The 72089-nt window shown below is 34.3% G+C and overlaps 1 protein-coding gene across 1 annotated transcript; it reads right to left on the reverse strand.

Annotated features, from left to right (window-relative positions):
- Nucleotides 1–11224: 11224 nt before the first annotated feature.
- LOC133331321 (uncharacterized) lies at nucleotides 11225–59527 on the reverse strand. Its single transcript, XM_061539719.1, has 9 exons — nucleotides 59431–59527; nucleotides 40030–40179; nucleotides 39501–39957; nucleotides 33857–34173; nucleotides 21598–22527; nucleotides 18993–19351; nucleotides 17544–17734; nucleotides 17060–17183; nucleotides 11225–11353 (listed from the first exon to the last, which is right to left on the reverse strand). The coding sequence occupies exons 1-9, from the start codon at nucleotides 59525–59527 to the stop codon at nucleotides 11225–11227; spliced, it is 2754 nt and encodes a 917-aa protein (XP_061395703.1).
- Nucleotides 59528–72089: the final 12562 nt, after the last annotated feature.

Raw genomic sequence — 72089 nt, forward strand, 5'->3', positions numbered from 1 at the left:
ATACATGTCCGTCCGTCTGTCCGTCCACGTATTTTTGTTAACAAAGTACAGGTCACATTTGTGAACCGATCTGGATGAAATTTGGCACAGTTCACTTATTTGGCCCTAGGACGAACCCTATTGAAATTGGGAAAAATCGGTTCAGATTTAGATAGAGCTCCCATATATATTTTCGTCCGATTTTAGGTAAATAGTGCACCAAAGTCCCTATATATCATTGGATTTGCACGAAATTTGGCATAGCGTACTGAATTAAGCCTAAAAAAATGTGTGTAAAATTTCGTGAAAATCGGTTCATATTGGGTATAGCTCCCATATACATTTTCGACCGATTTTATGTAAGTAGTGAACCAAAGCCCTGTATGTCTTTCGATTTGCACGAAATTTGGCACAGCGTACACGTCGTGTCTATGCAGAGAACCACCAATACCAAACAGTATTTTAACTCCAAGAAGTGATTATCGATCAATGGCGGTCAATCGATGAAGACTTGGGAATTTTTTTTTTTTTTTAAAAATAAATTTATCTAATTTTGTAAAAGTGCGTCCATAGTTATGCAACATTAGTAATTTTGAAAGTGCAGAATTCGGCGAAACCCTAAAGAATAATTTCATTATTTTTGTTGAATAATATGTGTTTTTGATCGTTTTATTGTGAACAATAACTTAATGGGTTCATTTTATTTGTCAACTAACATACCAATTGAATAGTTATGCTACGCAGTGTATATCATTGGATTTGCACGAAATTTGGCACAGCGTACTGAATTAGAACGATGTGTGTTAAATTTCGTGAAAATCGGTTCAGATTTGGATATGGCTCCCATATATATTTTCGTCCAATTTTAGGTAAATAGTGCACCAAAGTCCCTATATATCCTTCTATTTGCACAAAATTTGGATGTATAAGTAAATGAAGAACTCAAAATGTGGACGAATGCAAAATTTTGCTTTAAATTTATTTACATAATTTTGTCCCATTGTAAGAAGCAACTCTATATCTGACCAAAATTTAGTATATGTTGCAGAATGACATGTTAATTTCATGTTGATGGTCCTTCAAAAATGCGACATCTGTTAGGATTCCATCTGTTGGATATACCCAAAGTGATGAAGGGTATCATATAGTCGGCACCGTCCGACTTGACTGCTTTTCTTACTGGTTTATATTAAAATAGTTATTTGATTTGTTCCACGTTTTGAGTTTGGTTCTAAGTCTCTGTTGTAATCATTTTACCTGAGGAGGATAGCAAGATAAAAAATTAGAATGTAAGGTTCAATAATGAACTATAGCCGCATTTAGACTTTCTGTGTGGAGGTTCCAGAAGGAGTGGACCGATATTCCCCATCTTCGAATTTGAACTAGGTTTGGAAGAAATAATAAAATGGGCAAAGTTTGGATGAAATCTTAATTTTCTGAAACGGATTTGGTCCAATGAAACATGGGGTCTAGAACCAATATTTCGATGAGGCACATTTTTACGGTTTAAATTGTAGACACCCTCATTAGCTATAAGGCTGAGGGTATAATTATCCATTAAAAATTTCTGAAATTTGTATTATGGTTTACGTAATCCGTCGGTATAGGTCCACTTTTTGGTATGTTCCTATATTTGCATTTCTAGTACCTGTCAGTATATGTATGGTGGAGGGTATTTTCTTCTTCTTCAAGTCCTCAAATATTTACGTTTCACTGTTTACCTTTCCGGCTGCTTCTTCTTCTCAGAATCCTTATCGTATGCCATTATAAATGAAAATATGTTCATCGTTGCTCTATTGTGTGCAATTCCTCAATTGAAAATGCCAAGTAATTGCAAAAATTTTGCAAAAAGAAAAGACAAATAATAGCTGCACATCTTCGAGTTAAAGAAGTGATAAAATGTTTGATTCGAGTACGATAAAATCGAATATTCACACGTTATTGCGATTATTTTAGTTGTTCGGAAAGTCATTAATATTGTAAAAGAAATATGTGGATTTTCACAGTTATTTAATTTAAAGTTTTATTGAATGTGATTATTGTGGAATACTTTATGCATATTAAATATATCCTCATATAATTCTTTTTGTGAGATCCAGTAATACATAAACCGATTTAATGATTTTGTTCGCGTATGTACAATATTCTGTCAGTAGTATAGACTTATAATTCATCTAAAATCTAGACAATTTTAAACCGTTTTTTATTTAAAATCGAACGAACAAATATAGAGGAGTTGTACTTACAAATACATACTCGTAATGTTATTCTAAACGTGGTACATATGGTTAAAAATCTTAATACACTTCATTCTCAATTCGGTACTCTGCGCAAAATTTCGTATCAAACGGACAATCTTTGAGCATTTCTTGCACTATTTAGATGAAATCATACTTACGATTTCCAGTTCAGCTTTAGCATTTTTTGATAGACAAAAATTTAAAAGAGTTTTGGTGTGCTTTTCCATTTTTATACCCTTTACCACACTGTGGTACAGGGTATTATGTCATTGTGCATGTGTTTGTAACAGGCAAAATGAAACGAGATAGACCCAAGGTTCCTTTTGAGAGTATACATAGAATCACTTTCTGCGTCGATTTATGCATGTCCGTCCGTCCGTCTGTCCATGTTAAATTGTAAACAAAGTGCAGGTCGCATTTATTATCCGAATGAGATGAAATTTGCTCCCATATATATTTTCGTCTGATTTTAGCAAATGGTGCACAAAGGAGTCAAAGTTAAGCGGATTGACACGACATTTTGCACAACGTACTGAAGTTAGGATAGACTAAGGCCAAGTTTTATTGAAATCGGTTCCGATTTTTCGCAAATGGTGCACCAAAGATTTAAAAAGCGTCCGATTGGCACAGCATTACGCGCAACGTATCGAAATGGGGGCTACCCGAAAAAATTCACCGATATTAACAATTTTTAGTGGAGACATTTGGTACGTGGACCGATAAAACTCATCGTCGGACCTGCAGACAAGAGACAATTTTGGCGATCCATCTCAATTCCTTTAGACGCTAGAGTGATTACAACAGAAAGACGGACCTGCATAAATCGTCATAGAATTTTACCCTGATCAAGAAAATATATATACTTTATACAAATATACCCGGTTATAGATCGTTGGGTTAAGTCGGTTCATATATAAACACAAATCACATATTTAACTTAGTCGAAATTCATATCAATGGTAATTCAAAAATTGAAGGTCTGTAAGGATGTATTTCTTGAATATAGCCAAAGTGGTAAAGGGTATCATATATTCGGCCCCGTCCGACTTTACAACTTTCATTACTGGTTTATTTTTCGAAAAATTGGTTTGGATAGTCGCCGAACCACTAACAGAGATGTTTTTAATGATATTGCATAACGTTCGGCACATATAAAGAAATATTTACGAATATTTTGGACATGAAATGTGGGGCAGAAATGATTACTCTAAAATTTCTATATTTTGAGCAACGACAATCCAAAACGGGCAAAGATTCAAAGGTGTTTATATTGAGACTTAATTAAAAGTTGATGAAAATACTACGATGTACAACTTGTGGATTAAATTTGGACATTCAATTTACTTTATAATGGATTTATCCAAAATATTGAGAATCTTGACAATTTGTGGTGGGAGGTATCAGAAAGAGTGGACCAAGGTCTCCAATATTCAGACATTATCTAGGTTTGCTAAGAATATTACCATGTGCGAAATTTGGATGACATTTTATATTCCGTTCGCTACATATACGATTTACAAGTTTTCAAAATATTGACCCTTAGTGGGGATGTAGTTGACGGAGCGGACCGATAAGTCCCATACTCCAACAAGCATGTTAAGGAATTCGACTGTGCAAATTTAATTTTAGCTTGAAACTAGACGAGCACAAAAAAGCTGGATAATCCAGCTACGTCCAGCCAGGCTTGTAACCCCACTTCAACTCCATATTCATCGGACTTTGCCTCTTCCAAAAAAACTGAAGACGCCGATGAAAGGAAAGCGTTTTCCTACAATTGAAAAAATAAAACAAAAATCGAAACAGGTGCGCATTTTAGAAATGTTTAAAGGATTAAATAAAAAAAAAACGCTGGACTAAGTGTAGCATCTTAAGGGACAAAATTAACAATACGATCTATATATAAACCAACGTAATGCGCAGGAAATCGGACAAAAAGTTGTATGGGTGCTATATCTTAATTTTAACCAATATACAGGGTGAGATAAAAAACTGCAACGAAGTCAACCGTCATAATTTCCACTTTTTTTTAAATTTTATTGAATGAATATGTCGGAAATAGCATAAAATTTTAGAATAAGTTTTAAATTTTTTAATGACCTTCAAACGACCAATGAAACCGTAACTCGCTGCCCGAATGTTGATCTGTGGTGTTTTGGCCCCATTGAGGTGATCGACATTTTGCTTTGCTTTCTATTTCTTTTGGCCATTGTGCGCTGGAAATTAAGCGAGGAACCTCATTTTGTAACCGCGTGCTGAGTGCGATGGTGCTGAATACTGTTGGAATGTCCAAGGCTGTCTATTTTCTTTCTGTTGCGGTGTAAGTTCTTGAACTTTTTGAAATTCAATGGCTTTATCCCGACCTCATTTTCCAATATTTGCAGAAAGGAATATTGTGCCATTATTCACATTTAAATCCTGAAGTGCTCTAACGTTAGCCACTCGTGGTTTTCCAGCCATATATAAAGAAATCAGTCTATCACGCTTGAATTCCACTAATAACTTTTTTTCGGAAAATTCTCACCAAATGAGCTATCACGGTAATAATTTCAACATCTGCAGGACTAGTGGTGTAGAAATGACAACAGAATGAAGTTGGTTGCAGTTTTTTCATCTCACCCTTATATGCCATTTTGGCTCAATTTGGTACGTTGTGCAAAATTTTGTCTCGTCTCAAATCACTGGACTTTTGTGTATCAATTGCCTGAAATCGGTCCAAGCTACATAGGGAGCTGTGTCTAAATCTGATCCGACATAAACGAAACACGGTATCTTTTGATTCTTGTAAAGAAGAACCTGCATAATAATTTAAAGAGGGTTTTCCGTCGATTTTGCATTTGTTTAGTGACGTTAAATTTGGTTCATATCCAATTAAAAAAATTCGGGGTTAAAAGGGTTAAGAGTAAACACAACAATGTACATATATTATAGATTTTGGATAAATGAGTTTAAAAATAAAATTTTAATGTTATCTCTAAAAATATATGAAAACATTTATTTTATTTGTTTGTTAATTCGTTCACAATTTTTTCAAAATGTCTAAACAACGAATACCAATGATAAAACTGTTATCCCTCAATGACCTACATTTCAATTTGCCCACATATAAAATTCTTTGGAATTATATTGAAATAATTTACCGATTTAAATATAAAAATAAATTTCACTGTTACTAGAGTTGCATATTTCAATTGAATTTTACAATACATCAAAACATCTATATACTCTTATGTACATATATTTATTACAGTCCAAATACTTTTAATAATAAATATTTCTTCCATTTAGTCGTTAGACCGATTTATATTTTTACAATTTAGGAATTCACAGAAACAATAGCCATTGTTTTATAGAATTCCATAAAATGTATGTATGTATGTACGTACACATTTTTATATATTTTCTATTAGGGCCTAAACGCATCATTGTTCGACGATGAACAATGATGGCGAGGTAATTTCAGGTCATTCATACATAGATAAATAATTCCAAAGGAATCATAAATTTGTTCATAATATTAAAGGGTAAATTGTTGTGTGTTGCGTTTTGTGGCAGAGGTTTGCGAATACCAGAAATAAATTTAATGGGATAAAAGGTCAATAAGTAATTTGTGTATTCTAGTATCTTTAGACAGCGAGGTCCGCGGATAGTATTATAGCCTCAGTTAGTATGCAAAATACCGTTTGAATAATCGTACCACACATGTTTTCATTTGTTAGTTTTTTATACTCTCCATCAATGTGCTGTAATTTGTTACTTTGAGTTCTTGGTGAGTAAAAAAAACTTTTTTGACGAAATTGTTCTATGTTTCCATGTTTTTAAATAAAAGTCAAGTCTAAGTTTCGGTGTTTTGAAGTCATCTTCGCAGAAAATGTTTAATATAGGTCCATGATATAGCATCTTGTAATGGCTCTACTCCAATTTCTATATTCTTGTGGTTTTTTCAAATTTTCGTACCGATGTACCCGCAAGTTTGCATTAAGATGACACTAAACGAAAACGGGGTATATTAGTCAACAATTTCCATAGCCCCAATATAATTTATCCCCCAATTTTCGGCATTGTTTTGGAGTTCTCATTTAATCTCGCTCAACATGACAATCTCTAAAAAAAGTTCGTTCGATCGCAGTTTTTCTTAAGACGTTTATAAGACCGTCACAGATAATGAGTAATAGATCTATGTATATGAGCTCCAAACAAAAAGTAATTGTCTGAATAGCCAAATCTAATGAAAGTAGTTCATGGAACAAGCACTTCGCAGCAAATTTGGCAAATCTGGTCATATGGTTACTCTTCCGCTTAACCATTCTTTGCCTGGATTCTTCGGTCAAATTCCAATGAAGCATATATTTCTTTGTTACTTGGTTTTAGATAAATAGTCAAAATTAATTTTAGTCCGTATTTTCATTAATATCGATCATGGCGTTTAGATCACGAATAGTGTTACATCCCAAAAATTGGGATTTAAGTTTCGAAGTCTTATCTGCACTTCTACACTTTGTCATTCTGACGGAACAAATCTTGTCTAAATGTGATTGTCAAGCCTACTAATTTCTATTTTGTTAAGACATCTGTTATTTTTATTTTCTTTCCAGTCCGTTTGTTATTCCATAGGCTCTATGTCTGCTATCAGTTTTTCACATGACATAACTAGCCTGATTGTCGCCTGCATTTAATTTTCCTGCCGCGAATTATGCCCGGTATCGATCCACTCTATTTATATTTCATCAAACCCTCCACCTCATGTATTCCATAAATTATATATTCCTGATCAGAAAAACATTGCATATTAGCCACATCCGTCTGTTTATTGAAATCTCAATAGAGCTTAAAATATTGAAGATAGAGATTGCTACTTCTCCTATGGAAATGCGATATATTTGCCCACTTTTTTGATAGCCCCATTTTTGGGTATTTTGAAGTTTTGGTACAAGTTTTCAACCTAAAATGCTCTAATTTGGAATTATGGATCCTTACTTGGTTGAAAACTTTTTATTACAAATTATAAATCTTTTTATGGAAGCCTCCATTAAACCATACCATCCAAATTTTTGATATTTTGGAGTCTTGCTGGTTTTAACCACAAAGTTTTCACACAAAATCACTCCAATTGCTCATCGCTGAGCTTCGGAAACTGCCATACATACTTCCCTAACCAATAAAGGTTTTTACCCCAAGTTAAAATATTAAAATTTCAGTTTGAAATCTCTCTAACTCCCACAAAAATGGTCCAAATTGAACGACATTTATTATACCATCCAGCATAAGGTGGAGTGTATATTAAATTTGCCATTCCGTTTGCAACCTGAGTAAAATGCTAACGCCAAAATAGCAAAAACACCGAAAATTACCGCAGTGCTTGCTAAATTCATCCTCAAAATAACACACCAAGCACAAATGCAACAAATAGCAACACATTCCAAAAAATTTTATCAAGCAAAGCTAAAGCTTCTCGATATTGTTAGCAACTACAAAATAGCAATGAACAACTACAATGAAGGCTAAGCACTTTGACTGTGGCTAATTAGAAAGATTTTTAGGAAACAAAACTATACTATGTAAATAACTTTAGTAGACAGCGAAGCGCCACTGGTCCCGCTAGTTTAATAATGTAATTTAGTTTTTGATTACGATTTGACAATTTTAAATTAAATAACAACACACAAAATAAAATAATTTTTATTTGTGTGTTGTGCATGTGTAATACGTGCTTAGCACAAATGCTATGAATTAAAAAAGCTAGCCGTTTCCTGATTTAGCCATAATGTCAATATTTTTAGCAGTAGCTGTGTAAAGCTGATGCTAATATTTGTTGATGCTACATTTTAAACACTGTTTGCAAAACCTTGAAATTCTATGTCGATTTATGTGTGTTCCTCTGTCCGTCTGTATGTGAAAATCACGATAGATATCGCAATATTTAAGATAGAGCACAGAAATTTTGCACAGACATTGTTAGTACTCTTCCACGTCCACGCTGAGGTGTAGCCCCCATATAAAGGTACCTCCCAATATTCCGAATTTAGGGAACGTTTTTCTACCGAATAACTGTAATTTGGTACTTTCGGTTCTCATTGTATAACACGTCTCAGTACATAATATTGAGTCAAGTTAATCCCCGAGTATTCCCCCAGTATTCGGTATTTTTGGGATTTTCGATACGTTTTTAACCGAATTGGCTGGGTTCTCACTGCATAGCACATCCTAGTACTAAATATTAATAACATGGAACCACGTCTCAGGGTAGCCCCGATAGAAAGGTACTCCCATCTCTGTACTAAAAATGATTAACATTGACAAAAGCCGGTATTATGGAAACTTTTGGCTGTAATTTGTATTCTCATTGGCTGTCAAACTTCAATACCGAAAGTTTTCAAGATTGATCCCCGTTTTGGTATATCCCCATAAAACGCTAACCCTCCTATAAAGTAGTCATCTTTTCTCACGTCTTTTTCGCTATATTCAAGGTCCTATCATAACATTAATCCTATCATTGCAATCTTCATCGTCTTAGCCACCAAATTACGATCCCGTATGTTCGAATTGGTATCTTTGTACCAGTGAATCATCTTTGAATTTAAAGCCCAATTGCATCCAACAGCTCTTCTGCAGAAACACCAGCATTATATATATATATATATATATATATGGGAAATTAAAAAATTCTTTTAAAATTCAATTAAAAAAATTTTAAAAAAAATTTTTCGAGCACATTTATGATTTTTGGTACACAGGTTAAAAAAAATATGCTGATTCGAAATCTGTTCACGTTCACAAATTCGGATGCTGCGCACAAAAGTTATAGCGGTTTTAAATCTCGTATTTCAAACATAAATTAAATGAATGTTTATTTGTTGTAATTCGCGAATTTCTTCACAAATGGATAAACACATTTGTTTTATTTGCATACTAGTCAAATCACATTGAAACACGGTTTAATTATCGCGAAAAACAAAAAGAAAAATGAAGATATCTGAAAATAATATAAATTATGGAATACGATTTTGCCTTAATCTTCTAAAATATGCGACGCTTTCTTCTGCAAATTCTTTTAGATGATTGTTAAATATCGGTAGATTCATCTGATAAGAGTTTCGACTTTAAAAATGACTCAATATATTACATTTACAATACATCAAAATAATCAATATTAAAAAGCATGCAATTGTCGTATTCGTTAAAATCAGCTGATGCGCATGCGATTTTCGTATAAACCGAATCAATCTCTTCCAATAATTATGCATTTTTCGATGTTTCATTTAGCGGCCAAAGTGTGCCGCACGATGCGCTTTACTATGCAAAAACCGTAAAAATTGCTAAAAATGACGCAACGTGCATACGATTTTTATGCGCATCAGATTTCAGTAATCTGCAATGAAAATACACAAAAGTACACCTATTTTAAAAGAATTTGTTAAGAACCGCGGATGTGCCTCCACAATTGATTTTGGATAAAATACGCATATTATTCGCGTATCGATATATTTTTGACTTACTTTCACACAGATTCGCGAATATGATAACACAAGAATGAATGTATGTGAAATCAATTCGAAGAAAAACGCGATTATATACGCGAATTTGTCAAAATAAGTTTTTGCTGGTTTTCCCACATTCAAGGTACCTATATCCGCTGTTTTATTGGACGGAATAGATCATGGATGGGCTCATTAGATCCGGCACGTAAAAAAACTAAAATCACGCGGGGTTCCACGGAATTTGAATGGACCTTCTTAAATGTAGACTCAAAAAACAGATTTTTTATAAAAATTTACGCACCAAATTTTTGTCTTTGGAATCCAATTGTAAATAAGCTACGAAGAGCACATTCATGAGATATACACTAAACGAAGTAAAATCACGAGTTCTACAATCCTATAATTAGTTTAGTGAATTATCTGGATGCGCATCCTAATTATAAGAAAAATTCAAAAAACACCGAAAGTCCGGCTTCAAAATGTCAGCATCCATTTTGGGTGGATGGAAAATCATACATTAGAACCATATTGTCCATGGGGTATTCTGCAACTTAGTCACTGATCACATGTTCGTGCGTTGTGTAGTTTAGCGACAAATCAGGAAGGAACACAAAAAAACTCGTTGGCTTCAACACATTTTCACCCACTTTTTTACATTACCACCATCACAGCTTCCACCAAACTTATTATTTATTACCAATATTTTAAGATTTCGACAAGAACACTTCATTTTATAGAAATGAATTTAAATTATATGCAATATGTTCATATTTCGCGAGTTATAACTTTGCAAACCTCAGCTTCAAGGAATTTAAAAGATTTTTGTAATTTCCCATATATATATATTCACATTTTCGTTATATATAGTATCACATAAAGTGTCTTGCTTTGGCATTTCTCACACACCTTTCTAATGAAATTTTAATACGTTATAAATAGACTACCACTTCATAATTATTAAAGCATAATATACTTACCTTTATTGATCGCCACTTCAGTGTATCCAATTAAAAGTTCAATCATCAATTGTATACAATTATTTTTCATATTTTCTTGTTTTTTTTTATTCCAATTTATTAGTAATAATACTTTTATAAGTTTCTTTATTTGTCTCTTAGTTTACGTCCTTTTTTCTGTTGTTGCTGTTGTTTTTTCCATAATAATGTATACATATATATGCACTAATGTCTGTATATAATAATCATAATAATAGTAATAATATATAATCAATTACATTTATTGTATTGCAAATTGGTTTTTTCGCCTTAAACTTATATGAAAAATATATTCATAATATATTCTCAGAAACTTATTAAGATATTCATTAGTTTTGTTTTTGTTATTAATCAGCTTATGTTTTGTTTTTTGTTTTTTCATGACTATACTTTAGTTATGTAGCAAAAATGTTTTTGTGTGTGTGTGTTTGTTTGGATATTTTTCCTAGTTTATTGTATCGTTTCACAAAAGGAAAATCAGACTAAAAGAAAATTAAATCTCTGTTACAAATTACAAAACAAAACGTTTTCTGCTTTAATTCCCATAATCACCGATAAATGTATCGATTATATAACGTTTCACTTCATTTATGGATATTCGTTTGTCTGAACATTGCCGACGTCCTTGCAGTCGTGGTAATATCAGTAGTTGTTGTAGTTCACCCTGCAACAGAAGAGAAAAGTAATACAAAGAGTCGATTTAATTAACCAAACATAATGTTGTTAATTTAATACAACATACAAATTAAATTTATAAAATTAATTATGTTGTATAAACAGAAACATGGCCTTGCCTAATTAAATCATAGCTTACCATATGTTATTACATGTATAAATATTGCAAGATATGGATGAATTTTACATACATTGCTTTCATATTCACAGAATAGGAATACAGATTCATGTTTTAATATATTTCCCATATAAAGATTTAGCCTTTTGAGGCTTCTTAAGACTTAATAAACTTGTTCACAAAATAATAATAATATGGGTACAGGTTTTATCGTAGCTACTATATTGTTCCGCCACATTTTGTTTTGATATTAATTACGATCAAATTAAATGCCAATCTCACGGTGGTGGGCATAAGAAGTTTGACACTGGGTTTCCTATTAACTAAGAAAGATCAATGCCAAATTAGAATCATTCATCATTAAAATTTGGATTAGAATTAACAAGGGAAAATGACGTTTAATAGCTTCCACCATCGGTAAACTGACAGTTACTTTCAAAGAATTTGAAAAACCATCCCATTAAAACTCGTTGCAAAGATCCTTAAAATTCCGAATATCGGAAGCCAGTTATATGTAGCAATATCTAATAATATCTCCTGTGTGGTCTATATCTAAACCATTAATTGTCTTAGAAACGAAAAACTATTGAAAATCATTGCTTTATGTGAATGAACAGAACACCGATTTTTTATGAATGAACTCTTCGAAAGTTGACCGAAAGCCAGACCCATGGTTATTTTTGAGAATATACATAGAATCACTTTCTGAGTCGATTTATGCATGTCCGCCTGTCCGTACTTGTACTTTTTGGAGCAATGTTGTTTAGCCCAAGGACGAACCCTATTGGAATTGGAAACCTGTAAGGAAAGTAGTAAAGTAGGACTGGGCCGACTATATGATACCCTTCACCACTTTGGGTATTTTGTACATATGTATCCTCACAATTATATGTCAATGTTCCCTCGAAGGAACATACTCATGTCTTTCTGCAAAGTTTGATAAATTTAATTTCATTCGGGCAGATTTAGGGTCGCCTGCGTACCGTGGGACAAATTTGTAGAAAACGATTTATAGCAAAATTGATACACGCTATTTGGTACGCCCGATCGAAATACATTTGAAAGCTATGGCTGCATATGCACCAATTTCAACAAAACCCAATAACGTCATTTAAGTCTCAATTCGATACGTTGTGCAAAATTTCGTGTTAATCGAACAAACATTAGGAGTTTGGTGCACCATTTACTTTAAATCGGACGAGAATATATATGGGAGCTATATCTAAATCTGACCCGATTTTCACGAAACTTAGCACACGTCATTCCAGGCTTAATTCAGTACGCTGTGCCAAATTTCGTGGAAATCGAAAGCTATTAAGGGACATTGGTGCACCATTTACCTTAAATCGGACGGAAATATATATGGGAGCTATATCTAAATCTGAACCGATTTATCCAATTCGAATAATAAATGCGACCTGTAGGGGAGACTGGGGCACCTTCGGCACTTTTTTTTATAGCTCTATATCTCAGTACTTATTCAACATTTAGAACAACTTTATTGCTGATTATTGTCTTCTGACACTTAATTATAAAAAATAGTACCAAAAAGATATAAAAAAAATAGTATTAGTTAAAACATTTTACAGTTTTGTAAAAAAGTCAAATTCGCCGAATGTGCCCAACCCGGGGTACCTTCGGCATTTGATGGGGCACATTCGGCACCATAGTCATAGCCGGGTAATTGTCATCGCTATCAGTCAGGTTGAAATTCTGATCATCTAAAGGCTCTATTTGGTTTTAATACGCCACACAATGTTTGAATTATAGGACTTTATTTTCTAGTGGCGGACGTTTACATCTCATGGTCGCACGCACCATCAGAAATAGAGGTTTTCTATCGCATTTTCGACAATACAAGCACGTTTGATCTTATATATGCAATTTATATTATATTTTTAAATATTTCTATAATAATACACATCGTAGTTAACTACCTTTTAATAATATGGTCTTAAAAATTTAAAAAGTTTTATACACGAAATACTTACGAAATGGAATTGAAATATTACAGAAACATCTATAAAAATACAAAAACCCATGTATCTAAATAAGCTTATTAGCGAGAAATTTCAAACTTTGTGTCAGTTATTTATTTCGATATTCGATACCTATGTATCGAAACTAGTGATGTACGGTGAGAGCTTCATATCGAAAACACGATTGCCGAAGGTGCCCCGATGCCGAAGGTGCCCCAGTCTCCCCTACTTTGTTTACAATTTAACATGGACTTAAAAAGTGATTCAATGGAACCATGTGTCTATCTCGTTTTCTTTTGCCTGTTACAAACATATGCACAAAGACATAATACCCTGCACCACAGTGTGGTGAAGGGTATAAAGATGCACCCTAACAGAAAGGCAATTAATATATATGGAGCTATATCTAAATCTGAACCGATTTTCACGGAAATGAACACACATAATTCTAGACTCAATTCAGTACGCTATGCCAAATTTTATGCAAATCGAAACATATATAGGGACATTGGTACACCATATACATTAAATCGGTCGAACATATATGGGAGCTATATCTAAATCTGGACCGATTTTCAAGAAAATTTATACACATCGTTCTGTTATCAATTCAGTACGCTATGCCAAATTTCGTGCAAATCGAAACATATATATAGAGACTTTGGTATATAATTTAGATTAAATGGGACGAAAATATATATATATATATCTACATCACGAAACTTAACACACATCATTCTAGACTTAATTCAGTACGCTACGCCAAATTTCGTCCAAATCGAATGATATATAGGGACTTTGGTACACCATTTACAATAAATCGGACGAAAATATATATTGGACCTATATCTAAAACTGGACCGATTTTAGGAATCTTAACACACATCATTGTAGACCTATTTCAATACTCTGTGTCAAATTTCGTTCAAATCGAAGGATATATAGGGACTTGGGTGCGCCTTTTACATAAAATCGGACGAAAATATATATAGGAGCTATATCTAAATTTGAACCGATTTTCCCAATTTCAATAGGGTTCGTCCTTGGGCCAAATAAGTGATCTATGCCAAAATTCATCCAATTCGGATCATAAATGCGACATGTACTTTGTTTACAATTTAATATGCATAAATCGACTTAAAAAGTGATTCTATGCATATTCTCAAAAGGAGCCATGTGTCTATCTCGTTACCTTCTGCCTGTTACAAACATATGCACAAAGACATAATACCATGTACCACAGTGCGGTGAAGGGTATAAAAATCGGCTCAGATTTAGATATAGTTGTTACATATATGTTCGTTCGATTTTATGAAAATTATGTCACAAACTCCCAATATTTGTTTGAATAAGACAACATTTTTCACAGAGTTCTGAATTAAGTCCCAATTAATGTAGCCAAGTTTTGTTGAAATCGCTTCAAATTAGATATAGCTCTCATATATAGCTTCGACCGATTTTATATAAATATTGCACCAAACCTTTACTGTTTTGTCTGATAGAGAAGCAATTTTGGTGAACCGAAGTGCCTATATACACGCAATTTGGCATCAGGTATGGAATTTAGTCTAGAATGTTTTGTATTAAGGTTGCTTGAAACCCTTTTATAAACATAAACATGTTCGTCCGATTTTATGCAAAAGTTATAACGATTTAAGTTCATCGACTCCTTATTGTGTAATCCACATTGGTTGTAGTGAAAAACTATCGCACCAAAATTGTCAAATCACTGTAACCAACACAACACAATGACAAACTTTTCAATGAACAGGCCAGTATTCCCTGCATTTTCGCCCGATTCTATATAAATAATGAACCCTGAAACTGATATAATTCGAAAAAGCTTTATATCTGTGTGTACAGCTATAGTTCTTTATAGTTATGTTTATTTTCTCTAACCCCAGCTAAATCAATTAAAATCAGTATTAATGTATCACAATAAAACATAATACTATCACTATTAGGATCAATAATTACTTTTTCGAATATCATTAAGTCACAGACGTCCGTTGTGACGACAAAGGTCGATACCCTCGTTTTTGTCCACACAGTAGACTTAATATAAATGAAAATGAATTAAAATTAATGTAAAATGAAGTAAAATGAATTTAAAATGAAGTAAAATGAATTAAATTATAAATATAGAAACTATATATATATTTAATTAATAGACTAGAATAATTTCCCAAACTTTGAAAGCGACCCTCGTTGTTGTTTACATCAAATGTTGGCTGCCCGTTAGGTTCATTGGTCGATCAACTCAAGGCCACACAACGCAACGCAACAATAGAACAACAAACAAACAAAGCAACACAGGCGACTTGAAGTGTCCGCAACTCTTGGGTCCGCCGGAATTAACCCGTCTGGAACCCTTGAAGTGTCCGTAACTCCTGGGACCGTTGGAATTTGACCCTCTAAGAGCCCCTTGAAGTGTCCGTAACTCTTGGGTCCGCCGGAATTAACCCGTCTGGAACCCTTGAAGTGTCCGTAACTCCTGGGACCGTTGGAATTTAACCCTCTAAGAACCCCTTGAAGTGTCCGTAGCTCTTGGGTCCGTTGAAGTTTAACCCTCTAAGAACCCCTGAAGTGTCCGTAACTCCTGGGACCGTTGGAATTTAACCCTCTAAGAACCCCTTGAAGTGTCCGTAGCTCTTGGGTCCGTTGAAGTTTAACCCTCTAAGAACCCCTGAAGTGTCCGTAACTCCTGGGACCGTTGGAATTTAACCCTCTAAGAACCCCTTGAAGTGTCCGTAGCTCTTGGGTCCGTCGGAATTTACCCTCTATCACCCTTGAAGTGTCCGTAACTCCTGGGTCCGCTGGAATTTAACCCTCGGAGAACCCCTTGAAGTGTCCGTAACTCTAGGGTCCGTCGTATTTAACCCTCTATGAACCCTTGAAGTGTCCGCAACTCTTGGGTACGGTGTATTTAACCCTCTATGAACCCTTGAAGTGTCCGCAACTCTTGGGTACGGTGTATTTAACCCGTTAAGACCACAACTTAACTCCGTAATCAAAGTAGTTTTGAAACAACCCCATAAGTGGTGGCACATAGTAACAGGGCTAACAGGGGGGAGTACTTATCCAGGTCTCCCACAAAGGACTCGAGCCAAAACAAGGAAGGAGTACTTATCAAGGTCTCCGGAGCTCTCATCGCAGATCAGTGGAGAACTTATCCAGGTCTCCCACAACGCCACGACAAGGACATATTTATTTTAATAAAGCATAAACCTGCATATAATAATATCCAACTGTAACTCCCCGAAAACCCAGCAATAAACCAAAATTTTGATTAAAACCCAAACAATCTGTGTTGTTACTCTCTCAGTCACTAGATAACAAATTTCTGTAACAGACCCTGGCCTCCGTGAGCTCACCCCAGCAACCGGAGAAAACTTGTGTCATTACACCGTTACAACGGCAATAAAATTTCATGAACTGTAAAATTACTCTTTAATATCGAATAAGAGTTGCCCTTCTTTTATGTATGAAAATTTCAATAGCACAATTCCGATTGTGTTTTATATTGAAATGTTACAAAATATAATTACAATATTTGGTATTTATTTTTACTTTCAATATTGGATATTCATATACTTACATTGAATCCTCGTCCAACTTCAACATCGGCATCCAAAGGCAATGAAAATAAACGTTTCGAAACGACAAAACTGTTCGACCAGGAACAATCGATGTAAATCGTTATGAAATCACCATTTTTTATGCTGTCAGAAACAAAGAAACGAACAAAAACAGACAAATATGAAAATTCGTAATAAAATGAATTTATTTTGTGTTTTTGGTGTTGTTCGCATAAAATAAAATATAATAACATTTGAACATTGAATGGGGAACGCAAAACAACAGAAACAAAAAAACCTCAACTATGGCCAATAAAAATGTAAATTTCAGTAACTCAGCCAAGGGCCAAAGGCATTTTATGCTGAATATTACAAATATATACACACACGCACATACAGGATGTTCAGAAATACATTTATGGGAAAACGATACTCCCAAACACACACTCATACATGCAATACACATGTATTCACACCGGTTTTCGCCACAAAGTTTTTACCCACCTTATGGCCACTTGATGCCACCGATAGTCGTATAAATTAAATTGAATGGGCAGCATTTCAGTGGTTTTATCTCTTTCCAAATACAGGTGTAAACCATCTCGATATGTTTCCAAGTACAGATTGTGTGTACCGTTGTGAATGGAAAATATTGTCGCCGTTGTAACTGCTGTCGCCGAGTTATAACTGTCATTCTGCCAATGAGGTTAAGTTTTCACATTCACACGAGTTAAATGGCCGTTGAAGAGGAGCCAAGTTTCAGATCAAAGCAAAGGGAATGAACATAAAAGAAATATAGTGATAAAAAATTGAATTAAGACATAATACGTAAATAAAAGGGAATATATAATAATATAATAATGTTGAAGGGAGATATATGGAAGGTGTAGACTCAGTTGAATAAAGTTAGTAGTATATATTATAAGAGTCTATAACATTTTATAGATGTCACTTTTGGGCACCTAAGAGTGTGAAAAACATATATGCGGAATCATTTAAATAAGGTGTTCATCCATGGAATGTGTCACAATATCAACCTGGGTTTAATTTGCATTCCTGGGAAGCATTATTCGCAGAAAAGTTTCAATATTTTTTTATATTTTGACATAGTCCAAATATAACCAGTAAGGAAAGTAGTAAAGTCGGACTGGGCCTATTTAATACCCTTCACCACTTTGAGTATATTCTTCATATGTATCCTAACAGACATCTTTATATATATATATATGTAAACCGACTACCATCAATCCCTACATATGTCATTCTGCAACCTATGCAAATTTTGGAAATGTGTAGTCGATTTATACATGGACGACCGTCTGTCTGGCTGGTACACACGATAATACTCAAAATGAGTAACCGATTTCGCATTGTAATGCATCTTTCAAACTTAAAATTTGGTATAAAAATCCAAATCATCAAAACAGCCATGCGTATTTCAAGGCCAGACCCCTTCTTTGTGTAAAATTTCATGATGTTCTGGTCATAATTTTGGCCTATAGAGCGACTTGAGAAAAACAAAAATAATTTTTTTTATCCATTTTATCTTTGCCAGAACCCATCACATATGCAAAATTTCATAAAGATTGGTCCAAAACTGTGGCCTGTTTTGTGTTTGCAAAATGTAATGGACAGACGGACGAACATAAATGTTTTATTCGGCTCAGATAGTCGAGATGTGACGATCGGTATACAGAAAGGTGGGTCTAGGACCAATATATGACAACATGACAACATAGTTGTGTAGGGTATAAATACTCCGCCTCAACACTAGATAGTAATACTGCAGACGTCTGCAAACCACATCGTCTGTTTCAACGGTATAGATTTGTCGCCAACACTGAATGACACTGTTTTACTTGGTTCCATATAAATGTAGGGCCCGGTTTAAAAGTTTATATGGACTTATTGCCTTTACATAAACACCTTTTCACATCTCTTATTTCTACTTACCTTCGCTCGCAGTGTCAGCATAATGGTAAAATTTAAAAAGTTATGCCATGTCTTAACAAAGCCAGTATTTTTCGGTATTGGTGTTATGGTATTTGTATTTTCTGTAAAACCATTCCAGAGACTCAAATCATTTGTCTGTGTCGATGGAACAGATCCGCCATTAAAATTAGTTGCTGATGCGGTTGTAACTGAAGAAGTGGCGGTCCATGCCGCCGCTGCAGACGACGATGATGATGAAGAAGATACAGCTGCTGATGGCGCTGTATTAAAATCGTTATTTAATGCTTGTGTTGATGTCGCACTTGTTTCCTCGTTGCTGGGATATTTTCGATAAAACTTCAATAAATCATTGATATCATCTGTAAATGAGGCGAAAAAACAAAACATGTGAAATATTATTGGTGTTATTGTTATGGTCTGACAATATTTGTATACAATAATAAATCATGGTTATTCCTAAAGCAAAATATTAAAACTTAAAAAAATTTTAAAGAAAACAATAAACCATTTACAACAGTTTTTCAGGGTTATGAACTGGGCATTTTAAAATTTAAGTGAAGAAAGGTCAAAACGCTAAATTAAAAAAAAGATAAACAAAACAAAATATAAAATAATGCTAGTTGAGTTAGGGGAACTCAATGATACCACATTGAAGGGTAACTACCGCAATGTTGATGCCCATGAACGGGGCAATGTCATTATGAGTTGTCTGCTAGTAGTTTTTATACCCTTCACCACACTGTGGTACAGGGTATTATGTCTTTGTGCATATGTTTGTAACAGGCAAAAGGACACGAGATAGACCCATAGTTCCTTTTGAGAATATGCACAGAATCACTTTCTGAGTCGATTTATGCATGTCCGTCCGTCCGTCTGTTTCTGTTAAATTGTAAAGAAAGTACAGGTCGCATTTATTATCCGATTTGGATGAAATTTGGCACAGCTCACTTATTTGGCCCAAGCACGAACACTATTGAAATTGGGAAAAATCGGTTCAGATTTAGATATAGCTCCCATATATATATTCGCCCGATTTAAGGTAAATTGTGCACCAAAGTCCCTATATATATTTCGATTTGTACCAAATTTGGCATAACGTACTAAAGTGAGCCTAGAGTGATGTCTGCCGAGTTTCAAGATTTAGATATAGCTCCCATATATAGTTTCGTCCGATTTCATGTAATAGGTGCACCAGAGTCCCTATATATACTTCGATTTGCACGAAATTCGGCATAACGCACTGAATTGAGTCGAGAGTGATGTCTGCCAAGTTTCGTGAAAATCGGTCCAGATTTAGATATAGCTCCCATATATAGTTTCGTCCGATTTTATGTTAATGGTGCGCCAAAGCCCCTATATATCTTTCGATTTGCACGAAATTTGGCATAACGTACTGAATTGGGCCTAGAGTGATGTCTGCCAAGTTTCGTGAAAATCGGTCCAGATTTAGATATAGCTCCCATATATAGTTTCGTTCGATTTAATGTAAATTTAGTCCAGAATGATGTGTGCCAAATTTTGTGAAAATCGGTTGAGATTTAGATATAGCTCCCTTTTATTATAGATTGATTTTAAGTAATTGACGCACCAAAACAAAACGTACTGAGATTAGTATAACCTAACCTGTGACAAGTTTCGTTGAAATCGCTTCATATTTGTATATATCTTTTATATATATTTTCGCCCGATTTTAAGTAAGTTGGGCATCAAACTCCTCATGTTAATCAGATTGACATCAAATTTTGCACAACGTACAAAATTGAGCATAGAATTACGTAGTTGATTTTTCTAGATGTACAGACATTGGCCAATGGATGACCTATTGATATTTGTTTGAAGTCGATTTACATACTTTTGTCCCATTATAACGAACGAATGACATGTTTATGAATAGATTAAGGTCGTTTCACATTTAGAAAAATATCACATATTTTATTTCATCCAATTTCATGTTAATAGTCCTGTTTAATATACCCATAGTGGTGAAGGGTATCATATAGTCGGCCCCGTCCGACTTTACTACTTTACTTACTGGGTTTTTTTTGCTCTATGAAAAATTTGAGATTGGAACCTCAACAAACCGATAATTAAGTGGGACCTTAGTATGGAGACTATGTAAAAAGGAGAAGAACATGTTCTATTCTTCAGGAACAGGAATTAGTAATATATATTGAGACTATGTCAGAAATGGACCAGCATTACCAATTTTCTGCAACGATGGATATATGTCGATCATGTTCTGCATAGATGTATGACAGTCTCTTAAAATCAGGAATACTAATCCTTGCCTTTGAAAATTTAAAATTGTTATTTGCGAAGTTGATTTTTTTTACTTCTATCTATTATGGACAAACTAAATTTCTTAAAACCCACTTAGAGCTATTGAGTCTCTCATTTTAATAATTTTGTTCAAGATTTTCAAACCGTAGTAGTTATTGACAGTTATGGTGGTATATCTATATTTAAGGCCATCAAAATTTAATTTTATTCAACCAAATAGAATTAAAGCATTCCAAAAACCATAATCATAAATTATTCTAACCTATCAACGACAACCAAATATACACAAAGGCAAAACGTTAATAAATTCAATTGTTTCACTTACCACTACATTCAAAATTATTGCACGTTCTCTGTTCGATATTGTAGCCTTCGCAGAACATTGTGCTCACAATTTTTGCTGATTTATGACGTTTATGCTTCGAACGCTGTCCTTTTTTGTGCATTTTCAAGTCTCGTTTATCCTCCGACAAGTGGGGACCATTAAATGGACTTTCATTGTAAATTCGTTCACTGTAGACATCGTTGAAATCACCCTCAAATATGCGCATAATTTCGGGTTGTTCAGTTGTTGTCGTTGCTGTTCTTGTTTTAAGTTTATTTTTGGCCCTTCGTGATTGTGTTTTTCCACCTAGTGACGCTGATGGTGCTGTCACAAAGTGCAACATATTGTTGTCCACTTCGTATACATCCGTTTGGGTCATCACTTCAACGCCATCCATCGCCTCGTCGTCGATCTTTGCTCTATTCCGTTGCCTGGCAACATCCTGTGATAGTTGAGCTCTTCTACGATGCTTTTTATTTCTAACATCCGGTTTTTCATAACGTTCATTTATAAAGCCAAAGGCAACAGCTTGACCACCACCGCCGCCAGCAACAGCATTCAGCATCGAACGTCCGCCATCGTCATCATCATCGGCACTGTCATAGTTGTCGATAGCTTTGAGCTGTTCAATGATTTCATCGTCATCATCATCCTCAAATATCATTCTGTCAATATCGTCGTATTGTTTTTCCTCCTCGGCATCTCCCGTAACCTCATCGCCCATCAGTTCATTATCGTCATCGTACTGTTCCACTTGCTCTTCCACCTCCAGCTCTTCTTCCTCGGCTTCGATTTCTTCTTCCTCGATTTCATTGAAATTCATTTTCATATCGACCATGGGATTATCGAGAAGGCAACGTCGGAAGCGCTGCTGAACGCCTTTGCCACAGGCCACACTGCAAACGGTGAAATCGCTCCAATCATCCCAACCTGAAAGAATACAAAACACAGACAGACAAAGAATATCAGTGGTGGGTGGCGGTGATGGTGAAAACGAATTAATTTATTTTTCCATAAGCTATGTGGGTATACCAGACGGATGTGGTTGTTGTAGTTGTTGTTGTTGCTGTAACTACATTAATTACACGAAAATGCTGTTAGTGGAATGAATGGATGAATATTTGCACATTGAAGCTAAGTGTATTGTAAACCATTATCAATTAAGTATCTGTCGAACACCTGTGGATGGTAGAGGACCATAACATGAATTTAAACAGCTGATGATTACACATCGAGATTGTAGTGGGAGAGAGAGACATAGAGAAGGAGGTGTGCTATTTCCCCCCTAAATGAAATATTATTAAATTAGCTAAGAAAGGAAGAAATATAGTCGCCACTAATAGAGGTAATCATATAACGAGCGTATGTATGCTTTTCTGCACAAAAGAGATAATTAGCGAAATCTAAAGAACATTCACTTCAATGATATTATTGTAATTTTACATTTTGGCTTCTCATTATTTTCTAATCTAAAATAACTAAAAGAGGGACATTTTAGTTTTAGCCTCCATGAAAAGACACCCCTGAATCTTCGAACTTGAAATATCCGTTCCAAACATTACTCTGTGTGGCAAAATCGAGCTCATTATCTGAGGTTGTGAAATTCCTTGTGGAGAGGAAAGTCCTTGAGGAGTATACTAAGAATCCAGAATGACAAATTCACCATAGTTTTTGAGTTATGACGAAATTTATTGGAGTAGGTGGATTTAAAGTTTTCTGAACAAGGATAGGGCAAAGGTGAAAAAGGACGATAAATCAACAGTCAAAATCATCGACCGGCGAAATTGGTCGCTATAAGCGATTTGTCGTTGTAAACGATATCAACATAAAGGCAGAACGCTTCTCGGGACGTTTGGTTAAGTTGTTTTAACCGATATGTCGTTTAAAATTGCGTCGTTATAAACGATTACGATTGTATATTAATAAAAGAGCAAAGTAACTGACTGACTAGATGAAGCCTAAATCTAGAAGTTTAGGATGTGGGTCACTCTTAGATCGAAGGTGTCAGATAAGGCTGGGTTTTTGGAAATTCGTACAAAAACGACACGGAAAGTAATAAAAAGTACTAAATATGGTATCACTTGTGTTTGGCGAATCGGTAGAGCTAGAACTCTTAAAATTGGAAAGAGGCGAAAGGCTTTTTGGAAATTCGAACTATGAATATCCGAATAGTACTAAAATGTACTAAATAGTACTAAAATGTACTAAATCGAACGTCGTAACACAATACAGACTTCTTAGTGAATGGATTCATGTAAAGTTGGCCGAAGATCCACTTTTTTATCGACAAATTGTGTTCAGAGACGAAGCAAATTTTTCAGCTTTGACAGTTGATTTCAAGGCTTTAAAAAGTTCAATATATGCCCTTTTTTTAATGTCTCACGCAATCACCTGCCTGTAATTCGGTCTTTAACTTTCACAGACATCAGCCTGCTAGCAGACTTTCAGTGTCAACAAAAATTGTGTACTTAAAATCATATGATGACACAGAGTTTAGAAAAAAAAAAACAATTTTTATTTTAACCCTCGGACAGTTTTGCCTGTCTTTCATCAAAAACAGTGACATCAATTGTAACGGTACATAGGATAAACGAAAAATTGCAAAGGAAGAGAGTAATTTTAAATGTCGAATATATTCGACAAAAACACTGAAAGGGTTAAAATGACACAGCAATAATTTGAAGGTCCAGACCTTTTTATTATTGAAAAATGTTGATGCCCTCCACCTCAAGGTGAAAATATCCTGTAGATATATAATCCTGCACAAAACCAGATTTTGAAATGATACTCTTTTTCTACTGAAAATTTACTTCAAAATTTTATTTTACGTTACACAACACCTGAACAAAATTTCTACTTATTTCACGTTGTATCCCCATTATGGCTTAATGTACTTTAATTCTAATTTACCAATAGTCCACATCTATACGTTCGAAACCAAATTTCTATTTCAATTTTAAAGCATACCTCTACTGCATTCCTGGTTTCCAATAATTCATTTCAATCGGATTAAAGGTTTAAATCTCTCAAATGATTTATGTTCCACGAAGGGTGGCAATGTGTCACTTGAATTACTTCATGTGTCATATATGGAATTCCTCAATTAAATCGAAACGTTCGCACCAATCGAACATTCACCTGAAATGAAGTCACGCGAATCAGAAGTGCCTCAACAAATCACAGTTTTACCCTCAATAAATTTTCCAGCTATCTATCATTCTTTCACATAAAGCAAAGACAGACAACAGCAACAGTAAAATAAATAAAGCCAGTAAGGAAAGTAGTAAAGTCGGACGGAGCCGACTATATGATAGCCTTCACCACTTTGGGTATATTCAACAGATGAATCCTAACATTGTAAATTAATTTAAAGCAAATATAAATCGGACACCCGTTGATTATTTGGATAAATACCTGATAAACATGAGAAGTTTTTGCACCATTTACTTAAAATCAGACGAAAATATATACAAACGCTATATCGAAATATAAACCAATTTAATCGAAACTTGTCACAGGTTAGGTTATACAAATTTCAGTATGTTTTGTACATATGACCACATTTCGAGTTCTTGGTGCATCAATTTAATTAAAATCGGGAGAAAATATATACCGATTTGAACCGATTTCAACAAAACTTAACACATGCTGAGTTATATTAACTTCAGTATGTTGTGCAAGATGTTATGTCAATCGGCCCAACGTTGGGTCTTTGGTGTACTTTTAACTAAAATCGGACGAAACCATATATGGGAGCTATATCTAAATCGGAAACGATTCCTACAAAATTTTGAAAACATTAGGCAATATAAATTTCAGTACGTTGTGCAAAATTTTGTAGCAAACGGCCTAACATTGGGTCTTTGGTGCACCTTTTACTAAAAATCCGATGAATCTATATCTAGGAGCTATATCTAAATCTGAACCGATTTGAACAAAATTTGCCACACGTTATGTAATAGTATCAATTTGGGTAAAATCTGAACCGAGCTATATCTATATCTGAACTGATTTCACGAAACATACACATAATTCTAGACTTTATTCAGTACGCTATGCCAAATTTCGTGCAAGTAGAAAAATATATGTGGACTTTGGTGCAGCATTTACATTAAATCGGACGAAAATTTATATGGGAGCTATATCTAAATCTGAACCGATTTTCAAGAAACTAAACACACATCATTCTAGACCTAATTCATTACGCTGCACAGTGGGTTAGAATACCCTGTTTCCTTGGATTAATTAAAAAATTAAATTTTAAGTATCGTTAAAAATTTTTGCACACGGTTAAAGTATATAAAATTCTACATCACTTGTCGTTGAAATAAATGTCAAAGTCAAACTTCATACAAATTTTTGTGCCAAAAAAGGATGAAAAAAATGAAAACGTTTCCGTTGAAAATTTTATTTATTTTAAAAAGTATTGTAAAAGTTAAACATTTTTCAACGGAACCATAAAGTTTGGGTTATTTTGCAAATACTTCGTTAACATTTGAGTATGAAATTGTGTTTGGAAGTGATTAAGATTTAGTTATTTATATTGAAAATGCCAAAAAAATTAATATTTTTATATTTTAAATGGATAAATAGTTATTATTCGTCCAGATTCGTGTCATATTTTTTGGTTTATATTAAAGAGGACATAAATCTGTGTTATATTGCAAAATTTTACGCTGCCCTTTTGTGCCTTTTAGAAGCTATGCATTGTTTAATACAAGTGTTGCAGCAGTCAAATTAGCTAAAAGTCACATTGATCTCGTGGCTGGTGATGTTGTTGAGTGTTGTGTTTTCTTGTTTTTCATGTTATTTTTTCTAATTATTTTATTGTTGTTATTTTTGTTTCTTTTAATAATATTCTTTGTTACAATAATATTTTGTTTTTGTTTATATTAATAATATTCATTGTTCTGACAAATAGTGCCTGTGTTGTGCAGTTTCAAGTAGTCGGGTAAAAGGGATCTTTATTAGCATTTTTTATTGATACAAGTTCGAACGTTGTTTTTTATAATCGTCGAAGCTTATGATGAATTCGAGCGCTCAAACAATGAATGACAAGATGACATTTTTAGCTAAAGAAATAAAAAAAAACGCACCAAAACGCTAAAAAAATCTGCCGAAATAACAAAAATATATGTTAATTTAATAAAAATGCACGTGTCGGTTATAGCTGTATCCAGTGGCCATGAGGTTAATAATGAAAAATTTCAAATGTATGCACACAATACAGGACGACTTTTTGTTGAAACGTATCCTTGGTATAATATGCCTACCATTTTGCACAAGTTTTTTATTCACGGACCCGAAAGTGTGTCAAATGCCCTTTTGCATATTGAGCAATTATCAGAAGTTGGTGATGCTGCGGACGGAGATGGCCTGTCAGAAACAGTGACGTAAATGACATACATTTCCGACGTATAATACATACGTCAGAAACGTCGGAAACCCACTCAAAACCATTATGTTTTTTATAAAATAGCTATTTACATTTATCGATTTGGAAATAACGTATGCTTTATTCAAATTCATATCGAATATCAACATTTTTTTCTTAAAAAAATTCAGAATTTTTTATCAGTTCTAGTAAAGAATAACCAGATATACAGTAAAAATGATATATGTTCATGAAAATTACTGTATATGGTGATAATATTGAAATAAATGACGTTTACTACATTTTATGCAGGTATACGACGTTTACACCTTTTTGACAGTCGGAAACCTGAAAATTCGTCATACGGACCATCCCTGGCTGCGGATGATGACGATGTGGATGATTAACTTTAAGATGTATAAAATTCAATGTTTAAGTTATCATATTGTACTCCTTGCACTATATACCTACACTGATATTTGGCACTACTTAATAAAATTATACTCAAATATACTTAGAAAACATTTTTTTAACTTATTTTAATGGTATTAACTAAAAAATAAAGAAAAATTATTCTAATATAGCTTCCCTGATTTGATCCAAGAAAACATGGTACGCTAACCCACTGTGCGCTGTGCCAAATTTCGTGCAAATCGAAAGATATATAGGGACTTTGGTGCACCATTTAAATTAAATCGGAAAAAAATATAAATGGGAGCTATATCCAAATCTGAACCGATTTTCAGGAAACTTGACACACATCATTCTAGACCTAATTCATTACGCTGTGCCAAATTTCGTGCAAATCGAAAGATATATAGGGACTTTGGTGCACCATTTAAATCGGAAAAAAATATAAATGGGAGCTATATCCAAATCTGAACCGATTTTCAAGAAACTTGACACACATCATTCTAGACCTAAATCATTACCCCATGCAAAATTTCGTGCAAATCGAACGATATATAGGGACCGTTTACATTAAACCGGATAAATATATATATGGGAGCTATATCTAAATCTGAACCGATTTTCCCAATTTCAATAGGGTTCGTCCGTGGACCGAATAAGTGATCTATGCCAAATTTCATCCAATTCGGATCATAAATGCGACCTGTACTTTGTTTACAATTTAACATGGACAGACAGACGGACAGGCAGACGGACGGACGTACAAACGGACATGCATAAATCAACTTAGAAAGTGATTCTATGCATATTCTCAAAAAGAACCATGTGTCTATCTCGTTTCCTTTTGCCTGTTACAAACATATGCACAAAGACATAATAGCCTGTACTACAGTGTGGTGAAGGGTATAAACAACACTGATGAAGCCCTAAATAAAACACCCAGTTCTAATGTTGCAATGAAAAAGAAAATAAAAAAACGCAAAATAAAATAGAAACCAAAAAAAGTTACATGAAACCACAAATAAAAAATGAAAAACTAAAACAATTAAAATGGAAAAGGAAAAACAAGTCAATGCACCCTGAATGTAAAATAAAGTCAATTGTTAGTTTGTATTCAGCTTCAAGTTGCACGATACGTATGATTCATGTTATGCATGTGCATATTTTATAAAGGACAACCATATAGTGGCTGATTGTATGTGTGTTTGTGTCGTGTGCATCACTGAAACCCATACTGGGTAAAAAAATCGATAAGATATGTGTTAACGCATCACTGACACTTTGAAGAAGTGCGGAACAGTATGAACACACACTCATAACTTATTTCTCGTTTTGTTGTATTCAAGTGATCCGATAAAAGAGTAGTAGCATCGAAACATGCATAGTTCCTTCCGTTCAACTAGTTGGATGAATGCAAAAACCAAATCGAAACAAAGAAATCAGGTACTTATGCAAATTGGCACATGTCAGGGAAAATTCAAATGAAACGGAACCACCAACACCATCATGAATGCATGTGAAAACATGTCCTTCATTTTTTTCTCCCCTTTGTTGAAAAATCAGATACACAATCGAAAGACAAATTCATGTAGGGTAATTGGAAGTTGTATTTGAAAGTAGGACAGCAAAAATTGTATTTTCTAGAACATGCTAAAATAAACAATAGATTAATTAATGGTATTCTATTTAGAATCTGAGCCGATTATTCATGGCTGTCAGTCCATTCAATATTATTATAGTCACCACAGAGTTAGTTAGTCTGTTCAGAATTAGATCCCTAGTATCGCCGTGTTCTTTAAGCCCATGCAAATTGAAATAAATCCTGTCGATAGGACATATTTATTAAAGCAAAAATTCGAAACTACACTTCTGCAATATTGAAGATAGGAATTCTAAACCTAAATTTATGTCACATCTGTGATTATTGTTATTGAAACTGAGATATATCGCTCGATTTTTCTTGGTATCCCACATATTCGGTATTTTAAGTATTTAAGTACAGGGTGTGATGTCTTTGTACATATGTTTGTAACAGGCAAAATGAAACGAGTTAGACACACGGTTCCTTTCGACAATATGCATAGAATCACTTTCTGAGTTGATTTATGCATGTCCGTCTGTCTGTCCGTCCATGTATTTTTGCGAACAAAGTACAGGTCGCATTTATGACAACATTTTGCAGAGAGTATTTAATTAAGTCTTGATTGATGCATGCTAAGTTTGGTTGAAATCGGCTCAGATTTAAATATAGCTCACAAATATACTTTAGTCCGCTTTTATGCAATTGGTGCAAATAGAGGAGCCTATGTCTGTTCGCTTTACATGAAATATTGTATAGCGTATTGGATTGAAGACGTTTCAAGTTTAAATATAGCTGCCATATATAATTTCATCCGATTTCATCAAAATGATGTACCAAATAACTAAAGTTTATCCGCTTAGGACGAATAAGTGCACAACATACCAAATCGAACCTAAAATAACGTGTATTGGATTTAGTGTCGAGATTAATTTTTAAAAATTTTTGAAATATTTCTGCTAAAAGTTATCAATATTAGTCCACACTTTAGGGTAGCCCCAATACGTCCCAAACAACGGTATTTTATACAAATGGGCTGTAATTTTAATTTTTGGATAATCATTGAGTAGAAAATCTTTAAAAGTTCTATCGCAATCGGAGATAGAACTTTTAGAACTTTGATATATTCGTCCTGGCCGAACATTACAACGTTTTTACTTCTTTGGTGTTTTAAAGGCTTTCATAAATTCCGAAATATTGGACGGTAAAATACAGTATCTATATTGGTCGAAATTTTCATATCGGTTTCACATAATTTTTCCAGTGACTATTGTTTTTTTCATATCGGATTCCTAGTGAATAAAAAAAAAAACATTTTTCCAGAAATGTTTTAATAATGGTTCATGTTTTAAACTATGCAGTTGTTTATTAAATCGATGCATATATAGAGCCTAGAGATGGTATTTACCTGATAAATACCCAATGGGTGGGTAAATACCCATTTGCGGGTATTCATTTGGGTGTTTACTATATTGAATCGGTAAGGTTTCTATAATATCAAATCGATTTAAAATGGATAGTTTTACAATGCTTTACACACGTGTCAAAACTAATACTAGTATGGGAAATGGGGTGTCTGAGAGCATATTTTTATATAGCCCCCATATAACTGTACCTCCCATTTTAGGTAATTTGTGTCTATTAGCTGCATTTAAAAACCAGTATATGATACCCTTCACCACTTTGGGTATATTCAACAGATGAATCATAACAGACGTCGAATTTTTGAAGGACCATTAACATGAAAATGGATCCATAAACATGTCATTCTGTAACCTACACTAAAGTTTTCATTTGGTCAGATATAGGGTTGCTTCTTACAATGGGACAAAATTATATAAAGCAATGTAAAGGAAATGTATTATAGTAACTACAGTTCATTGTACCAATTGTGTGGAAATCAGACAAACTTTGGGTCTTTAGTGCACAATTTACACACACTCGGAAGAAAAAATATATAGGAGCTATATCTAAATCTGAACCGATTTTCACGAAACTTAACACACATAATTCTAGACCTTATTCATTACGCAATACCAAATTTCGTGCAAATCGAAATATATATAGGGACTTTGGTGCAACATTTACATTAAATCGGACAAAATTATATATGGGAGCTATATCTACATCTGGGCCGATTTTCAGTAAACTTAACACACATCATTCTAGACGTAATTCATTACGATATGCCAAATTTCGTGCAAATCGAAATATATATAGGGATTTTGGTGCACCATTTACATGAAATCGGACGAAACTATATATGGGAGCTATATCTAAATCTGGACCGATTTTCTCGAAACTTCGTAGACATCATTCTAGACTCAATTCAGTACGTTATGCCCAATTTCGTGCAAATCGAAAGATATATAGCGACTTTGGTGCACCATTTACATGAAATCGGACGAACCTATATATGGGAGCTATATCTAAATCATGATTTTCACGAAACTTGGCAGACATCATTCTAGACCTAAATGATTAGGCTGTACCAAATTTCGTGCAAATCGAAAGATATATAGCGACTTTGGTGCACCATTTACATGAAATCGGACGAAACTATATATGGGAGCTATATCTAAATCTGGACCGATATTCTCGAAACTTGGCAGACACCACTCGAGGCTTAATTCAGTACGTTATGCCAAATTTCGTGCAAATCGAAAGATATAAAGGGACTTTGGGGCACTATTTACATGAAATCGGACGAAACTATATATGGGAGCTATATCTAAATCTTGACCGATTTTCAGACATCATTCTAGACCTAATTCATTATGCTGTACCAAATTTCGTGCAAATCGAAAGATATATAGGGACCGTTTACATTAAATCGGTTAAATATATATATGGGAGCTATATCTAAATCTGAACCGATTTTTCCCAATTTCTATACGGTTCGTCCTTGGGCCAAACAAATGAGCTGTGCCAAATTTCATCCAATTCGGATCACAAATGCGACCTGTACTTTGCTCACAAAAATACATGGACAGACAGACGGACGGGCGGACGGACATGCATAAATCGACTCAGAAAGTGATTCTATGCATATTCTCAAAAGGAACCATGGGTCTATCTCGTTTCCTTTTGCCTGTTACAAACATATGCACAAAGACATAATACCCTGTACCACAGTGTGGTGAAGGGTATAAAAACATATGGCACAGGGAGTTCTCTATGGGTACCAACCAGAGCTCCGATTTGCTCGATTTTACTCGCGAGTGAAAAATACTCCCGAGCGGGAGTAAGTAAAGAGTACGAGTTTTTAGGGAGTATACTCTCCACTCTTTTATTTTGTTTGGGAGTGCACGCGAGTACTCCTTGTTGAAGAAAAATAGTGTGAGTGAAAACGTTCGAAATAGAGTAAGAGTTCACTCTAAGAGTGAAATCGAGTGGACAAATAAATTTGGTTGTTTGGTTATTTGTGTGTGTGTGTAGTACCAAAATTTTTTTTTGATGTTGATCTTTTGTGTGGTGTGGGGAGATAGATCATTACAAAAAACATAAAAGGACATTGATTATTTTGTTTATTGAAAATGTTTACACATGTGATGTACGAATAAAAATCTTATATGAAATGACTTACATAAAGAGAACGCAGAAAACGAGCTTGTTGATGCATGCTTTCCCAGCAGTACTGCAAACCAAACATCACAAAACAAACAAACAATGCACACAAACAACATCAAGTAAAACAACGGTATCACAAAAAAATATATATAATAAAAGAGTACTCGCAAGAGTGTAATCTGCTCGATTTCGAGCGTATTTCACTCCCACTCGAAAACGAGCAAAGCATCTCCGCTCTTATTTGAGTGGCAAAGAAAAATAGAGTAAACTCTATTTACTTTTTCTACTCGCAGGAGTACTCCCGCTCGAATTCGAGCGAGATTCATGTCTATGTTTTCTGGTAGCCCCCATATAAAGGTCTTTTGAGTATTTACTCAAATATTGGATATAAACTCATTAACAGGCGAACCACTTGACATTGGCGGCCAAAGTTTGGCTCATATGTTTTTAATGCCAAAACTAATACTGGTAGACATATAACCGTACCTGTCGATACCCAGTAGTTCGAGTAACTGGTGATGAACTAGATATTTCACTAATTACCTGTAAGTACCACTAGTTACCACTTCATACCCTAGACTGGTGAATTTAACATGGGTATGTCATTGGGAAATCAATTGTCCCTGCCTGCGTTACAGTCATTTCGATAGTTGTTTCATTACCCTTTGCATTACCAGTAACTACTGAATTGGTGTGATGTGCGTAGACAAATTTTTCAATTGACAAAAAAATCCAACTGTCTATTTTGTGTTCCTTTTTGGATTATGAAGTAACTAGATCACCAAGTAACTAGCTATATAACTATATAATAGCAGACAATTGATATTTTTTGAACAACTGGGCATTGTTATATATTATAAGGCTTATATAACGACCCTTATCGTGATCTCAATATGCAAACGGGCCTGGTTAAATTGAAATAGAATTTCATTCTGGTCAAAAATATATCCTCTGTTGGATTTCAGGTGAATATTTCCATGTGTTGCAAACGAAATGACAAATGGTGGAGGGAGCAAACATAAAAAATGTCATTATGTTGTCCCAATACCATTCGCACTCGATAGGGTAGTATTTCATAAAGTTGACTTCATCTTGGAAAATTCCTTTTTGGTTTTATGCAGTGTAACTTTGAAAATAGTTTTCATTCATTGGATATCGTTCTTGTTATATGTGAGATTATATATTACATTAAGATTTTATGTTAAATTGTTTTCCTCTCCCTGCGTAACTCTTTAACGCATCGACACGGATCTTGTAAATATGTTTCCCTGTAGTATTATAGACATAGTTAATTTTCTACATGGCGCACATATTTCAAAACTTACCTAAATGTGTCCATATGAAACTTTCAAATTGTGCTGACCAACGATGTAAACCATTTATGCTGATCTTCAGGATTTGTTTGGTTTGTTGTGACGGCTGATGGTTACTCTGTTGGTGTTGTGATTGCTGGTGGACGGATGCTGATGATGATAGCGACGATGGCATTGATGTGTCTACAGAATAACCATGACGATGTTGTTGTGTCTGTTGTTGCTGGTCCATTGTTATTAATTCGCCAAAAATAATTAAATCTGTCGGCAATATTTTTAATAAATTCCCATCGAAGCACGATAATGGTTCTATGGTTGCATTTAATTGTCTGCAAAAAAAACGAATATGAAACATGAGTGTGAGAGGTAGCCTAATTAGAGCTAATGTATTGGAAAATCATGTTAAATTAGTGTTGCTGATGGTTTCAAATCATTGCCAATGAATTGGATTAGAGAGAACATACAAATTACATTTCATAGGTAAATATTTTACACTATTTAGTCAAATAGGTTTTTTTTTAAATTTAATTTTTTAATTCCTGCATTTGAAACGAAGAAAAACCTTGAGGGATTCCAGAGCTACTATTTCACCCAGAAAAACCTGTACGAAAAGTAGTAAAGTCGGGACAGACCATGTGCAAATCGAAAGATATATAGGTACTTTGGAGCACCATTTATATTAAATCGGACGAAAATTTATATGGGAGTTATATATAAAACTGAACCGGGTTTTTCCCAATTTCAATATGGTTCGTCCTTGGGTCAAATAAGTGGGCTGTGCCAAATTTCATCCAATTCGAATCAAAAATGCGACCAGTACTTTGTTTACAATTTAACATGGACAGACAGACGGACGGGCATGCATAAATCGACTTAAAAAGTGATTCTATGCATATTCTCAAAAGTAACCATGTGTCTTTCTCGTTTCCTTTTGCATGTTACAAACATATGCACAAAGACATAATGCCGTGTACCACAGTGCCGTGAAGGGTATAACAACAGTTTGGTGTGGTTTGAGGGCCGATGGAATGCTCTGTCATTTACAGATGACGTCAGTGAGAACGTAACCGCCAACGAACATAGCTGTCGTATCCATATATCCGAATATTTGATGCCTAAAATTTGAAACTCGTTGTTTCGTCGACAGGATTTTGTCCTGCAGGTATATATCGAGCTCAGATCTTCCATCTCACCTAACCGAGGGAGGATATGAGGCGATAGACTCTGAAGCGGCGATTGGAGAAATCTCTAACACTTTACCTATCAGCATTCCCATGGTTGATGAGACGATGATGGTGAGGTGGTCCGTGGTAATCATTCAGTTTGCCATGTGTTGAGCTACAAATTTGCTCGGACAGCGATTTACCCCCTGGCCATTACATAGGACTGAATGTCAGAATTCATGATGGAGCTGGGGAACCAAGCGGTAGTGCCCCAAAAGTATGGGTGCAAATAGATCTGTTCTGAAGCGAGTGGTGTAAGAAGAATAAAAGTCTCTGTATCCGTTCTAATACGGAACAACCTCTAAAAATGTACCCATTCCCTACATTAATTGCACCTCATCGCAATAGAGCTGTGGTAAATGCGAGCTCCGATGTTTCCCTCTATCCCCGCATGGATAAAAAGTGTTCGGAGCAGGCGTTCCGAGATGTAATTCTACTCCCATGACAAAAATAATATCCACATATTTGCATTTGTTAAGATGGTCGTCTCTTGTCGAAGTCTTGCTTAAAAACCTTAAATCTTAATTTAACCCACAAATTTATTATTAACCAGTAAGGAAAGTAGTAAAGTCGGACTGGGCCGACTTTATGATACCCTTCACCACTTTGTGCATATTCTACATATGTATCTTAAAAGACGTCGGCTTTTAGAAGGAACATTGACATTAAATTTAAGGAACATAAATAAATGGTATTTACCTGATAAATACCCAATGCGTGGGTAAATACCCATTTGCGGGTATTTATTTCGGTGTTTACTATATTGAGTCGGTAAGGTTTCTATAATATCAAATCGATTTAAAATGGATAGTTTTACAATACTTTAAACACGTGTCAAAACTAATACTAGTATGGGAAATGGGGTGTCTGAGAGCAAGTTTTGATATAGCCCCCATATAACCGTACCTCCCGATTTTAGGTAATTTGTGTCTATTAGCCGCATTTAAAAAGTATATGGCACAGGGAGTTCTCTATGGGTACCAACTATCCATGCAAAACTGTATCGACGTAGGTCTACGTTTTTTGTTAGCCCCCATATAAAAGACCGCCTTTTGTGTATTTACCCAAATATTGGATATAAACTCATTAACAGGCAAACCACTTGACATTGGCGGCCAAAGTTTGGCTCATATGTTTTTAATGCCAAAACTAATACTGGTATGGAAAATGGGGTCTCTGCGTCCATGTTTTGATATAGCCCCCATATAACCGTACCTGTCGATATTGTTATATATTATAAGGCTACCTATATCGCATTTTCAGTTAAAATTTCCGAACCAACAGCTCTATCTTATATAACTACCCTTATCGTGATCTCAATATGCAAACGGGACTGGTAAAATTGAAATAGAATTTCATTCTGGTCAAAAATATATCCTCTATTCCATGTGTTTTAAACGAAATAACTAATTGAATACTGGTGGAGGGAGCAAACATACAAAACTTTCATTATGTTGTCCCAATACCATTCGTACTCGATAGGGTAGTATTTCATAAACTTGACTTCATCTTGGAAAATTCCTTTTTGGTTTTATGCAGTGTAACTTTGAAAATAGTTTTCATTCGTTGGATATCATTCGCATCGACAATATTCTTGTAAATATGTTTTACTGTAGTAATATAGACATAGACAGTTAATTTTCTACATGGCGCACATATTCCAAAACTTACCTAAATGTGTCCATATAAAACTTTCAAATTGTGCTGACAAACGATGTAAACCATTTATGCTGATCTTCAGGATTTGTTTGCTTTGTTGTGACGGCTGATGGTGACGCGGTTGGTGTTGTGATTGCTGGTGGACGGATGCTGATGATGGCGACGATGGCATTGACGTGTCTACAGAATAACCATGACGATGTTGTTGTTGCTAGTCCATTGTTACCAATTCGCCAAAAATAATTAAGTCTGTCGGCAACATTTTTAATAAATTCCCACCGAAACACGATAATGGCTCTATGGTTGCGTTTAATTGTCAAAAAAAAAAAAAAAAAAAAAAAAAAAATATGAAACATGAGAGTGAGAGGTAGCCTAATTAAAGCTAATGTATTGGAAAATCATGTTAAATTAGTGTTGCTGATGGTTTCATATCATTGCCAATGAATTGGATTAGAGAGAACATACAAATTACATTTCATAGGTAAATATTTTACATTATTTAGTCAAATATGTTTTTTTTTATTTAATTTTTTAATTCCTGCATTTGAAACGAAGAAAAACCTTGAGGGATTCCAGAGCTACTATTTCATCCAGAAAAACAAGTACGGAAAGTAAAGTCGGGCGGGACAGACCATGTGCAAATCGAAAGATATATAGGTACTTTGGAGCACCATTTATATTAAATCGGACGAAAATTTATATGGGAGTTATATATAAAACTGAACCGGGTTTTTCCCAATTTCAATATGGTTCGTCCTTGGGTCAAATAAGTGGGCTGTGCCAAATTTCATCCAATTCGAATCAAAAATGCGACCAGTACTTTGTTTACAATTTAACATGGACAGACAGATTGACGGGCATGCATAAATCGACTTAAAAAGTGATTCTATGCATATTCTCAAAAGTAACCATGTGTCTTTCTCGTTTCCTTTTGCATGTTACAAACATATGCACAAAGACATAATGCCGTGTACCACAGTGCCGTGAAGGGTATAACAACAGTTTGGTGTGGTTTGAGGGCCGATGGAATGCTCTGTCATTTACAGATGACGTCAGTGAGAACGTAACCGCCAACGAACATAGCTGTCGTATCCATATATCCGAATATTTGATGCCTAAAATTTGAAACTCGTTGTTTCGTCGACAGGATTTTGTCCTGCAGGTATATATCGAGCTCAGATCTTCCATCTCACCTAACCGAGGGAGGATATGAGGCGATAGACTCTGAAGCGGCGATTGGAGAAATCTCTAACACTTTGCCTATTAGCATTCCCATGGTTGATGAGACGATGATGGTGAGGTGGTCCGTGGTAATCATTCAGTTTGCGATGTGTTGAGCTACAAATTTGCTCGGACAGCGATTTACCCCCTGGTCATTACATAGGACTGAATGTCACAATTCATGATGGAGCTGGGGAACCAAGCGGTACTGCCCCAAAAGTATGGGTCCAAATAGATCTGTTCTGAACCGAGTGGTGTAAGAAGAATAAAAGTCTCTGTATCCGTTCTAATACGGAACAACCTCTAAAAATGTACCCATTCCCTACATTAATTGCACCTCATCGCAATAGAGCTGTGGTAAATGCGAGCTCCGATGTTTCCCTCTATCCCCGCATGGATAAAAAGTGTTCGGAGCAGGCGTTCCGAGATGTAATTCTACTCCCATGACAAAAATAATATCCACATATTTGCATTTGTTAAGATGGTCGTCTCTTGTCGAAGTCTTGCTTAAAAACCTTAAATCTTAATTTAACCCACAAATTTATTATTAACCAGTAAGGAAAGTAGTAAAGTCGGACTGGGCCGACTTTATGATACCCTTCACCACTTTGTGCATATTCTACATATGTATCTTAAAAGACGTCGGCTTTTAGAAGGAACATTGACATTAAATTTAAGGAACATAAATATGTGATCTTTATCTATATCGAAACCTAACAAACTTGACACTTGCTATTGGTATGCTGCACGATTTAAAATTTAATCTCAATCAGACATTGATTACTTGGTGTACAATTAACATGAACCTATCATTCTAGACTTAATTCAGTATGCTATACCTAAATTCGTGCAAATCGAAAGATATATAGGGACTTTGATGCACCAATTACCTTAAATCGAGCGAAAATATATATGGGAGCTATATCAAAATCTGAACCGATTTTCACGAAACTTAGCACAAATCATTCTAGACTTAATTTTGTACGCTACGCCAAAATTCGTGCAAATCAAAAGATTTGCAGGGACTTTGACGCACCATTTACCTAAAATCAGACGAAACTATATGGGAGCCATATCTTAATCTGAACCAATTTTTCTCAATTTCAATAGGGTTCGTCCTTGGGCCAAATGAATGAGCTGTGTCAAATTTCATCCAATCCGAATCAAAAATGCGACCTGTACTTTGTTTACAATTTAACATTAACAGACGGACGGACGTACATGCATAAATCGACTCAGAAAGTGATTCTATGAATATTCTCAAAAGGAACCATGGGTCTATCTCCATTCCTTTTACCTGTTACAAACATATGCACAAAGACATAATACCCTGTACCACCATGTGGTGAAGGGTATAAAAATCCTCATGTATTGCAAGTGAACTGGGAATTGTAAATACCTTAAAGGATATTCATTTCCTTAAATTCTTCCCTTTATCTAATTTTTATCTTTAAATCCTGAAAACTTATTAAAAGTATATCCCCAAATCCCTCTGCATCTGCATTTTACAAAAGTCATTTACAAAATAATGATATCTAAGCTTTTGCACTTACCCCTCAACCGCAGATTCCGACGATGAATACAATGTGTCACCATCATTGGCTGCATCAACTGGATCAGCAGAATTGATACCACCACCACTGCCGTTGCCACTGCCAAAAGCACCACTACCTGCATTTCGAGTGTTGGCTGGAGTAACTACGGCATTTGTTGCCGTTTTCAAAAGCGAAGCTCCTTTGTAAATGGTGTCCGGTGTTAATGTTATTAAAAGGGCATCACTATCCAGGGATGAGTAGGACTGAATGGCGTCACATTTTGCTGTCAGCATGTCAAGGGAATTTTGCCCGTTTGGCTTTTGTCTGGTCTGCGCTATGCGCTCTTCTAGTAGACTTTTTGCACTCAACTGGGAGGCTGGATATGCGGATGAATCGAACGATGTTGACGAGAATGCAGACGACGATGAGGATGCAGACGACGATGACGTTGCTGCTGATGACGATGATGAAGTCGCTTTATATCTGGCAAATTGAATTTGTTCACTTTGTCAGGACGATAATAAAACATCATCGTCACTATGTCCACCAGGCAGATCAACATATTCATCGTAGTTATTGTTGTAGTTGTTGCTTTCAGCCGGACTAAAAATGTGGGAACCCAAAGCTTTAAGTATTATGGGACTAGTCTTGATGAGTTCCACCAAACTTTTGTGCTCACAATCCGAAGTACTTTTTTCTGGAAACTTTTGTTGTTGTTGTTAGTAATGATGGTGTTCATGTAGCTGTTGTTGCTGCTGCAGCAACTGTAGTGGAAGATTGTGATTTTGATGATGCTGATGCTGCTGTGGGTACTGCTCCGACTTTTGTCGTCTTAATCTAGTTATTGGTGTTGCCCATATACTGGGTCCTCCAAACAACAGCAGTATTGTAACAGGTAGGTCAGGACATTCTTCAGACTTTTTGGTGACTGTTGATGTTTTTGATTACTCATTCGTTGTTTGTGTTCGGAAAACATGGTATTCTGTTTCTTCTAGCTCTTGTTTTTGTTCTAATCATTGAAGATGCAGGAGAGCATGCCACTTTTCAATTCAGTTCTGTTCAGTTGAGTTCGTCTTCTGCTTCTTGGTGTTCTCTATTCACGAGTATATTAACAAATCTAGGAGCAGCAATTAATTTTGACGTTAGAACAACTTAAGATGGGACATTTCATGTTTGCTGTGCACTTGCTTGCCTTCATTTATCTTCGTTCTGCTTATTTTTCGTGTGAATTATGTTTTTGTAGTTTTTGTTGTTATTTGATGACGACAATGATGATGCTGATGATGGCCTCTGTGTTATTTGAACATTTGCAAAAAATGATTGTTCTCCAGAGAGCATTGTTTGCAAAACATTTCATTGTTCGTTTGACATCGTAAAATTTTTGTGTGTTAAGAGAGTCACGTAAGGACATAAAAATGGCATTTTATAGTATTTCAGCTGCTGTTTCCTTTGTTCTTGACAACTATGATAGATGTTCGTGTTTTTTCGTTTCTAAGCACCATGGCGGACTGACTGACTTGCTGTCTGAAATTTTTCATAATAAAAAGAAATAATTAATTAGAATAATGAAGCTGTATAAAGGCGATTACTAATGAGCTTTAATTATGAAGGTCGGACATCTATATATATAAAAATGAATTTCTGTTTGTTTGTTTGATCAGTGTTCCCTATAGACTCCTAAACTACTGAACGGATTTTCATGAAACTTTCACAGTCGATTTTTGAGTACATTTGTGGTAACATAGGGTACTTAATTTTTTGATGGGGGCAGGGGAACCAATAGCCCCCATACAAATTGCCCCTTTTTTATATCATGTTGAAAATATGCAATGTTGAAAATATCCAATTATAGCAAAATGTTAGTAAATACACAAACCACAGATATATATATTTTCCAATGGTGAATATACGAGTTTACGTGTTTACTAAGTTCACAAACCACCTTTATGTAGGTGTTGCCATTTCGCAATAGTACAGTTCGAGCGCGAAGCGATTTAAATAATTTGGACTGTATATACTAATTAGTACTGTACACATATTTGCCCTCTTTATACCCTTCACCATCACTTTGGTAAAGGGTATTATTTGATTGTGCATATGTTTGTAACAGGCAAAAGGAATCGAGGTAGACCCATGGTTCCTTTTGAGAATATGCATATAGAGGAGATGATGCAAATGTGGTATAGGTTGGTAATGTGGTATAGTCACTTTTTTTCTAAACTGAAAATTTTTGAATAACTGAAACATGTTGCATAGTTTGCTGATCTCAAGAAAATAAAAAAGCAATGATCTGTTTAATTTATTTAAATCACGTTGAGAATCAGTACCAAAAATTAAATTTTTCATGAAAATGACTTTTTTCGGTTGAAGTTTAAAAATAATTTTTTGTTTTACGGATGTAATTTTATCGTTATTACTGAAGCATTAAAATAATTAGTATGAACTAAAAATCAAATAATATGCGCGATTGCACCACATAATCACCAATTTAGGAAAAAAAGTATATTTCTTCAGTAAACACAAGTAATGTAAAGCAGGTAATGTGGTATAACTTGAGTCTGCATGAGAAAAAATCCAGCATAAGACAAAATCTCATTACTATTTGAATCACAAGGATGGAAAACAAAGGCTATGAGTTTTAACAACTTCTCCATACAAAAATTGAATATTACCATGTGTAGACGTTATTATATAATAAAAATTAAAGTTCCACTTAGCGTATCCGTAAAAACCTTAACAGACATAAAACTCGAGCTAATTCGCATTCATTAAAAACAATAAATTATATAAGATATCAATTGCAAGTGAAAATTATACTATACCACATTAACATCATATGGTATACCACATTACCTGCACTTTTTTAAATCACTTTTAATGGAATTTCAAATATTTTCTCAAATATCTCTTAAATTGTTAGAATAATATTATTTTCAAATTGATACATGGAAAGACAACACATGTAGCACGTTAAGTGTAAAATTTAAATTTAATCGGATAAAAAATAAAAATTTGGCAATCTGAAAACAAATGGGTATACCACATTTGAATCACCTCCTATAATCACTTTCTGAGTCGATTTAACCATGTCCGTCAGTCCGTCTGTAGATGTTAAATTGTAAACAAAGTACAGGTCGCATTTATAATCCGATTTGTACGAAATTTGGTACAGCTCATTAATTTGGACCAAGGATGAACCCTATTTAAATTCGTGAAAAGCGGTTCAGATTTAGATAGAGCTCTCATATATATTTTCGTCCGATTTAATGTAAATGGTGCACCAAAGTCCCTATATATCTTCGGTTTGCCCGAAATTTGGCATATCATACTGAATTCAGTCTAGAATGATGTGTGTTAAGTTTTGTGCAAATCGGTTCAGATTATATCTCCCTTATATATTTTCGTCCGATTTTGTGTTATTGGAGCACTAAAGCCCCTATATATTTCGTCCGATTTTAAGCAAATGGTGCACTAAAGAACCATATCTAGGCCGATTGACACAGCGTACTGAAGTTAAAATAAATTTATCTCTGGCAAGGTTCTTTGAAATCGGTTCAGATATAGATATAGCATAGCTTCCATATACAATTTCGACCTATTCATGCTAATTGATAGAGATTAAATTTGAAAAGGTGCATCATATCAAATAATGTGTCTCAAGTTTGCTTTAAATCGATTAACAAAATTTAGCATAGACTGCATAATGACATGTGTAGGGACTGTTGTTAGTCTATTTACCTTTGGATATAGATGACATCTTTAAGTTCGTTCAATTTCACGTCAATTGTCCTTCGAACGTCTGTTAGGATACATATGTGTCATATACCCAAATTGATAACGAGCATCATACAGCTGGCCCTGTCTGACTTTACTATTACTTTACATTGTAAAACTCACAACATTACCCAAAAATTGAATTTTTAGATTTTTCTTTTGATATTTGTCGTCCATAATCAGGTCTTGACATATGAAACCTAAAAATATCTATCTACTAGCTTCATAATCAATTTAATCTCTAAAACATTTTTTTCCCTGGTAACATTGTGTCACAAAGGGTTAATGAAATTTACGCAGAATATCATGACATGCCCTGAAAGTAACATAGGCTAGACAAACTTCAAAAATTTCCTGGGGATGCACATGCATAGCATCAATAGTAGTCGTACCTCAAAAATTATGAGCCTGAATATGCGTATATCTTAAAAACTTTAAATAGATAACGGCTTAAAAATTTGTCAGATAACCGTGGGTTAATACACGTCATCTATACAAAAATTAACATTTTACGATCAGCGGAAAATTCACTTTCTACTGCATTTTTAAAATAAGCATATTGAAAATAAAAAAATTAAACAGATTCTACTGAGATTTTTACAGAACGCCATGACATGCATTATGAATAACATTGGTTATATATACTTCTAAGAATCCGCGTGGATGCGGAGTTATCTGAGTAACGTGGGTGTAAATACGTATCCGTACAACAAGAGCGTGGTACGATGAAGGTAAAATGTACTCCTTTTGCATTTGAATCTATATATATTTATATAGAAAATATATTGTTTGTGGACCCAAAAAGCACTGAAGAGATTTTACTTAAATGTTCCCATGGAAGTAACATAGGTTAGACAAACATTTAAAAGTCCGCGTGGATGCGAAGTAATAGCATCAAAAGTATTTATACATCTGAAAAAATACTGGATAAAAATACGGATCATCCGGTGAGTATATATGTTGGGACGATAAGGATATGTTTGAAATACATAATATTCATATGTATGTATATTGAAAAACAGTGTTTTTAAGTTTCAAGAAAACAAAATTTACCACCATTACAGAAAACCACGATTAATTCAATAACTTCTATACAAATATTGTCATTTTTCAATCAGGAAGGCAGGAGAATACATGGACATTTCACACATTTTTGTAGTGTTAAGCATAGAGCATACAAAAATCCAGGGTTTGTCTAATCTTAAAATTAGTTTAGCTGCTATTCAAATTTAACGTAAATAACATTGGCAGGGGCAGCGAAGTGCCACGGGTCCAGCTAGTTAATAATAAAAATAATGTGAGCTAAGACAAATAAAAAGTGAATGATAAACATTTTTGGGCGTCATATTTCCAATGATTATGAGAAATATAATTTGCTCATTAAACCTATTTATCAGCTAAATTATATTTCCTGCTATATTTTTAAACAGGAAGTTCTTAGCAGGCAATTTTTTCACGAAAAGTTCATTAATGGTGTCTAGGGTGGTTAATCAGACGAAATAAAATCTTTGTGTCATTTATTTGGCAAACTCAGGGAACGACATGAAAAATTTGTGACACATTCCCCTGGACTTAACATTCTACATACATATTTTGCGATGAGAACTCGATCCTGTGCAAATTTCTAATCAAGTTTGACGTAAACCAGTAAGGAAAGTATTTAAGTCGGACGGGATATAATACCCTTCGCCACTTTGGGATGCATTCTAACAGATGTCGCATTTTCGAAAGACCATTGACATGAAATTGAATGAACCAAAATATGTGATCTATATCTACATATGACAAGACTTAGATCAATCCATAAACATTCTCTATCTATATAAATGAAGAGTTTAGAATAGATAACAGAATGACCTATTCTAAACTCTTCATTTGTATAGATAGAGAATGTGACATAATTACGTAAACCGATTTAAAGCAAATCTCAATCGGACACTCGTTGTGCACTCTTTTATGCTAATCGGTCTAACATTTGGTCTTTGGCGCACTATTAACTTAAAATCGGACGAAATTATTTATGGGAGCTATATCTAAATCTGAACCGATTTCAATAAAACTTTCCACACGTTATGTTATACTGACTTCAGTACGTTTTGCAAATGTGTGTCAATCGGTTAAACTTTGGGTCTTTGGTGCACCATTTACTTAAAATCGGACGAAACTATATCTGGGAGCTATATGTAAATCTGATCAGATTTCAACAAAACTTTGCATACGTCAATCTAGACCTAATTCAGTACACTGTTTGGCAATCGGCCTAACATTGGGTATTTAGTGCACCATTTACCCAAAATCGGACAAAACTATATATGGGAGTTATCTAAATCTTAACCGATTGCAGCGAAACTTGTCACAGGTTGCAGTACGTTGTGGGCCTATCGGCCATCTATCTAAATCTCGACCGATTTTCAGGAAACTTAACACACATCATTCCAGACTTAATTCATTACGCTATGCCAAATTTCGTGCAAATCGAAAGATACATATTGACTTTGGTGCACCATTTACATTAAATGATACGAAAAAATATATATATATATGGGAGCTATATCTAAATCTGAACCGATTTTCATGAATCTTAACACACATCGTTCTAGACTTATTTCGGTACGCTATGCGAAATTTCGTCCAAATTGAATGATATACAGGGACGTTATTACACAATTTTCTTTAAATCCGACAAAAATATATATGGGAACTATATCTAAATCTGGACTGATTTCTCCCAATTTCAATAAGATTTCTCTTTGAGCCAAATAGATGAGCTGTGCCAAATTTCATCAAATTCGGATCATAAATGCGACCTGCACTTTGTTTACAATTTAACAATGACAGATGGACGGACATTAGACCCCATATCTCTTTGGACCAAATAAGTTTCGATTTACAAATGTCCGTCCGTCTGTTTGCACAGTGGGTACAAACTTTGTACAACCTAAAATTTCTTCCAAACATAAGTCGAAGATGAGAAATATAGGTCCATTCCGTTTGGCTCCTCCCCCAAACAATTGTCCAAATTATGCACAAAATGAATTTGATAATATCGTGCGAACTATGCAATTTGGACAAAACTTTGCACAACCTAATATTTGTATTATACCTGTGTAATATTGGAAATTATGAAACCATTCCTTCTACCACCTCCACCAAGGTTTGAAAACTTTTCTATCTCATATAAGGCGAACGGAATATCCTGTTTCATTGAAACTTTGAGTCCAAAACGGGATCAGCTAATCTACTTTTTCTTATATATTGTCAAAATTTTAAAAAATCGTAAATTTAATTTAAGTCGAATAAATAACCGATTTGTTCCGTTGATTGTACATAGTAATATTTGAACAAACCTACATTAAATCCGATGATAGCGTCTGTAGGGCTGATACGACCCCACACATGACCAACTCTTCGATAAAAATATATACCTTATATAAAACGAATATAGCATAACTCCGTAGGCCTCCTTAAACATATTTTTAATAGTTTGATATGATGATTATATGCTTTGAAATGATGTGCATTGGACTTATCTTGATTTATATAAATTCGTATATGTATTAAATACAATTTCTACTATTAAACTATTTCTATGACAGATATAGAGAATATAAAATAAAAATAAAAAACAATAATAAATATACCAAGAATAATAACAATTAAGAAATAGGGGCATGGACTAACTAACAACGCCATCGCACACACAAACCAACATACATGCATTCCCATTGTAATTATGAATGAAAGTATTTTCTTTTTATACCCTTCATCACGCTGTGGTACAGGGTATTATGCCTTTGTGCATATGTTTGTAACAGGAAAAAATAATCGAGATATACCCATGGTTCCTTTTGAGAATATACACAGAATCACATTCTGAGTCGATTTATGCATGTCCGTCTGTCTGTCCATGTTAAATTGTAAATAAAATACAGGTCGCATTTATGATTCGAATTGGATGAAATTTGGCACAGCTCATTTGTTTGGCCAAGGACGAACCCTATTGAAATTGGGAAAAATCGGTTCAGATTTAGATATAGCTCCCATATATATTTTCGTCCGATTTAAGTTAAATGGTGTACCAAAGTTCCTATATATATTTCGATTTGCACGAAATTTGGCATAGCGCACTGAATTAAGTTTAGAATGATGTGCGCAAAGTTTCGTGAAAATCGGTTCTGATTTAGATATATCTCCTATATATTTTCTCGCCCGGTTATAGGTAAATAGTCCACTAAAGTCCCTGGAAATCTTTTGATTCGCACGAAATTATGCATAGCGTACTGAATTGCGTCTTTAATAATGTGTGCTAAATTTCATGAAAATCGGTTCAGATTTATGCACAGCTCCCATATATAGTTTTGTCCTATTTAAGGTAAATGGTGCACAAAAGTCCCTATATATCTTTCGATTTGCACGAAATTTGGCACAGCGTACTGATATAAGTCCAGAATGATGTGTGCTAAGTTTCGTGAATATCGGTTCAGATTTAGATATAGCTCTCATGTATATCTTCGTCCGATTTAATGTAAATGGTGTACCATAGTCCCTATATATCTTCCGATTGGGACGAAATTTGGCACAGCGTATTGATAGAAGTATACAATGATGTGTGTTAAGTTTCGTGAAAATCGGTTCAGATTTGGATATAGCTCCCATATATATCTTCGTCCGATATAAGGTAAATGGTGCACCAAACTTCCTGGAAATTTTTTCATTTGCACGAATTTTAGCATAGCGTACTGAATTAAGTCTAGAATGTTTCTCTGAAATCGGTTCAGATATAGATATATAACAAAGACGCGACGTCTGTTAGTATATATATGTAGAATATACCCAAAGTGGTGAAGGGTTTCATATAGTAGGCCCAGTCCGACTTTACTACTTTCTTTACTCGTTTAATGCAATGGATTGTAAATAATTCCTCTTCACATAAGCTTCTTATTTTTTTACTACTTTCATTTTACCTTCAATTCAAAAATATCCACTTGAGAATATCTATGTGTGTGTGTGATAGTAGTAGTTTTGTAATATGCCATTGTTAACATCCGTATACGGATATCCTTATGGAAGAGATTATTTCATTCATCTCTCGAGAAAGAAAGGTTTAGTATTTCGAAAATGTTTAAAAACCGAGAAAGTTCATTTTGTGTGTGCTGCTGTTGCTGCTGCTGCCACCGCTAGCATATGGGCTCAAAAGAAAAGGAAATGGAGCGGCACACTTTTCTTGTCAGTTACTCCCCTAACAAATGGGGCAATATCCCAATGCGGTATTTTCTCTTCTAACGGAAAAATGACATCATTTGCACTAACGAATACCTTAAATCTCTGTCATTCATTTGCTATTCCCATAAGCATATCGTACATGTATACAAGAGACTGACATGTGTTTGTGTGCGTGTGTGTCCGTATGTGAAAATGCTACAGAGTGAAAGTAGAAAGACCGCCGTGGGATTTTTAAAATGTTTGGTGTTGTTTTTGCAACCTCAGGAAAGGTAGAGTTGCTAATTTAGCATGGAACCAAAAATTTTTGGTGTCGTACATATGTGTATGTTTGTGTATATCACTTCCTGGCGTATAGAAGTATTTACCAATTTCGTATCGCCACATGTTTTCATTGAAGGTATATTTTTCATTTTGTTATAAATTCATTTAAGGGAACCCCCCCCATTCACGATTTTAATTTTTCAAGATTTTCAATGGGCTGGTAAATCAATACCAATGCTTGTTAAGGTTTGTAACTTTGCACATATATAATTGAAGATTTAAAAGAGAAGAAAAATAATTTACAAAAAAATTTTGTTATTGTTTTGTTGTTGTTTTTTGTAATTAAAGAAAAGTCCTTATTTTTGATGGCGGGCATGATAACTCCTCACTGGAACATCGGAATCCGAAAATTCCAACGGTGTTAGAAAGAGTACATGTCTGGCTCTCGTACGAACTAGGATTATTGACTTCGCTCTAAAATTAACAAAATTTTGGAAAATCGCCGATTTTTTACCAAAACTCAAGTTGAACCAGTAAGGAAATCAGTAAAGTCGGACTGGGCCGACTATATGATAACCTTAACCACGTTGGGTATATTGTACATATGTATCCCCTCCAAGGAACATACGCAAGTCTTTCTGCAACCTATGATAAATTTAATTTCATTCGGGCAGATTTAAAGTCGACTTCGTACCATGGGACAAATTTATGAAAAACGACTTATAGCAAAATTAATACACGCTATTCGGTCGCCGCACCGTTAAAATGTTAATTTAATTCAGACATCCATTCGAAATACATATGGAAGCTATGACGGCATCTACATCAATTTCAACAAAACCCAATAACCTTATTCAAGTCTCAACTTGATACGTTGTGCAAAAACTCGTGTTAATCGGACAAACACTAGATGGTTGGTGCACCAATACATATGGAAGCTATGACGGCATCCACATCAATTTCAACAAAACCCAATAACCTTATTCAAGTCTCAACTTGATACGTTGTGCAAAAACTCGTGTTAATCGGACAAACATTAGATGGTTGGTGCACCATTTATGTAAAATCGGACGAATATATATGTATATGTGGGAGCTATATCGAAACCAGAACCGATTTTCCGAAACTTAGCACACATAATTCTAGACTTAAATCAGTACGCTGTGCCAAATTTCATGCAAATCGAAAGGTATATAGGAACATTGGTGCACCATTTACATAGAATCGAAAAAAAACTATATATGGGAGCTATTTCCAAATCTGAACCGATTTTCAAGAAACTTAGCACACATCATTCTGGACCTAATTCAGTACTCTATGCCAAATTTCATGCAAATCGAAGTATATAGAGGGACTTTGGTGCCCCATTTACCTTAAATCGGACGAACCTATATATGGGAGCTATATCTAAATCTGAACCGATTTTCTCGAAATTTGGCACACATCGTTCTGCACCTAATTTAGTACTCTATGCCAAATTTCATGCAAATCGAAAGATATAGAGGGACTTTGCCCATTTACCTTAAATTGGACGAAAATATATATGGGAGCTATATCTAAATCTGAACCGATTTTTTCAATAGGTTTCGTCCTTGGGTCAAATAAGTGACTTGTGCCAAATTTCATCCAAATCGGATCATAAATGCCACCTGTACTTTGTTTACAATTTAACATCTACAGACGGACGGACGGACGGACATGCACAAATCGACTCAGAAAGTGATGCTTTGCATATTCTCAAAAGGAACCATGTGTCTATCTCGTTTCCTTTTGCCTGTTACAAACATATGCACGAAGACATAATACCCTGTACCACAGTATGGTGAAGGGTATAAAAATAAGGAAGATCTTCACCGATTGGCTTTATCCTAGTTCATACGATAGCTATACACTCACAGAGAAACGTGTAAAAATTTGAAATCGATTCGCAAAAAAATGTTTAGAGAAAAACGCGTTTAAAGTTTGAGAAGCCCTTTAGCCGTCACTTGATGCTGACACAATAAATCGGCTATATCTTCAAGAGTTCTTGAGATTTTCATTTGAAATTTTGTAGGGACATTCTTTAATTAGTGTAGATTCGAATTATATCAACAACATTTTTGACCCCGAGAATGGGGGTTTCCTTAATCTCTTTATATCAAATACTACAGAAACCACTGTTTATCAATAATATGCTAATGGATAACAAAATTAAGCGGCGTCATTGTATGGACATATCTTTATCATATTTTAGGAAGAAGTTTTTAAACATCCTGAATTACAATTTTACTCTCTTCGGTGGAAATACGTCTAAAAACTTCAAAATATATTCTGCGAAAAAGTTTTTACGATTGGAGAATGTTCCATGGACTTAAAAATTTATTAAATTGGACGGGATCTGCATATTGGGTCTACAAATACATTAAATTGGACCGGATGTGCATTTTTGGGAATAAGTAAACCTGAAATGCACCCATTTTAGTGGGAACCACAGGTAAATCCTTAAAAAGTACAAAAAATTGGTGATCTATCGTTATATCGGTGCTATACCAGTAATGGTAGTGTGTTCTAAACTTATTTTAGTTAGTTTTACCGTTATAATTACTGTGTTTTTTTTCTACACCTATTTCGATTTCTATAGACCATTTTAAATGAATTTTATTACAAAAAAATCTGTTTGGTTTTCAATTTTGAATTACTGCCAAAAAATAAAAATGGCTAGAAACCAACTACGATACAACAGATAATTACAATTGATTGTGAAAATTTATTTATCACAGAAAATATCGGATAAATATCTGAGAAATATCTGATGAATAAATCTGTAATTTATCGAATATATAATATAACCACAAGAACAGAGCCAGGACAAGCTATGGTAGCAGGTCTACATGCCCGGATTATATCATGAAACCCCTTTTATTTCTGAAAAAACTGGAAAGACAGATTGTCTTTCGCAAAACGTCATATTCATTGGAATGCCTGTCCATGTTAAATTGTAAACAACGTACAGGTCGCATTTATGATCCGAATTGGATGAAATTTGGCACAGCTCATTTATTTGGCCCAAGGACGAACCCTATTGGAATTGGGAAAATTCGGTTCTAGAATGATGTGTGTTATGTTTCGTGAAAATCGGTTCCGATTTAGATATAGCTCCCATATATAACTTCGTCCGATTTAATGTAAATGGTGTACCAAAGTCCCCATATATCATTCGAGTGCACGAAATTTGGCATAGCGTACTGACTTAGGTTTAAAATGATGTGTACTAAGTTTTGGTTCAGATTTAAATATAGCTCTATATATATTTTCTTTCGATTTTATGTAAATTGTGCATTACAGACCCAAAGTTTGTCCGATTGCCGCACAATTTTCTGCAATGAACTGTAGTTAACATAAATTAATCTCTGTAGTTAATATAAAATTTTCGTCCGATTTTACACAAAAATGACAAGATGTTCCACAACGTACTGAATTTAATATAACATAAGTTGTGACAATTTTTTTTTTTTTGAAATCGGTTCAGATTTGGATTTAGATTCTGTATATAGTTTCGTCCGAATATAAGTAAAAGGTGTACCAAAGACCCAATGTTAGGCCGTATGCTACAAAATTTATCACAACGTACTGAAGTTAATATAGCCTAGCGTGTGGAAAGTTTTGTTGAAATCGGTTCAGACTTGGATGGAGCTCCTACATATATTTTCTGCCGATTTTAATTAAATGGTGCACTAAACTCCTCATGTTTATCAGATATTTATCCAAATTATCAACGGGAGTGCGATTGATGCTTGCTTTAAATTGATTTACATAATTTTGTCCCATTGTAAGAAGCAACTCCATATCTGACTAAATGATCCAATTTCATGTCAATGGTCCTTCAAAAATGCGACGTCTGTTAGGATTCATCTACTGAATATACCCAAAGTGGTGAAGTGTATCATATTGTCGTCCCCGTCCAAATTTACTACTTTCCTTACTGGTTTAGTTTATATTTGAAACAATGAAATGAGAAACCCTGTATAAACTCTATAGAGAATTATATGATTCGCCTAACCACTATAACATCATTCTCTAGATACAAGATAATATCATGAATCAATGTAACCTTCCGTAACTTAGGCATCCTGGCAATTGTTATCCTTTTGCACTTTGTCTTCTCAGGACTATGGCAGGCAAGTCAATTGTAAAAGAGTCAAGCCATTTGTTTCTACATTGAAAACCCGAAAAGTTTCCTTCAATTAAAATGAAACCATAATATGAGCAATTTCACAACATTAAGAAGTCAAGAATACATTTCAAATAGTTGTGAACAATTTGTTTTAAACCTTTGTTATTTAAAGTTTTGTGTTTTCATTTTTGCCTGTCAACTTTAAATGCACATACATACAACATTTATTTAATGTTTATTAAAGAAGTTTTCCTATTTTTCCACATTTTCCGGCTTTTTGTATATTATCACAAATAACCCATACCGTCGCATATTTATCAACAAGTACACAGCATACACACAGTCAGACCAATACACAAACACACTCACTCGAATGAACGAACTTCTCGGGCAAAAGGTTGCCAGGAAACATAAAACGACTTTTGCCCGGAGCCATGATATTTGTCCTTTGTCTCCTTTGCCGTTTAATTAATTGTGGCTGAGCGAGCAAACAATTTAATGTTCTTTTAATTGGTTCGGGATGTTTTACCACCAAAATATTCGACAATTTCATTTTGCCGGTATTTCTCTGCCTTGTTTTTGTTGTAAAAGTTTTCCTTTGAAATGTGGAAACTTTTCTTGGCGGTTGTGTTAAAATTCTTCATCACACGAGATGAGAGATGCATGCCACTGAGAAGGCAAATATTGATGATAATTATTACGACAGTTGAGGAAATTTTCAAAATTACATCTATATATATAAAAATGAATTTCTGTTTGTTTGTTTGATCAGTGTTCCCTATAGACTCCTAAACTACTGAACGGATTTTCATGAAATTTTCACAGTCGATTTTTGAGTACATTTGTGGTAACATAGGGTACTTAATTTTTTGATAGGGTCAGGGGAACCAATAGCCCCCATACAAATTGCCCCTTTTTTAGATCAGAATTGGCCATTATAGCAAAGAATTGGAATTGGCAATTATAGTAAAGTGTTCGTAAATATACAAACCACAGATGTTTACTAAGTTCACCTTTATGTAGGTGTTGCCAATTACCAATTTGTGTTTATGAAAATGATAAAGGAGGAAATATCAAAATCAAAAAAGTGATACTAAGTGACACAATTTAGTACTGTACACATTACTGATGACAGAATTCGTACAATTCCGGTAGGAAGCGATTTAATTTGGTGGACTATATACACAAATTAGTACTGTACACACGCTTGCCCTCTTTATACCCTTCACCCAACTGTTGTTCAGGGCATTATGGCTTTGAGCCTATGTTTGTACAGGCAAACAAAATCGAGACAGACCCATGGTTCCTTTTGAGAATAAGCATAGAATAACTTTCTGAGTCGATATATGCATGCCCGTCCGTCTGTTGATGTTAAATTGTAAACTAAGTACAAGTCGCATTTATAATCCGATTCGGATGAAGTTTAGCGCAGCTCATTTATTTGGCCAAGGATCCTATTGAAATTGGTGAAAATCGGTTCATAGCTCCCATATATATTTTCGTCCGATTTAATGTAAATGGTGCACCAAACTCCCTATACATCCTTCGAATTGCACGAAATTTGGCATGAGGATATATTTTAGAAAAATGAGGATATATTTTGAAATACAAAGAAAATTCAATGAAATAATTGACATTAATTATACCCTTCACCACACTGTGGTACAGGGTACTATGTCTTTGTGCATATATTTGTAACAGGCAAAAGGAATCGAACTAGACTAACAGTACGTTTACATTTAATCGGATTTCGTTAACCCAGTGGGTTTCAATTGTCAATTCCTTTGCATATATGTCAAATAAATCCTCATGAAGTAGGTTAACCCGGTAAAAAGTTCTAATGTATATGCCGTTTTATGGTCCTTTTGAGAATATGCATATAATCACTTTCTGAGTCGATTTATTCATGTCCGTCCGTTGATGTTAAATTGTAAACAAAGTACAGGTCGCATTTATAATACGATTTGGATGAAATTTGGTACAGCTCTTTTCTTTGGCCCAAGGACGAACCCTATTAAAATTGGTGAAAATCGGTTTAGATTTACATATAGCTCCCATGTATAGTTTCGGCCAAATTTAGGTAATTGGTACACCAAAGTCGCTATATATCATTCGATTTGCATGAATTTTGGCATAGAGATTAAGATTTGGCAATTCAGATTAAGATATAGCTCCCATATATAGTTTCGCCCGATGTTAGGTAAATGGTGCACCAAAGCCCCTGAAAATCATTCGATTTGCACGAATTTTGGCATAGCGGACTGAATTAAATCTACAGTAATGTGTGCAAAGTTTCGTGAAAATCGGTTCAAATTTAGATATAGCTCCCATATATATTTTCGTCCGATTTTATGTAAATGGTGCACTAAAGCCTCTATATAAACGATTTGCACGAATTTTGGCATAGCGTACTGAATTAAGTCTATAATAGTGTAGCAAAGTTTCATGAAAACCTGTTCAGATTTAGATGCAGCTTCCATATATATGTCCGTCCGATATGAATTAATCTCTGGTAAGTTGCCTTGAATTCGGTTCATGGTAAATGTAGAACATATAATCAATAGATGTCTGACTGAGATTAAATTTTAAACCGAAATAGCTTTAAATCGATTTACAAAATTTAGCATAATAGTTTTAGTTTTAGTTAGTAAAAAGGTTCGGCCAATGCCGATATTTATTAGTTGATAACGATATTACCTGTAGCACAACTATATGTGCGGTGGATTACTATTTACTATTCAGGTTACAAGCAAAGTTATCCAAGTAATAACAAAGTTTGACACAAAGATGCCTAAAGGTGGCGCAAACTCAAAATGTAAACAAAAGTTCGTTGAAATCTGTCAGTCCCATACTATTACAAGGATATAATAATGAGAAGTAGACAGATTTCAACGGCAACGACCTTTCAAATCAAAGGCTAACTATTTAACAATTTTAAATAGCAATTCCTGCTTAAACAGTATATAAAGGCTGATTTAGTAGATATTACCTTTCTGGCAACACTGGTATAAACAGTTCACGCACGTTTTACTGTCGAAAATCTTTAATTCGGTCTATATTTATACTCTACACAACTATGTTGTCAGGGTATTATAGCTTTGTGCAGCCCCAAACATCGCGAATTTTTGCATGAAGAAGGGGATCGGACCAAAGAATAAGCATGCCTGTTTTGATAAAGATCGCTCAACATTTGGCGGGTCAAATGGACCCTAACTTTTGTGTGAAAAATGACAAAATTTGTATTCTATAGCGTATATATTTACCACTGAAGGACATAGACCCGAGAAGTTGATCGTATATCCAAGAGGAGTGGTTGGCCTTCAAATTGATACCAATTATATTGTCGTAGGTACTCGGATGCGGGAGTTACACTTAAATATTTACAGGTGCTTACGTATTCATATATTATTTAGTGACCTATTACCACACTGGAGGGCGGAAATATAGCGCTGATCGCTTTGAAATGTTTACATGAGGTTCCAGTTATGGTAAAGGACAACGCCTAAAATGTTAGGTGATGATCAGAAAATATTTTTCGAATGAAGTGGATCGAAAACTTAACTATTTGTACTTTTCGAGTCGAAAGCCAAACATCACAACACAACCCACGGTGAAGGGAATCTGGACAAGTAATTAGAGGTGCTGTACTGATTATTAGTAACATTTGCTGACCTCAAGCCAGTCAAAAGTGTGCAAATATCGCGAAATATTGCCCAATCTCAGAATATAGAACCACAGAAAGTTAAATTTTCATGGAAGTTGTGTAGGGTATCGTATGGTCGGCCCCGTCCGACTATACTGCTCCGCTCACTGGTTGTAACAGGCAAAAGGAAACGAATGATTCCTTTTGAGAATATTCATAGAATCACTTTCTAAGCCGACTTATATATGTCTATGTTACATTGTAAGCGAAGTAAAAGTGACATTTATGATGTAGCAGATGAGATGAAATTTGACACACTTCATTTAAGACACAAGGACGAACTCTATTAAAATGAATTCGTCTTATTTTATATATACGGTACACCAAACTGCAAGGATTTGTCCAATTAAGACAAAATTTTGCACAGCGTACTCAATTAGGGAAGGGTTGCCGAATGTGAAATTTTGTTGAAATCGGTTCAAGCTGGACCCGTGGCGCTTCGCTGCCCCTGAATCCTGAATTTTTATATGCTCGTATTAACAATACAGAAATGTGTGAAATATCTATGCGTTCTCTTGCCTTCCTATTAATATTTGTATAGAAGTTATTGATTTTTTCGCTGTTTTCTGTAATGGTGGTAATTGTTGTTTCCTTTGAAACTAAGAAAAAAATGTTTTTCATATACTAAAAAAATTCAATTCAAAATTGATACCTTTTATAAATTTTACACAAATTTTATTTCGTTATAAGTATGTATGTGCATGAAAATGAAGAGAACACGGTTAGTAGAATTAATGAACTGGTCGTTATTGTCAGTACAGATAAGTAAACTTAATAAAGTAAATAACTATTTTGCACATCTTAACATCCCACTATCCTACTTTTAACGTGTTTTCCAGATGGAAATAAATAGTTTTATAATTAAAATCAAGAGTTATATGTTTTATAGGGTTATATTTTTGTTTTTAATAAATTGTTAGAGTTTGTTAGGGTCTTCACTTCAAATACTATTTTCAAAGAACTTATTCTCAATTCGTCCCAAACGTGCCATTTTTTTATATATGACCAATCCTAATATCAGGCATTGACATTTTTTCTATTAGAATAATGTTGTTTTGGTATTTTTTTATTCAAATAAAATTTTTCACAAACTGACAAAAATGAAAAATTATAATGTCAATCATTTCTTTATATTTGTATTTCAATACACACACATGTTTTGTACATATTTTGTATTTTATGTATTTCAAAATATTCCAAAATCTTCGGATGATGCGCAATTGCAGCCATCTTTCTGAACCAAATTTTAAAGTAGCTACATGCTACTAACATACATATATACATATATTCTTTCAGAAGTATGATTATTTTTGATGATATTACACCGCATTCACGCGGATTTTTAGGAGTTTATCTAACCTATGTTACTTCCATCGCTTGACGTACTCTTGGTAAAATTTGTTCAGTGATTCTTAGGTCCACAAACAATATGCTTTCGATTTTCTATATACATTTGAATGTATAGATAGAAATGCAATGAGGAGTACATTTTTCTTTGGTAGTCCGCGATCCTGTTATATGGATGATGCGTACTTACGCCCATGTTACTCAGACATATTTTGAAGTCGTTATCTGTAACCTTTCTTTAGATATACACAAATTACATGTTCATAATTTCTGAGGCATGAGTACGTTCGGTGCTATAACTCCGCATCCACGCCGAATCTTAGAGGTTTATATAACTTATAGTATTTCCAGGACATGTCATAACGTTCTGTGAAAGTCTTAATAAAATCTGTCCAGCGGTTTTTGAGTCTACAAAAGAAATGTTTTCTGTTTTCAATATGCAGATTTTGAAAATGCAGCAGAAAATGTACTTTCCGTTGATCATACCAAGCTCGTTTTTGTATGGATGGTGTGTATTTACACCTACGTTATTCACACAAATTTTGAAGCCGGTATCTGTAACCTTTCTTAAGATATACGCATATTACATGTTCCGAAATTTTGATGTATGTTTACTATTGATGCTATAACTCCGCATCCACGCGGAATTTTAAAAGTTTATATAGCCTATGTTACTTTCAGGGCATACCCCGACATACAGTGTAAATCTTATTAAGATCTGTTCAGCGGTTTTGGCGTCTATCGGTAACATACAAACAAACAAATTTTTTTCTATTTTATATATATAGATATAGATATCTCCCGTATATATATTTTTTAACAAAAGTGGTGCACCACTAAATTTTACGCAACGTACCAAATTGTCTCTAGAATCACGTTATTAAGTTTTATTGATATTGATGTGGATGCAGATATAGCTCCCATAGATATTTTCGACCGATTTCATCCCAATTGTGCACCAGTAACGGTTGAAAACGTATCCGTATCGCATTGCGTGTCACAAATTGGAACACTTTAATAAAACATTAATTCTCTACTGTTTTAGAGAAATAACTTGAAATGCTTCCTTTTTTATTTCTTATTGGTGAAGATTCTTAAATTGGTGAACTGCGAAATTCAATTTCCTTTTAATTTGATTCATATTTACTAATGGTATCCTGCCTCTATTACACAGCAAATGTATTGGAGTATCGAAATAAAAATTCATCTTGTAAGCATTTTATTTATGCGTGAGCCTGATCAATGTTAGCTTCTTTTTCATGGAATTTCACACAAAAACAAACAGAAATTGTAGAAAATGAGTACAACAGTTTTTCTTTTCGCCAACAGAATCTATCTATCTATTGCTGATGCTGTCGCAACCTCAATCATGGTTCCACGAATGATAATTGAATGCCTTTTCCTATTTCTCTTCAGTTTTGCCACTGACTTGTTTCGCATTAACTATTCAGCATTCAACAACAGCAGCAACAACATGACGAAAATACCATTGATGATGGAGACGATGAATCGACGATGATGAAAATGTGAATGATGCTGCCGCTGATGTTGTTGCTGCTGCTGCAGCTGATGGAAATATTCCATTCATGAAGTATGCTCAAATACTGCATATTATACAACAATGCCTTAATTATGTTCACTTTCTCTAAGCTTTGTTGTTGCTGTTTTTGTTCTCTTTTTCCTCTACAGTCATTTTGCCACTCGCCGAGCTATAAGTCCTTCAGGGATCTAAAACGAAAGATTCATAAAGGGAATTAATGAGTTTGTTTCTGGCTCTGTGTTGTGTTGCTCTTCTGTTGTTGTCAGCAAAATAAATTTTATTAAGCAGCTGGGAATGAAGCCACTTCATGATTGATTTAATGGAATTCCTAACTTGAGTTATTAGAAATTTCACCCACACCAAAGTGCTTTTTTGAAAGGTTAAAAGAAGAATGAGTGTGAATGAGTGTGAATGTGTATTAGTATTATTTGTTTTTTTTTGTGTGAGATTCGCTTCCCATTGTCTGGTTGGTCTATTGAAATGCTGCTGTAATTGACACGGTTTCAATTGCACATGTGATGGGATGTGTGAATAGGATAATATAATAAAGTATAAACAAATTATTAGCCTGTGGAAAAATGCAGGCTAAGAGGATTTCTTATATTAAAGAAATTGAATCATTATTTGTAATTATTGATGTTTTATTAGAAATGTTGAATATACGAAATACCTTCATTACATGCTGAATCATGGATATATGTTTGAAGTTCGTGGAAAAGTGTAAATCATTGTCATATGGAAAAATGTCCCTTCCAAATATGAATATTTTTATAAAAACGATTATAAGAGTAAAACCGTGGTTAATTCCGGCCGGGTCGGGACCTTCCTGTAAGGACTTTTGTATTGTGCGCAAAAAAAATTGTTTACTTTCTGAAAAAAAATAAAACCCGAATTTATAGACAATAATTTTAGAAAAGAGCGATCTTTATAGGAAATGTTTAAAAACATATTTTCACCCTCCAAATACCTTCAAAATGCTGAAAATCAGGCGGGACCTTCGACTGGGGGGTTATACAATCACTTCAACAGAATGCAGCTAAAAACTTTAGAATACCGAAAATAGGGGCGGAGGGTTTTTACAATACTCTCTCTCTCTCTCTCTCTCTTTGTTGAAAATGTGGCCAAAATCTTCAAAATAGCGAAAATCGGACGGGATTTTTATTTTTATTCTCCCAGAATGCCAAATTACAGCCCTTTCATGATGGTAATACACCGAAACTGGATCTATTTTATTTAAAGAAGACTATGTATCTAAACATAAAACCCAATACACGTTATTCTAGTTCCAGGTTAGTACGTTGTGTACTAATTCGTCTTAATCGGACAAACGTCGGATGAAAATATATATGGAAACCTAAAACGACGAACTGACATAGGCTCCTCCATTTGCACCATTTTGCATAAAATCATTTTATCGTTGTTCCACTGTACAAGTTACCTATCTGTCGATGCTTTCTGTACCTATGTCGATCATAAGCATAAGGAATGAGTGTTTTTTTTTCTGCTTTTTTTTCTAACGAGAGTTAGAAACCAAAAGCATCAATGTTTATATAAATGTTTGTACATATGTACATGCAGGCATATTTGTGCATATATGTTGCCTCGACCTCTTCGTCTGTCTGTTTTTTTTTTTAGTTCAATAAATAATGTATTTTGAAACATTGAACCACCAACTTCTTTTATTTTTCGCTCCCTTGTTTGGTCTTCGGTTTTGCACTGCCCAAGAATGTTTATGCCGTGCGGGTTTATTGAAATAAAATAATTAGAACTCCCTGCCTCTTGATCGTATAATGGGACTAAAGTATATGTGTTAGTTATATTAAAATCTGAACCCATTTCATAAAAATTTCACGGGTGTCAAATTGTAGTAATTTCAATACGCTAATGCAAAATGCTGAATCAATCGGACAAACATTGGCAGTATGGTGCTCCATTTACATAAAATCAAACGAAACATACATAAATCTGGACCTTATTCAGTACGCTGTGCGAAATGTTGCTCAATCGAATAAATATTGGCAGTATGATGAATATAAAATCGAACAAAACTATATATGGGGGCTATATCTAAATCTGAACCTATTTCAACAAAACGAAACAAACTTCGCATACATAAATCTGGACCTAATTCAGTACGGTGTATACAATTTGTCTCAACCGTACAAACATTGGCAGTAGGGTGCTCCATTTACATAAAATCGAACGAAACTATATATGCGAGCTGTATCTAAATCTGAACTGATTTTCTCCAATTTAAATAGGGGTCGTTCTTGAGCCTAATAAGTGACCTGTGAAAATTTCATCTAAATTGGATCATAAATGCGACCGTACTTTGCTCACAAAAATACATGGACGGACAGACGGACGGGCGTGCATAAATCGACTTGAAAGTGATTTTATGCATATTCTACAAATGAACCATGTACCTATCTCGTTTCCTTTTGCCTTTTACAGACATATGCACAAAGACATAATACCCTGTAACACTGTGCGGTGAAGGGTATAAAAATTCATCAAAATAGCCATATTTATACATTGTAATTCACTCAATGGCCACTAAAGGCATAATTTTTTACAGACACACAATATAACGGCAACGTTATCTTTCTCTATTTAAAGTCATCATAATTTCTTAAGTTATTTGAACCCTAATCTCCACTAATTTTCAATTTTTCAAAAAAACTGAAAACTTTGTTGTTTCTCAAGAACTTTGCAGTTCACATGACTGCACACAATTTTATCGAAAAGTGTACAAATGAAACACCACAAAAATCAATATAACGGTATCTTTATAAAAACAGCAGCAGCTATAAAACGCATTCATCTGTGGAATTGAACACTGCGATAAAATGGTGTCTGCTGGTTGTAAAAATATCAAAATTTAAAACATACGCATGCTAAATTACGCAAAGTGGATAATTACCCGATATATGAATGATTATTAAATGATATGATATTTACGAGCTGTTAGAAAGAAACTATTTTGGAAAAAAAATATCTAATGTTTGTTATGTTTTGTGAATTTTTTATTATTTAAAAATAGTCGGTAAATAATAATAAAACAATATTTATTAATGGGTATGAAATAGTTCAACAAGCGAACAGAAGACATTTTCCACCGAGAAGAGCATCCGGGCCATGACTAAAAAACTATTCTACTGGGGAAGTAGAGGTCTTAATAGGTTATAACATTGATAAGAGATAAGTTTTTAACAGCAAAAAATGGCGGCGAAGACGTAGTTCAAGATGCATTTATAAAACTGGTAAAACACGAAAAATTAGCAAAAAAATCTTTAGGATTGGATGTAGTATCATACACTATTTCTCTTGAAAATTAATATTAAATTTTTATATCCTACACAACAATGTTGTTAGGGTATTTTAAATTTGTACAGCCCAAGAATTTGTCACGCCGCGAAATTTAAATAAATTGTACATAACGAAAAACAATGGAATTCGTCTGACATATTTACCATTAAGTATGGTTTTCCTCTTTCGAGTCGATCTTAATGCTCGAAGTTTTGCAATTAAAAGGAAAGTCAGAAGAATAACCTACGCACACACTTCTTATTCACCTCCTGTATTTCTTTTATTGCAAAATTTCGATCCTTAAGCACGACCCGATGATTTCCGAAAACTGCAACGCCCGATCACAAAAATTTCAACGCGATTTGAAAGAATACATGTCTGGCTCTCGTTAAAATTAACAAAATGGCGGACCTATGAAATTAGATTTTTGAACAATTCCCAATTTTCGACACAAACCATGTTAGAAAATAAGGAAGATCTTGACGCTGGTTGCGATTACTCTTCAAGAGGTGTCTACATATTCACTCGAAATTATAAAGGGGCATTGCTGAATTAGTTTAGGTTTATATTAAGTAAAAACCCAAAATGTGTGGGGTTCCCTTAAATCGGTTCAAATTTAAATATTGCCGACTACCACAATATTTAGTCACAATAATAATTTTACCAATTTAATAAAATTGGTTTACATTTCGAAATGACACTTAATATTTTGAGTTGGATTATAGACTTTGTACGCTTATTCAAATACTATGCCTCATTTCATGTCGCCATAGGCATACGCCCAATTTCACATTCAATTTGAAGGAATATTAATTAAAACATTCATTGACTTGGATGCTGTTGCTGTTAGGAACACACATAATGTATGGGGTCCTCGGTGAAGTTTTTGATTTCTTGCAAATAGTGGAGGCGAAAAATAAATCTTCCATATGATACATGTAGTCGCCTTCATCAACTTTTCTTGTCTTACTAGTGAAAATCACTAAATTATTTATATTTTTATATAATGACTAGCTTCGCTGCCCCTACTAAAGTTGTTAACCTAGGATAGTCAACGTAAATGCAGGCTTTTTTAAAGAAGCTACTATTTGATGGCAGTTGACCCTTCTGCCAAACTTAACTCAATATGGGATTTGATTCATGATCTATAATTCCACGGTTAACAATGGTTTGCTATTTATTGATAAGTGCGATATCGGTATTATAGTAGCCCCAAAATCTAACATTAATGTTCGACTATATATATTTCTGGTAAAAATAATATCATCTTAAACTAAAAAGACAAAATTGGCTTAAACAAATTTTGCTTATTTAAAGGCCAATACAATCCTTCATTCCCATTATCACTAAGCTATATGTTTGTCTGATCCCTTCCTCGCTCCGAATAATATCGCATAGATCCCTGCTGTATAATTCTTACAAAGTTTGAATTTTGTAAATTTGTTCCATTGCCACTTCACAATTACTTCATATTTTAACCTAACCTTAATTTAGTATTGGGCTTAACTGTACACACCTTGGTATTTTTAACAAACCAAAATCAATTCCCAATATGGAATGACAACTGAGTTAGTCGTTTACTTTATACATTCTCGAAATAATAGCTTTAGTCATATCCGGTTCAGGTCCTTCTATTGTTGATATCTCCCTTATATTGTTGTCGCATAATTTTATAAAATTTATTGCAGGGCTGTCCACACTATTACATGCAAATGTTTATTATTGTATTTGTTTCAAATACACAATTTTCAAATTTATGTTTCTCTCTTATTAAACTGTGAGAAAAATTGTAAAAAAACTTGTACTTCAAATTTTAACAGACCGAAAAACATGTTGAATTCAATGCAAATATGCTTGTTAATGATATATTTTCCTATATAAAGATAGATTTGCTTCTGTTTTGCCTATTCCTATTGCATTTGTAACATATTTCGACTTTTTCTGAACTAATTTTTTCGAAAATTTTCCTAATTTTTTCGTTCAGTGTATGAAAACAAAAAGGAACGAATGACAATTTTGAAAATATTTTTTATTTTCAAATGTTTCTATTTTTATCATTGTGTTTGTGAGAGTTTTGACCCACACCGACAGCCCATGGGACCTATTTGGGCACTGCTGTTTTAAATCAGCTGTGCCCAAAATAGGTCCCATGGGCTGTCGGTGTGTGTCAAATTGCTCACACATACAATTATAAAAGAGAAAATTTTGGAAATAAAAAATTTTTTCAAAATTGTCATTCATTCCTTTTTGTTTTTATACACTAACCGAAAAATTTGGATATTTGTGGCAAATATTAGTTCGGAACAGATCGAAATATGTGAGCAATATTACGTCGGAAGGGCAAAAAACCATATTTGCATAAAATATTAAATTTTTTTCTTCCTTAAAATTTGAAAATAATATTTTAACAAAATTTCTCCCAGTATATGACATAGAAACAGAACTTTTGTATTTGAAACATATACAATCACAAAACTTGAATGTATTAGTGTGGACAGCCCTGTTTTAAATACAAAAATTTCATAATTTCTGTTTCTCTGTCATTCAACTGTGAAAAAATTGTAAATGTTTTTATTTAATAAATTAAGGAATTGCAAATTAGTTTGATGATGATATATTTTCCCATATAAATAGGGGAGAGTGGGGCACCTTTGAACGTGGGGCACCTTTGAACAGCGCTTATAAAATCTCGGTTCAAAATTTTTCCGACCCGCAACCAAATTTTTTTATGTGCCAATCTTGTTCTTTATCTGCGTAAACCATTTTATCTAGCTTTTTCAGTTGTCGACAAAATTTACATGAGTGACCATGTTTTCGCAGTCCCATTGTAAACTTTTAATTTTTTGGTTGTAAGGGCGCAGGAAGAATTCGGTGATCGTTTTCTTTCGTTAAACAATTTTTTTGCATTCCAAATATCATTTCAAACATAACTAATGTATTTTCTTTCATATACATATATTTACTACAAGAAAAATTATTATAAAAATGTTCAAAGGTACCCCCCTCTCCCCTATATATTTGCTTCTTTCATGCCATTGTATTAATCATATATTTCGACTTGTGCCAAACGGATTTTGGCCAAAAATATCCTAATTTTTTCATTCAGTGTATGAAAACAAAAGGAAATAAATGACAATTTTAAAAATATTTGTTTCATTTTCAAATGTTTATCATTTATAATTGTGTGTGTGTTTGTTTTTTTTTTCAGAAAAATTAAAAATGTCAATAATTTTTAATCTTACACAAATTTTTATCCATTATGTGAAGATAATGGTGAAATGAAAAACAACAGACCTTAAGGGAACCCCCCCCCCCCCATTCTCGATTTTTTATTTCTATACACTACACAACTATGTTGTCAGGGTATTATAGCTTTGTGCAGCCCCAAAAGTTTGTAACGCCGCGAAATATTGGTCCTAGACCCACCTTTAAGTATACCGATCGTCATATCTCGACTAGCTGAGTCGATCTAGACATGTGTGTCCGTCCGTCCGTCTGTCCATTATAATTTGTAAACACGATACAGGCCACAGTTATGGACCAATCTTCACGAAATTTTGCATGTAGGATGGGTTCTGGCCAATGAAGACCCCTATTGTTTTTGGGAAAGATCGGTTAATATTTAGGGGATGAAATGGACCAAATACTAAATTTTTGTCGGTTTTTCTGGTCGCTCCACAGGCCGCAATAATGACCCGAACATCGTGAAATTTTGCATGGAGAAGGGGGTCGGGCCAAAGAATAAGCATGCCTGTTTTGATAAAGATCGGTCAATATTTAGCGAGTCAAATGGACCCTGACTTTTGTGTGAAAAATGACAAAATTTGTATTCTATAGCGTATATATTTACCCCTGAAGGACATAGACCCGAAAAATTGATATTATATCCAAGAGGAGTGGTTGACCTTTAAATTAAGACCAATTATATTGTCGCATGTGCTCTGATGTGGGAGTTACACCTAAATATTTACAGGTATCTCCGTATTTGTATGTTATTTAGTAACCCATTATCACTCTAGAGAGCCGAACATAGCGCTGATCGCTTTGAAATGTTTCATGGGGTTCCAGTTATGGTCAAGGACAACGCCTTTAATTTTCGGTGATGATCAGATAATAATTTTGGAATGAAGTGGACCGAAAACTTAATTTTTTTGTGTTATTTTCGAGTCGATCTACAACAACACAACCCACGGTGAAGGGAATCTGGACAATAACTGTACTGAATACTCGTAATATTCGGAAAATATGTCAGTGTGTGGAAGAGGTGCTGTTTACCTCTAATCGGGCAAGAGTGTGCAAATATCACGAAATATTGCCCAGATTCGGAATACACATCCGTAGAAAATTTGAGTTCAGTGGTAGTTGTGTAGGGTATCGTATGGTCGGCCCCGTCCGACTATACTGCTCCGCTCACTGGTTAAGACTTTAAATGGGCTGGTAAATGAATACCAATGCTTGTTAAGGTTTGTAACTTTGCACATATATATTTGAAGATTTAAAAAGGAAGAAAAATAATTTACAACAAAATTTTGTTGTTGTTTTTTGTGATCAAAGAAAAGTCCTTATTTTTGAAGGCGGGCATGATAACTCCTCACTGGAACATCGGAATTCGAAAATTCCTACGGTGTTAGAAAGAGTACATGTCTGGCTCTCGTATGAACTAGGATTATTGACCTCGCTCTAAAATTAACAAAATGGCGGACCTTTGAAAAAATATTTTTGAAAAATCACCGATTTTTTACCAAAAACCAAGTTAAAAAACAAGGAAGATCTTCACCGATTGGCTTTATCCTAGTTCATACGATAGCAGTACACTCACAGAGAAACGTGTAAAAATTTGAAAAATTTGGTTATTAGTTTTTGAGTTATCGTGCCCGCCATTCGCAAAAAAATGTTTAGAGAAAAACGCGTTTAAAGTTTGAGAAGCCCTTCAGCCGTCACTTGATGCTGACACAATAAATCGGCTATATCTTCAAGTGTTCTTGAGATTTTAACTTGAAATTTTGCAGGGACATTCTTGAATTAGTGTAGATTGGAATTAAGTCAACAAAAATTTTGACCCCGAGAATGGGGGGGGTCCCCTTAACGGAATTATTTAACTGGTGGTTATTATCATTACTGATAATGACATATGTACATATACATATACATATGTAATACGATCAAAAGTTATGAGTCGGAAATTCTTAATTTGGACCAATTTTTTACATCCTGGTCATTTAAGATTGGATATGTAATCATCTGAGTACCATACATATGTTTATGAACTACTTTATTCAAGATATTCATAGATATGCATAGAAACTAAATATTAGTTCAGATGTATACTTTTGATGCTATATCTATTCGTGATTGCGGAATTTGGGAAGTTTATCTTGCCTGTCTTACTTCTATGGGAAGAAATAACAATGCGGAAATTTGTGTAGAGTTTGTTAAGCGATTTTTTGTCTACAACCAAAATAGTTTCTATTTTCTCTGTATAGATAAATTAAAAGCCATTCAGAGTAAATTTCCCCCATTCCATATCGTCAATTTTTGTAGGGATGATTCATATTTGTAACTAAGTTACTCAGACAAATTTTGAAGTGGGAATCTGTAGTCCTTTTTAAGATATAAGCATATAAATGAAATATTATTTTAGATTTATGATTTCTTTCGATGCTATAACCCCACATCCACGCCGAATTTTAGAAGTTTGTATAGCCTTTGTTATTTGCCTCGGATGGTTTGATGTGCGGTGAAAAACCCAGTAAAATCTGTTTACGGTGTTTGCATCTAGAAACGAAACATTTTTTATTTCCTACATGTAAATACTTTAAGTGCAACGGGGAGTGCATTTTCTCCCAATCGTACCAGGCTCATTTTTGTATGGATGATGTGTATTTACACCTACGTTATTCAGACAAATTTTATATACGGTATCTGTGACCGTTCTTAAGATATACGCATATTACATGTTCTGAATTTTTGAGGTATGTTTACTATTGATGATATAACTCTGCATCTACGTGGAATTTTAAAAGTTTATATAGCCTATGTTACTTTCAGGGCATGCCCCGACGTACATTGTAAATCTCATTAAGATCTGTTCAGCGGTTTTGGCGTCTATCGGTAACATACAAACAAACAAACATTTTTTTCTATTTTATATATATAGATTATTTCATATTTGTAACATTATAGCGCATACATACCTACCTATTTAATGTTTCATTATAATGCTTTTATTCCTCTTGATAAATATCCATAGAAATTCAATCGATTTAAATTTTCAGTTTATCTGTTAAAGTTGTTTATTCAAAACACAGTAATTTCCATTTAATAGAATACAATAACAACAACAGGAACAACAACTTCACTGATTCGCTGATTTACATAAATCAAATTGATTAAAATGGATGCTATAATTAATGACATTTGCCAACACTGTGCACACTATATGTTTATGAGTTTGTGTGTGTGACCGTATTTTCTTATATCTGTGTGTGTTCGTGTGTGTCATCTACATCGATTTCACTTCTGTTAATCTCTGTTGTGATGTTGGTACCCACTGGCGTATGAGTTTTTAATGACGATGATGAATTTAATGAAATATTAATCAAACGCCCTATAGGCTTTTAATGCCAGCAAAATGATCATAGGCGACAGATACACTCTGCCACAACAAACTAACACACATGCACATTACTTATGGACAACGAAACACTAGGCTGCCGACACACTTGAGCCATTCATTTGATTAATTATTTAGCATTCAACACCAAGCAAGTAGGCGACAATAGAAACAACAACAAAAACACTCAGTAGCAGACCCCATTTATTGTCTGATCAATAAAATGTTAAATGTCTATTTTAATTAAATTTTTTATATTTGCAAAAATATAATTCATATTTCATTCATTTATCATTTTGAGAATGTGTGTGTGTGTAATCTTTTTTATTTTAAATTTTTTCTCCTTTAATCCTTTAAAATACACTTTAATCATTGTTCTTGTGTGGTGATTGTTAAAAAAGTCAATCCTTTAATCCTTGAATGAAGTGATAGTCCGTTTTTCTTTCTGCTTCATAGCTCACCCAACGCGTGCCAACGACAAACTAATTGTTTCGTTACAACTTCATTAGAATTTATACTTTTTGGCGCAAAAGCTTTTGATGACATCCTTAGAGCCTTTAATAGAGAGACTTCACTACGGATAAAATGTGAGTATAAATTCTTGTTTCACACATGCGCTATGCGCCGAATGCAATAAATATCTTTACCGGCTTTGGATAACAGACGAAATTTTGTTTACATTTGTTGATGCCAGCACGTGCTTCGACACTTACGTGTTTATTTTTTGTTTTTCGTCTTTGCCACAAGTGTATGAAAAAGTATCACAATATGGAAATAACAACAGTATATTCTCAGCTACCGGAAAAAATCGACAATAGCAAGTAATGCAGCACGTGCTGAAATTACTAACCAAACCTACCTCAACATGATAGGGGCGTTATTTTAACACTTTTTTGGAATGTGAACGAATTGTGGGAAATCCAAATAGGTGTTGGTGAAAATATAGGAAACTACAAAAAATCAAGAAAAACAAACAATAAATTTAATTCGGTAGTTTGTACCAAATCGAAAGGTATATAGGGACTTTGGTGCACAATTTACATAAAATCGGTCGAAAATATATATGGGAGCTATATCTAAGTGTGAAACCTTGTACTTTGTTTACAATTTAACATGGACAGACGGACGGACGCGCCTACGGACATGCATAAATCGACTCAGAAAGTGATTCTATGCATATTCTCAACAAAGAACCAGGTGTCTATCTCGTTTCCAAACATATGTACAAAGACATAACACCCTGTACCGCAGTGTGGCGAAGAGTATAAAACTAATCGTAAATGTGATTTTGGTGAAAAATCCACGATTATTTGATTTTATTTCAAATTTATGTTGGATGTCTTTTGATGTCTTCTAAAAAATGTTTTTCTTAAAAATCCAAAGGTTAGAATTCTTTTGAAAAAAAAATATATTATACACTAGCATATACCCGCCACTTCGTCAGCGAATGTGGGAAGTATTTAAAACCCAATACCAAACATTATTAACACTTTTGGAACCATTAGTACCTATGTTCTCCTATAGTACTTTTTTCCAAAACTACCTACATATCTCAACCCCACACACCAATTCTGACCGCAAAAGAAATTTAGCTCTATACAAAATTTGTTGTCATTTTTTACCCTTTGTACTCGTATAAAATTTCCAAATTTCAAATATAGCTTCATCCAAATCCAAATTAAGTACCAGTTAATAAACATTAATATACATTGCAATTACTTCTAATAGAAATCATGCAATCCAATGGAAATCTTACTACTCAGTTTTAGGATTCCAGCTCTATAGGTTAGCTTTTAATCCAAACTGTACCAATTTAGTGCCATTTAGTACAAATTAGTACACATTTCAAAAACTTCCAACAAAGCCCAATCCTACACCCCAACTTAAAATTTCAACATTCTAGCTCTATCGGTTCACTCAAATTTAGTATCAAATTTAGTACAAATTTCCCTTAATACCTACATCCTGCAATCCAATGGAAATCTTATTAATCAATTTCAGGATTCCAGCTCTATCGGTTAACTTTTAATCCAAATTGTACCAAATTTAGTGTCAATTCACATTAGCACGAATTTCCAAAACTTTCTACAAAGCCAAACCCTACACCCCAACAGTGATTCTAACATCAAATTTAAAGATTCCAGCTCTGTCGGTTCACCCAAATACAAATTTGGTACCATTTAGTACACATTCCAAATAGCTCAATACTACATAACAACAAGGGTCGTAACTCCAAATTGCAGGATTTCAGCTCTATCAGTTCACACAAAATTCAAATTGTACCAAATTTAGTACCATTTTAGTACCCATAAGTTCCATTTTAAACGTAACTTCATAATGCCTCTCTGATACAAGTCCTGCTCTTTATTTGCAAACAACTCCAGTAGTCGATTTTCACAATCCTCCCTAGATGCTAATTTTTTATCGTTAAAGAAATTTTGCAACGCAAGAAAAAGATGCCATGCCCCGGACTGTATGGCGGATGCATTAAAACTTCCCAACCAAGCTCCCGAAGTTTCTGGCGAGTCACTGTAGATGTGTGTGGCCTAGCGTTGTCCTGGTGGAACACGACACCTCTCCTATTGGCCAATTCTGCCCGTTTCTGGTCAATTGCTATCTTTAAACAGTCCAGTTGTTGAATGTAGAGATCACAATTTAGCGTTTGGCCATATGAAAGCAACTCA

The sequence above is a fragment of the Musca vetustissima genome, unplaced genomic scaffold (genome assembly GCF_032173495.1).
Source record: "Musca vetustissima isolate MV318-11 ecotype Yass unplaced genomic scaffold, APGP_CSIRO_Mvet_v1 utg64379, whole genome shotgun sequence".
In the NCBI taxonomy this organism is placed as follows: domain Eukaryota; kingdom Metazoa; phylum Arthropoda; class Insecta; order Diptera; family Muscidae; genus Musca; species Musca vetustissima.

Coding starts and splice junctions, on each gene's coding strand:
- LOC133331321 (XM_061539719.1), bottom strand. CDS start 59,527: ATGGAATATTTCCATCAGCTGCAGCAGCAGCAACAACATCAGCGGCAG. Junction 34,174..39,500: donor TCGGAATCTGCGGTTGAGGG/GTAAGTGCAAAA, acceptor TTTTTTTTGCAG/ACAATTAAATGCAACCATAG. Junction 22,528..33,856: donor TTTCATATGGACACATTTAG/GTAAGTTTTGAA, acceptor GTATTCTTTCAG/GTTGGGATGATTGGAGCGAT.